We start from the raw sequence: 56,324 nt of genomic DNA on the forward strand, positions 1-56,324 counted from the left end.
AACGAGACAAAAGGTGTCGCTATTGCAAAAAGTTAGGTCACGTCAAAGTAGATTGTTATAAACTGCGAAATAAAAGAGCTGCTGAGAGTAACGAGGAAGATGTAGCTGGTGTTAATTTGGTCGATGAAGGCGGTGATGATTTCTTGTTAGTGTCAACGAGCGATAACTCCAAGCTTACGTCTGAGTGGATCCTAGATTTAGGATGTTCTTTCCATATGTGTCCCAATAGAGAATGGTTCTCCACATACAGTTCAGTTGAAGGTGGAGTTGTGCACATGGGAAACGATTCATCTAGTAAAATAATCGGTATTGGTACTGTTAAAATTAGGATACATGATGGGACAATTAGGACACTCTCAGATGTCAAGTATGTACCTGATTTACGAAAGAATCTCATCTCCTTGAGTATTTTAGACTTGAAAGGATGCAGAATCAACATTGAGTCGAGCGACATTAAAGTATCTCGTGGAGCTCTCGTTTTGTTAAAAGGTAAAAGAACTGGCAGTCTTTATATTCTGGAAGGTTCTACAGTGACCGGTGAAATCGGACATCCCTCGTCCGTTACGGAGTCAAAGTCAACTTATTTGAAGCGGAGGCAACTTGGTCATAGGAGGGAAAAAGGTATGACTGTTTCGTTGAAGATAGGTTCTCTTTTGGATGCAGGTTTTGAAAAGTTAGGGCACTGTATTCGTGAAAATTAGACCCGGGTTAGTTTTGATTTGGCAGTGCACAAGTCGAAGGCTAGAAGTCTTCCAGCTTCTAAGCATAGATTCGACTCAGTTAATTCCCTGCATAGTTCAAGATAGGCCCGTGGCGGGTTTTGGCAAAGATGGCATTGAAAGAATTCGTGTCAAGGTGGAGATTGTTAGAATTGTGTGACCCAAATTCTAAGAGATTGCTTGCAAGTCAAGTTAAACAAAAATATATTTTCTTTCTAGAAGATTTAGTATTTATTAGTATAATATATTTAGCATTTATTAGTATAGTTTATTTGACTTACTAATTTAGCCTATAGATAAGCTCTTTACAATATTAGAATTAAGACACACCCATTAGATTAGAACTCATAACACATTCAGAGAATTTTGTGTTTACGTTTTCGGGTTCTTTGTTTTTCGGATTTTCGGGTTTAGTTTTTATCTCCATCTTTTGTACTCTTCATTCTTTTGCCATTATAGTAAAATTATCTTTGCCCGTGGTTTTTTATCCTCTTTAGAGGGGTTTTTCCACGTTAAATTTGTGTGTTCATCTTCTTAATTTCTTCTGCTATTTTTACTTATTTGTTGCTTAATCGGGATGATCCTAACAGTTTAGCACATAGGAAGTGTAGTCCAGGTATTACTGATTGATACATGATAGAATCACTCAAACATCACAGGAGATACTTGAAAGAGTAGTATCTTACATTGGTGAACTCGATGCTCTTAGGACCGGATCATCTGCAAATATAATGGAGTCAGAGAGATGGAATCCTCCGGGTGGGGGTTGGTTTAAGATTAATTACGATGTAGCTTTTCAAAAGCAGTCGTTGAGATCATGTACATGGATTATCATCAGAAATCATGAAAGGGGCACTCTTGTATCCTCAATAAGACAGAACAAGCACATGCCTACTGAGTTTGCGGCGGAGGCTCTTGCCTGCCTTCAAGAAATTAGATTGGGGCTAGATTTGGAACTCCAAGACGTTATTGTTGAAGCCTCGAAGGGATGCTCTAACAGTGGATAAAAACTTTTGTACCAAAAAAGAGATGGATCAGTTATCGGTGCGTTCATTGAAGACTCAAATCCCCTAAGTCAAAGTTTCAAGAAATGCATGTTTAATTTGTGCTAATTTTATTGATATAAAATAAAGTTATTACTTAAGTATAATTTTAAGTATTTTAATTATCATTAAATTAATATTAGAATTACATATCAATTAAAATTTAAGTTTAGATTTAATTAAATGGCATGTAAGAAAAATTATCAATAAAAAATTAAAAATTGTTAACATTAATAAGTTAGAATTATATTTTTATAAAGAGAATATTATATTTAAATATATATAAAGAAAAGCACCGGTTAAAATTGGAGCGTGACATAAAAAGGATATTATATATATTGTGAAAAATATAGTGTTTTCGGTTTTAATCTAATCATGATATCATTTTATAATTTTTTATTATAAAAATATAAAAAATGAAAATACTATTATATTAATATTTGTCTCTTTATAAAAACAATAAAATTTGTAATCATTTCCCAAATTTTTATTTCATTAATTATATACTTATTTATTAATTAGTCAAACCAACCTTAAAACTGAAATTAAATCACATTCATTGGAATGTATTTGACAAATTAAATGTAAAATTTGAAAAAAATTTAAAATTAGCATTAAATTTATTCTATTAATAAAATCATGAAAAGTTTAAACATAGTAATATTAGCAATTAACTTTCAACAAATCAATCCTAAAACCCGAATTAAACACTAACCTATATCGTTACTTTTGGGTACCAAAATATATAACTATTGTCAAACACAGGTAACAATTTGGACCAAAAAATAACACGGGTATCACATCAGAAAAAGTGTCAAACTTGGATACCAAATTATGTATTAAACCATTTTATTACAAAATATATTGATTAGTTATAAATATCAAAATTTAAATTAAAAAAAAGTGCAATTCAATATTTCGAATTTTATCTACTCAAAATATTTATTTAGCCCTATTTGATAAACGGAATTCAACTAAAAACCTTAATATTTTCCATAATTTTATTTTTTAAATATATTAATAACTGTTAATAAAAATTACTTTGTAGAATTTTTTCACAAAGAATGTAAAAAATAATAAGTAAATAGGAATCTATTTAATATTTAATAAAGAATATGTTCAATTCTTTTTATTTTATTTTATTTCTTTTTAGACTATATTGTCCCAATTTTTTCTTCACTTTGTTCTTTTATTCAACATAATCTCTGTACAATATTTATTTTTCATAATGTTTATAATATTTTATAAATAACAGTATAATTTACTATAAATATTTCATCTTTATAGTAACATTATTTAAAATATGACTTTGTTTAAAATAATGTGTAATGTTTAAAAATTAAGGATAAAGTTGTAAAATAGTTTTTTTCATAATTTAATATTTAAAATTATCAAATAATCTAATTATATTCAATTATTAATTTTAAATAATATATCAAACATATATTATAACTTTAGTTTAAATATATTAATAAATATATTTTCTTACGTTAAGTAATAACTATTTAAAATAATAAAATATTTTTATTATAAACTTGAATAGTTTATATTATAATGAAAATGTAACTAAAGAAGAATATAAAATGTAAATCAATATTTATATTTAGTTGCAATATAATATTAAAAATAGTAGTTTAAATCACAATGAAGTAGAATTAAAAATGAATATAAAGTGTGATTCAAAACTTCATCAAAGTTTTATTTAATTTTAATAGAAATAAATAAAAATATTCTTATGTTACAGTAAGAAATAATTAAAATCTTGGATATGAATATCTTGCTCACGTTAAACAAGAGTAAAAAATGAATATGTTTTTCACACAAATTTTTTTCCAATTAATTAAAAGAGTATACTTTATATTCATATTTGAATAAGTGTTAAAAATAAATGTCTAAACATAAATACTTTATAATAAATATAAAGTAAAGAGTTGGAATTATATTATTTGTACTTCAAGCCATGAAATTTAAATGCTACTTTTATCAAAAGGAATTAAACTTATTTAAGTACTATTAAGGACTTAAATTTAATCTTTCAAATATATAAAAACAAATTTGATATATTAAATTGAACACATAAATAGATCTCAAATAAAAATGATGATTTTTAACTCAAGTGAAATTAGAATCTAATCCTCATTTGAGGATTTTCACATTTTTATTACGTGCTTTGTTATGAAAGATATTCTTTTTTCTCCGCATTTTTGTCACAAATTGATTATGTTTACTTCAGCTTACCAATAAAATAAAGATGTAAGTGAATATATATATATATTGTGAAAATAAAAATTTAATAAAAAAATGAAACTAAAATAAATGTAGACATTTCATATTACGAATGACAAAATTTTAATGGTATAAAAACCTATGTTATCAATATTTGCAATATGCATAGAAAATGCACTCATGTTCAATATGAGTATGAATAAAGATTTTAATACTTTTTGATATATAATAGAAGCATCATATCTCGTTAGTAAATAAATTTAGAATGATTCCTTTAAATGAAATAAAATCTACAAACAAGATAGATGTGTAACAAAAAATAAAAATCAATAGGAGGTTGGGTTAAGTAGCTTACCACAGTTAATGCTTCTTCGATTGACCCATTATAAAATTGAAAAACTTTTGCATCCGTTTTGGTTGCGGCCTTTCTTCACCTGCTTCCTTGTAGATATTATGTTTTCGTTTTATGTGAGTAGTGCTACCTATTAATCCATCGCTGTGAGCAGAGTGTTGGTAGATGTGTTCAAAATTTGGAGAAGATTGAGTGGTATGGCACTGCAACTCTTTTATTTCTTCCAAATCTTTCTCATACACTATTCTAACACCACACTTCTTCACCTTGGCACTGCGTCCAAATGGATCTATGAAAGACACCTCAAGCTCATCCCATTTTTTATCTAAGCAATCTGTTGCCCATAAATTATTGGTTTCACAGTCACCATATTTATCCTCCATGGAAATTGGATATAGTTCATCACGCGACCAATAACGAAGAAAAAGGTGATCTTTCATTATGGGCTCGTTAGATCCTTTACCCATAAACCAGCAGCTCCGATTAATCTGTCTACAATTTCTACCTCGAAAAAAAGATCCATAACAGCTGGCGTGTTCAGAATTTCTGCAACAGATAAATGCACTACAATAGATAACCTCGTCATCCCTTGAAGCATCATTATTGATAAAAATGCAGCTAGAAGCAACTCCAATCCATTGAGTATCTTTCCGAAGGGGTATCTTAATTGAAGAGTCATTTTTTTGTTGGCTAAACCATTCTGGGATTTCACTTCCGGGCATAACAATGGTAAACATTTTTATTGAATTTGCAGATGCCTGCAAAATAAAACACAAGTCGTTTGGTAACTAAAACCATAAATTCTAAAGTATGAGATTTTGTAAGGGAGAATAAAGAGATTAATCGACCTTAAGATGTTTCTTCAGCAGTGTTAATGCATTGATATTCTCAGCCAATTTGAAGCAGTTAATGGCTCTAATGAAACCCCTATCCACTAAATTGCGCACTTTTGATGGACTAGCAACTACTTCAAGTGAAGAACAATCATCTATAAGCACATCTGCTATACTTGTTAGAAGCTCTGGCAACGATTTAAGCATCTTGCAATTTGATAATCGAAGGAAATTAAGCCTGCAAAGTTGAGTAAGAGCCAAAGGAATGGTGATGAAATTGTTACCCCTAAGATAAAGATAACGCAAAGAGGATAGACCATGAATATCTGCTTCACCAAGAATGCACATCTTGCAATTTGACAAGTCAAGAGACTCAAGCTTCGAGAGCCGAGTAAGAGATGCAGGTATGCTGATGAAATTGTTACCACTAAGATCAAGACGTATCAAAGACGATAGACCAGAAATATCATGTGGAATATCTCCTTCACAAAGATTACAGCCCCTTAGATTTAGCTTTCTTAATGAACTCAAACCTGACAACAAAGGCAACATCGGAGCTATGGGATTCGTCCTCCTTCCTTGGATTACCTTGAAAAGAAAAGGCAAATTTGGTCGTGACTTATATGATGGTCCCTTGCATCCACTGAAAGACAAAACTTTAAGATTTTTCAATTGAGAAATGAAGGATGATGGTTCTTTTATGGCTGTTTCACTCAAGTCAAGCTCTTCCAAAGATTCTGCTTGCTGCAAATTCTCTGGTAAATATTCAACTTTGAAACAACCAGAAAGATGAAGAGTTTTTAGATGTTCCATTTTCCCATCAATCTCTGGAAACCTTGCGAGATTTGAGCAACCTGAAAGAATTAATGTTTCAAGAGATTCCATTTCAATTTTGGTTGGAAGGCTCCTAAGACTTTTGCAGTCTCTTAAATTCAAAAGTTTAAGGCTCTTAAGCACTCCGATTGATGGATGGACATCTACTAATCTGGTACAACCTTCCATAATCAAAGCTTCAAGTTTTGGTGCTGTTGTGAAGTCAGGTGTCTTGATCAGGTTTTGGGACCCTTTGAGGTTGATCATTTTCAACTTAAACAAGGGCTGTTGAAGACAATATATAATAAATTAGGCCGAAGACATAATAATGCTAATTTTTGGTTTTGTTTTTTACCTTAATCAAAGTTTAATCATTTATATTAAAATAAACTAAAACACAAGGATAAGATGAGTTAGTTCTTACTCTATTCCCCTTCCATAGTTGTTCAATATGACTATATGGTAAAAGAAGTGCAACAAGATTATCTGGGTGGAAGTTTGAAGGCAAAAATTTTAAAGGGCATTCTGTCCGATTTAAAAGCCGTAGTTTATGAGAAAGATATTTGAGATGATCATCACAATTTGATACGCAAAACACTTTGAGCAATCTCAAATTTTTCATCTTCAAGAAGGTATCGGCGCTCAAATTGAACATCTTGCTCGATTCCCTAATAATCATGAGTAAAATAAAAATGAGCTTCAAAATATACAAAAATATTCTATATCTAAAAGCTATGCTGCATTGATATTTTTTTATGTACCCACATTCAGTTCTTATATATGTAATGCATATATAAATATGGTATTGCGATATAATTGAATATATTAGACAATACTTAATCTAACACTTATTTCACACTTTTAATTACCTAAGCCTAAAAAACCTAGAACTAATATTTTTATTTATGTTTAGTTCATTGATGTGTAATTCTATACATTACTAGCGAAATGATGGCATTATTTGGATTTACTTTTGAAAACTTTTAATGGTATGTTATGGCCTAGTTCATTGATATAAACTGTCATTACATCATATGTAAACCATTAATATTAACAAAGACAATGACATTAATTTTTTTATAATTTCTTTTGAAAGAGTAATGTGTTTCTTTATAAATTTCATAAATAAAAATTGAAAAATTAAACATTAAGAATGTGTTTAGTTAGGTGAAAAAGTGAAGGGATATGAGAATGAAGTATGCTTGGTAAAAAAAAAAGGTGAGAAGCAAAAAGAAAGAAAGAGATGATCATTTACGTGTATGTTTTCCTACCATTTATTGTCGATGATCATGCCTTCAATAATTTCGGTAGCCTAGAAGTAATCAAGAATAGACAATAAGAAAATAAAATAAATGCTCTAAATTGTACGATAAAACATTTGAAAATTTACACATATGTTCAACATTATCACAATATTTTGGTTGGAATATAATAAATAAAATATTTTCTAATGAAAGTAATTCAATAAAATTAAAGCTACTCAATGTCACTTAAGGATCGATATATAAACCAATTAGACTAAACTTTGGATTTACATCATATATTAATAAAAGAAATTTTTGTATGTAATTTTTGTTGAATGATTTACCGTGTTTTTTGTTAGGACATGATGGACATTGCTTTCCTTCCATAATCTACAACGTTTTCCGAGTTCATCAACACATTTTTCTTCCCATTTCTTGCAACAAGGCATGCATCCACAAATATTTGTTATCATCATCAACTTTTGATTAAATGCTAAAATTACATGTTTTATGTAATTAAATTGGTTAATTTATGAGAAGGCACCACTAATTTTGCTATATTTATTGAATTTTGTGCAGGAATGCAATTTGGGGCTAAATAGAAGAAAAAGGAAACAAATGGGCCAAATTAAAGAAAGTAGCAAAGAAGGAGGGCCAAAGTAAAATTTTTCCAATATTAATTAGCTGAAAATTTTGTTGACTTAGTGGGGGAGATTATTTTGGGATATTTTTTGTCATGGAATATTTTTTTTCCTTGAATTTCTAGACTAGTTGGCTCCTAAATTAGTAAATCCTCTAGTATAAATAGAGCATGTATTGTTCATCAATTCATGAATCAAAAAAATATTTAGCTTCTATCTTTCAATTCTCTCCTTTCTCACGTAGCTTTGTTTCTTTAGTTTCTTTGCCTTCAATTTATTCCTAGCAGCAACCAACTTTAGCCATTTGCAATTCCTTTCCTTTTTCCAAATTCCCTTTTCAACCACCCCACTTTAATATATTCCAACTCCCATACTCAATCACATCACCCACCTTTTCACCCATTTACCTTAATTAATTTATCAAATACCAACATGTCCCAAACCTTAGCCAACTAAACCCATTTTCAGCTTTAGGCCGAAATTAACCTCGTCAAAACCCGTGAGTTACGAACCCGAGCCCATTTAACTCCTAAAATTCCAGTACTTATTACTTCTCCGGATTAAGAGTATGATTTTGTCAGCTCATAAAGTCAGATCAACACTAAGTCAAAAAAGACGTCGTTTGATTTAGTGTGATTAGACGTACAGTTGGAATTCCAAAAGGAGCGTTTCTAATCGATTTTCTGTGAACACATTGGCGTGCCAAGTGGAGATAGCTGTTTGGTTCCGTCAAGGGAAGTAGTAACCGGATTTGAATGCCCCACGCAGTTGAGGGCACTGGTTCGAGCTAGGCTCTTCTAGAACGCAAAGCTACCGGAGTTCTAAATCACGAACGTTTCGTGGTTGTTCGATCGGTAAGAGTTAGTTATTGGACGTTCCATAACTAATTTACACAAGGAAGAGTTGGTGTCCGAGGCGTCCTTGGTAGCTATAACTAGCTTATTGGAAAAGAGGAGTTCATCCAATTTCGAGGATCGGTTCAAAGACGAGGAAAATTCGTGCCTAAAGCTGAGCTTATTCTAATTAAATTTTTCTTAATATTTATTTCACAGTTTTTATTATTCTGTTTTCAACTTTTACTTTTGACGTTATTTTTCTCTTAATTTCAGGTTTTCGAATTTTTATCCCCCCGAACGTCTTGGGCACGACAGCTGCCCCGACATAAATCTGGTCAAGAGAGCAACAATTTACAATAAACTAGTCTCTGAGGGATCGGCCCTACTCCATATACTGCATAATTTACAAACTAAGGCGTAGGTTTATATTGGTGGATTCGACACCCATCAACTTTTATGAGAGATTTCTTAATAAGAACATCGATTCCAATATCTGGAAAAAACCCACAACCATCCAATACTTTCATTACCAAATCTTTCTTCTCCCCATTGAAAAAGCATGCTATATCTAGAAATATATTCTTCTCCCTTTCTTCCAATCCATCAAAGCTAATTCGTAGTGTGTCAAGAATTTCTTTGTTAGAATCTTGTTTAAGTCTTTCGATTGCACTTCTCCATTGAATTATATCTCTACCGCACAAAAATGAACCCAAAACTTCAAGAGCTAAGGGGAGACCATCAGCATAATGTACAACTTGTTTAGAAAGCTCAATGAAATCATATTTCGGCGTTGTATCACTATCAAAAGCTTTCAAATTGAAAAGCCTAAGTGCATCATTGGGATTCAGTGTTGTAGGCTTATACACATCATCGATTCGATAAGATCGGAGCAAATGTTCATCTCATGTTGTTACAATGATCCTACTCCCTAAATTGAACCAATCACGCCTTCCAACCAAGCATTTCAAGTGTTGTATGTTATCGACATCATCAAGAACAACAAGAACCTTTTTACCAGACAATTTGTGGCTAATTATGGCATTCCCTTCATGAACATTGAAACAATTGAAGCATTCATCCGGAAAGATTTGAGAAAGAAGTTGTTTCTGTAAAGAAACAAGTCCATGTTTGTTTGAAACTTCTCGAATATCAGCAAGAAAGCATTTACCTTGAAAATGAGCTAACATTTGAGTGTAAGCAACCCTTGCAAGAGTTGTTTTACCGATGCCACCCATTCCGCAAATTCCTATAATGCGGACATCGTCTTCCCCAATGTTTATTTTCGAATACAACTCCTCCAAACGTAAGCTAATTCCAACCAACTCATCATGAACAACTGGATATGTCTGACATAATTTTGCTGATATCTTCTTAACAACGTCTCTAATAAACTCTGATTCGTGCCTACAACGAAATTAAAATCCGATATGCACTTTTTCATTTTTAGTTTAGTGAATCATGAAGTATAATATGGTTGGAAGCAAACAAAAAGTATGAATAAGACAGTAAGATATATTATAGCATCAAAATACACAACTTGCTTGAAATATGGGAATTCTAAATTAAACAGAAAATATTTTTTATTTGAATTATTGAATATATGTAAAATATATTAATTTATCAATTCAAACAAATATTATAATAGAAAATTTTTAAATAATAATTAAATAATTTTGAACATATTCAACATATTATATAGTTTTCCTTTATGTAGCTAATGCAATGTAATATTACTCAAAATAATAACTACTTAACATATAATTGTCAGCAACCTCTTGGCCTATTTACAAAAGCTTGATTTTGTAGGTACTAGAGTTTGGGTTCAATTCTAAACAACATCATTTTCCTCCCTCAAATATATATAAAAAAACTGAGCACAATAAACTGTAATAATAATTAAGTGATAATTTTAAGTTTAGTAATATAAAAAAAATAAATATATTTTTCAAACTCGTTGTTATATATATATATTACAAATTAAGTATTAAAATTGTGTTTTACGTGTCATAGCATTTCACCACCATTTGATCTTATCTTTTATCTTCCTTGTACGTTTCTTCGTGTTTGGTGAAGGCTTCTTCAGCTTTTTCATTATTTTCTTAAATCGGATGGATCCACATCGGGGGCTGGCCATAGATGAGCCTTAGATGTTCTTTCCGAAAAGGCTCCAAGAAGGCGAGAGTTGTTGTTAATATTTATTAGGTTTTTCTTGGTTAAAATGTGCCAGAAGTCCCTGCATTTTTTATAAAATTAAAATTTAATTCCTATACCATATTAGAGAATAGGAGTTGTTAGTTAGTTAGTGAGTCTAGTAAGGTTGTTGCTAAATTTAGAGTAGTCACTAAAGTCTACAAATACTGTAAATTAAGAATTAAAGAGATAAGCAAATTTGAATAAACAAACAAGAAGTTTATTCTATTATTTTCTTCATTTCACTCTTTGTTTGGAAGGATATTTCTTCCTTTTATATACTTCTTTCATGGTATCATTTGCCAATTGATTCTGGACATTGCTTCTCATGGCTTCTGCTGATTCCGCATCTGGTGAACCTAGCTCTGGTGTGTTTACTGTCGATCGAGTCACAACCGTCCTTCCTCGACATGAAGTGGTCAAACTCGATGAAGGTACTTACCTTCAATGGCGTAAACAGGTCAAACTGATTGTTAATGGCTATGGACTCACAGGTTTCTTAGATGGCACTGTTGCTCCGCCATCACGATTCGTTATTCTACCCGATGGTTCTCGTGCTCCAAATCTGGCGGCTCAGGTGTTTACGCAGCAAGATCAGCTACTAATGTCCTGGCTTTTGTCTACTGTAACTTCCTCTCATCAATCCTCCTTTGATGATGCTTGCACGGCGTGCGACATATGGAGTATGGCCGTTAATCTTTTTGCAGCTGATACGGGCACCAAGCAGTAGAGGATTCGGCATGAGCTTCACTCGTTGAAGAAAGGTAATCTTTCTATTAAGGCGTATGTTGCTAGGATTAAAGATTTGTGTGCTATGTTAGATGCTTTTGGCTCTCGTATCTCCGATGAAGAGAAGATCGAAGTGGTGCTGGCGGGTTTGTCGCCGGACTTTGAGGCGGTTATCTCTTCTGCTCGGTTATCGTCTGGAGTTTTGCCGTTACAACGTTTGGTGGATGCGTTGGTCGATTGTGAGAGTCGTCTAGATCGAGTGTTGTTGGATGTAAGTTTGAACGCGAATCTTGTTGAGGATGCACCGTCAGTTGAAGGAGTTAGTCGTGGAGGCCGTGCGTTTGCTCGTGGCCGTGGTAAAACTTTCCAATCTCGCATTCAATGTCAGATCTGCAGTCGATTCGGTCATGTGGCTCAGAAGTGCTACTATCGTTATCATAGAGACTCGAGTGACTCTTCCGTGGTGCCGTCGGTCTCTCATCAAGGGGCTCAGTCGGGTGTTGAGAGGGCTAATTTTGGATTGTGTGCGCAAGAAGAAGAACAGTGTGTGGCCCCTTATCACAAAAGTCAGAGAAAAATTTATGGTCAAAATTGAAATGGTGGTCAAAATTAGAGTAATGGCATGCAAAGTCAAAATCGAAATGGTGGTCAAAATTGGAGTGCTGGTATGCAAAGTAAGAAATTGGCACGTGGGCCACAGGTGTCATATACAAACGAATATGGCCGACAATATGGAAATACCTTTCAACCCAATTTACGTCAGTTTGGTAATGATGATGGGCCTGGTTTTAATGGCAATGGTTTTAATCGAAATGGGCCACTGGACTTTGTTGATGGAAATGGAAGACGTGTGTTGCACGGGCCGAATGTGGTAAATTCCTCACATGGGTCGAATGTTGAACCAAATGCAAATGGGGCTCCGTCTTCTAATTTTGTTCAAGTTGATCAGAGTGATCCTGGTTCGCCTGAACCGATTGGTTTCGATCAGGTTCTGCGATTTACCAAACTGCGTGCTCGAGTTTATATTGGGTTCGAACCCTGTATCGGGCTTCCCAGGCTAGGGGACTTACACGCATCTGATTATTCTGATTCTTCAGTGTCCGGCTCTCATGTCAACACTGCTCAACTTGGATTTGGTACTGGTAATGATGATCCGTACATTCCAATGCGTGGTGGCACCACATCTTGGTATCCTGACTCGGGAGTGAGTCATCATGTCTTTCGCGATGTGTCGGCTTTACATGATGTCACGCCATATTCAGGTAAGTCATCTCTTTTAATGGGTGATGGCACTCTTGCGGTAATTTCATCAATTGGTACTACTATTTTACCTACTCAATATAAATCGTTACGGTTATCAAATGTTTTATGTGTGCAAGTATACGGAAAGACCTCATATCTGTCTCACAGTTTTCTCGTGATAATGGTGTGTTTTTTGAGTTTCACCCTACCTATTGTGTTATTAAGGATACGGTGACTCGGGAGATATTGCTGACGGGCCGCATTCATGATGGTCTATATCAGTTTTTTGTTCCAGTGGTTTCTACTTCGCCTACGACTGATCCATTTGTTGCTCATTCTCAAGTTCCACATACAGTTTCGGCTACTTCTGTGTTTGCTTTATGGCATAATCGTTTAGGCCACCCGTCGACTTTTGTGGTAAAAAATATTCTAAATAAATGTAATGTTGTTTCAAATAAAACTAGTTTGGATGGTATATGTATTGCATGTCAAAAAGGCAGGTCACATAAGTTGCCTTTCTCTCCTTCGACTACTAGCTATCGTCCTTTTGAGTTGGTTGTGTCTGATGTTTGGGGTCCTGCACTTGTTGCTTGTGGTGATAAGAGATATTATGTTTCGTTTATTGATATGTGTACTAGGTTTACTTGGGTTTATCTTTTACGTCAAAAAGCTTAAGCACTAGAATACTTTACTCAGTTTCAACAATTGATTAAGACACAGTTTGGCAAGTCTATTAAGCAGTTCCAGAGCGATTGGGGAGGCGAATATCGTGGTTTTACGTCTGTCTTAGAATCTCAAGGGATCATACATCGACTGACCTGTCCGTATACTTCAGAACAAAATAGAGTAGCTGAGCATAAACATCGTCACATTGTTGAAATGGGTATTACATTGTTGGCTCATGCAAATTTGCCTATGGAATACTGGGGGTATGCATTTTGTTGCGCGGTTCATCTTATAAATCGACTTCGTACTATTGTACTTCAGGATAGTTCTCCGTTTAAGGCACTATATGGAAGTGATCCGACCTATGATCATCTTCGAATGTTTGGCTGCTATTGTTATCCTTACTTACGTCCGTTTATAGGTCATAAGTTGGAATTTCGGTCTCAACCGTCTACATTTTTAGGCTACAGTCCTCGTCACAAGGGTTATCAATGTCTTTTACCAGATGGTAAGGTTATAGTTTCAAGGCATGTGGTCTTTGATGAGCAGAGGTTTCTGTTTGCTGAGACTAGTCCAGACAAGTCTGTATCGACGACCAGTCAGACTAGTTCGACGGTTGTTCCTCTCGTGTGGCCATCTTATTCCTCAAATCTTGAGCCTTGCATCGTCTTTACAAGGGTTGCAGTCCCATACCACTGGTCCTGTCTTAGATGTTAATTTGGAGCAGCCCCAGTCTCATGATTCTTCAACTGATGTTGGGACTGGGTCGGGTAATCTTCCAGCTTCTGATTCTTCAACTAATGATGGGACTGAGTTGAGTGATCTTCCAGCAGTACATGGCTCGGGATCATCAAGTGATACCAATGCTCACTCTCATTCTACTATGAGAATATCTGTAGGTGTTTCATCGGCATCTGAAAATCAGATTACTAGGACACCTGTGGGCAATACTCATCCAATGGTTACTCGAGCTAAAGCGGAGGTTTACAAGCCTAAGGTTTTAAATGTTGAAGCTATTGAACCGACTACAATTGAAGAAGCTTTGGCCACTGTTGAGTGGCGTGCTGCTGCGCAAGATGAGTATGATGCTCTTATGCGTAATTCTACATGGGAGCTAGCTCCTGCTCCGTCTAATCGTAAGGTTATTGGGTGCAAATGGTTGTTCCGAATCAAGAAGAATTCTGATGGTACTATTGCTCGACTTAAGGCTCGATTAGTTACAAAAGGCTGCTCTCAAGTTCTGGGTTGTGATTTTAAGGAAACGTTTAGTCCAGTGGTCAAACCGGCCACTATCAGAGTTATTTTGTCCATTGCTGTGTCTAGGGGGTGGTCGCTTCGGCAAGTGGATGTGAATAATGCATTTCTAAATGGCGATATTGACACTGAAGTTTTTATGCATCAACCTCCCGGTTATGTTCAATATGGCTCAGAGGCAGACCTTTGGTGTGCCGTCTGAAGAAAGCATTGTATGGTCTTCGTCAGGCTCCTCGTGCTTGGTTTGAGAAGCTAAAAGGATTTCTCGTCTCTGTGGGGTTTGTAGTTTCAAAGTTTGATGCTTCCTTATTTGTTCGAGTTGTATCAGCTTTGACACTATATGTGCTTGTGTACGTTGATGATATTATTATTACTGGTGATGTGCCTTCTATTATAGAGTGGTTTGTTAAATTGTTGAATAGTGAATTCTCACTTAAGGATATGGGTGATATTCATTATTTTCTTGGGATAGAGGTTACTTGGTCTTCGTCAGGATGCCTTCATCTTTGCCAGAAGAAGTATATACGTGATATTCTTATACGTTGTTCGATGGAAAATGCGAAGAGTGTTCCTACACCGATGGTTAGTTCCTCTATTATGACTAGAGATCGTGGTGAGCGGTTAGAGGATCCGACTGAGTACAGGAGTCTTGCAGGAGCGTTACAGTATGTTACTCTTACGCGGCCTGATGTTGCCTATGCTGTAAATCGAATATGTCAATTTATGCATTGTCCTACTTCCATTCATATGACCGCTCTGAAGCGTATTTTGAGATATTTAGGTGGAACGGTTGATTTTGGAATTGTGTTTCGTCCGTCCACTAGTTTTTCCTGAGTTGGATATGCTGATGCAAACTGGGGATTAGATTTTGATGACCGGAGATCCACTACTGGATACTGTGTTTATTTCGGACATACACCTGTGTCATGGTGTATGAAGAAACAACAGGTTGTTGCTCGGTCTGCTGCTGAGGCAGAATACTGAAGTCTTGCTGCAGTTACTAGTGAGGTTACGTTGCTTTTATCGTTACTTCAAGAATTACATGTTCAGTTTAATAGTATTCCCAATATTTGGTGTGCCAGTTCTGGGGCAGTTGCGGTTGCTGCTAATCCTGTTCTTTATTCAAAGTTTAAGTATGTTGAGTTAGATTTATTTTTTGTTGGTGAGAAGGTTGCTGATGGTATTGTTGCTGTTGGTGAGGTTTCAGCATGTGATCAGGTTGCTGATGTTCTCACTAAGCCACTTTCGCTATCGAGTTTTACTCGTTTTCGGAGTTTTCTACGAGTCTTGTCTGTGGAGAAGATGGATGAATATTAGAGAATAGGAGTTGTTAGTTAGTTAGTGAGTCTGGTACGGTTGTTGCTAAATTCAGAGTAGTCACTAAAGTCTATAAATACTGTACATTAAGAATTAAAGAGATAAGCAAATTTGAATAAACAAACAAGAAGTTTATTCTATTATTTTCTTCATTTCACTCTCTGTTTGGATAGATATTTCTTCCTTTTATCTACTTCTTTCATACCATTAATCACTAAATTATGGATAAATTTTTGCAGGTATCTTCACCTCTAAAACTAAAAAAAAACATAATATTTCTTTCTAGACATGGATGAGGAATTCGAAAGTGACGATGACATGACGATTTATGAGATGAAAAATATATATGGATATAGTGTTCAAAATCAGAAAATAGATGGCTCAATACCTCAGAAACAAAGTAGAAACAATAAGTATATGAACATGAGGAAGGAGAAAAACAGATGAAATTTACAGGAAACAACGAAGGACTTGTCTAGGAAATTTGTGTATACGTTTCCCACCTTTTACTTTTCCAAATGAATCTATCTTCATTATAATACCTATGAAAGGGAGTCGGTAACAATTAATTAAGAGTTTTTTTTTTCATTTTCTTAAATCTTAAAATCAATGTTGAGACATTAATCAAGACTAAACTTGTCTCCTTTAATGATATAAGTATCACCTAATCTACAATCCTACATGAAGGAGAAAAACAGATCAAATTTCAAGGGAACAACAAAGATTTTTGTCAGCAATTTCTCTATACATTTCCATTTTTTCTTCCAAATGAAAGCACGTAGGTGTGGAAATTGGGGGATGATAGATGAGTGATAGATGTTGTCTCCAGGAAGAATTCAAGAAAGAGTCGACAAAATTGAGCCTACAATAATTATAAGTGTTGGACCGTTTGTGTTTTACATTATCATATTTACTTCATAATTATAAAGTATTAACTAATTGTGTTTTACATGCTTAACTAGTTTCTTAAATATGTAACATACATCTAATTATTTTTATTTTATTAATTAGTGTATTTAATTATTATTTAAAGATATATGATTATTTATTTAAAAACGTTTATTATTTTATGTAATGTAAAATAATTAAAATATTTTATTAGACTTAACACATAATTTAGTACTTGAATTTGACACATTTTCTAATGTGATACTTATGCTATTTTTTGGTCCAATCAGGTATCTGTATTTAACAAAAGTTATATTTTTTGACACCCAAAACTAATGATGTTAAGTGTTTAATTCGAGTTTTAGGGTTGGTTTGATGAAAATTAATTGCTAATTATGTATTTTCATCGAACCAATTCTAAAACTTGAATTAAATCACTTCCATTGGACTGTATTTGATAAATTAAATGCAAAATTAAACAAATCCATAATTAACACTAAATTTATCCTGTTAACAAAATCATGAAAAATTCAAAGTTAATAATATTAACAATTAACTTTCATCAAATCAATTCCCAGGCCCAAACTAAACACTAAAAGGTTAACATCGTTTGTAATGACCCAAAATTCACAAGCATTGGAAAAATACATTATCGGGCCTCCGTCTTAGTAAACTGAGTCATAAATAATTTTTAGAAGTAATTATGAGTTTAGTTGAGTGCTTAATTAGGTATTAATTAGGTGAATTTAGTCTAATTAAGAATAATTAGGAAAAAAGAACTAAATAGAGTAAAGGGTAAAAGTTTAATTATAGATCAAAAGAAAGTATAAAGGATCAAATTGGCAATTAAGCCAATTCATAAGAATGAGGCGGCGTAAGCTGAGTAAGTTTGAAGATTTTTATGTGATATTTTCTATTAAAATTTCATTATAAATTATATTAATTGTTATTATTATTATTATTATAATATTATAAAATAAGTTAAAGAAAGACAAATGTATGGTAGTGATTTAATACAAATGTATTGATAAAAGTATATACATTTTAATAATTATATTAAATTATTAGATAGATATTTATTAGATAAATAATTAAATTATAAGATTTTTTTGTGTGATAAATAAAATAAATGATAAATGTTAGGATCGTCCCGATTAAGCAACGAACAAGTAGAAATAGTAGAAGAAATTGAGAAGATGAACACACAAATTTAACGTGCAAAAACCCCTCAAAAGAGGATAAAAAAACCACGGGCAAAGATAATTTTACTATAATGGCAAAAGAATGAAGAGTACAAAAGATGGAGATAAAAACTAAACCCCGAAAACCCGAAAAACAAAGAACCCTCAAACGTAAACACAAAATTCTCTGAATGTGTTATGAGTTCTAATCTAATGGGTGTCTCTTTTAATTCTAAGATTGTAAAGGAGCCTATTTATAGGCTAAATTAGTAAGTCAAATAAACTATACTAATAAATGCTAAATATATTATACTAATAAATACTAAATCTTCTAGAAAGAAAATATATTTTTGTTTAACTTGACTTGCAAGCAATCTCTTAGAATTTGGGTCACACAATTCTAACAATCTCCACCTTGACACAAATTCTTTCAATGCCATCTTTGCCAAAACCCGCCACGGGCCTATCTTGAACTATGCAGGGAATTAACTGAGTCGAATCTATGCTTAGAAGCTGGAAGACTTCTAGCCTTTGACTTGTGCACTGCAAAATCAAAACTAACCCGGGTTTGATTTTCACGAATACAGTGCCCTAACTTTTCAAAACCTGCATCCAAAAGAGAACCTCTCTTCAACGAAACGGTCATACCTTTTTCCCTCCTATGACCAAGTTGCCTCCGCTTCAAATGAGTTGACTTTGACTCCGTAACGGACGAGGGACGTCCGATTTCACTGGTCACTGTAGAACCTTCTAGAATATAAAGACTGGCGGTTCTTTTACCTTTTAACAAAACAACGAGATACTTTAATGTCGCTCGACTCGATGTTGATTCTGCATCCTTTCAAGTCTGAAATACTCAAGGAGATGAGATTCTTTCGTAAATCAGGTACATACCTGACATCTGAGAGTGTCCTAATCGTCCCATCGTGTATCCTAATTTTAACAGTACCGATACCGATTATTTTACTAGATGAATCGTTTCCCATGTGCACAACTCCACCTTCAACTGAACTGTATGTGGAGAACCATTCTCTATTGGGACACATGTGGAAAGAACATCCTGAATCTAGGATCCACTCAGACGTAAGCTTGGAGTTATCGCTCGTTAACACTAACAAGAAATCATCACCGCCTTCATCGACCAAATTAGCACCAGCTACATCTTCCTCGTTACTCTCAGCAGCTCTTTTATTTCGCAGTTTATAACAATCTGCTTTGACGTGACCTAACTTTTTGCAATAGCGACACCTTTTGTCTCGTTTCTTTGATGCTACCAAAACGGAAGCTTGTCTATCTACTTTGCTATTCAAATCAAACTCATTGTCGAGTTTGTCTCTACTCAACAAATGACCCTTCACATCTTCGAACGAGAGTTTGTCTCTGCCATAAATCAAGGTCTCCCTGAAAGACTTATATGAAGAGGGTAAAGAGCACAATAATAGCATAGCTTGATCTTCATCGTCAATATGAACCTCAACGTTCTTTAAATCATTTAAAAGAGTAATGAATTGACTGATGTGATCTTTAAGAAGCTCACATTCGTTCATGCGAACCGTAAATAGACGTTGTTTCAACACTAAACGGTTAACCAAAGACTTAGCCGCATAAAGAGTTTCTAACCTTTTCCACAAGGCGAATGAGGTCTTCTCCATCAATACCTCCTGCAATACTGTATTCGCGAGGCACAACTAGATTGCAGACAAGGCCTTTTCATCAAGCTCTTCCCATTCTGTTTGATTTAGATTCTCAGGCTTTTTCCCTGTAACTACCTTTTTCAAGCCATTTTGAACTAGAATTGCCATCATCCGAACTTGCCACAGATTGAAATTTGTCTCACCATCGAACTTCTCAATTTCAAACCTTGTTGCTGCCATCTCTGACCGGGCTGATCTATGAAAGTTAAACTAGCTCTGATACCACTTGTTAGGATCGTCCCGATTAAGCAACGAACAAGTAGAAATAGTAGAAGAAATTGAGAAGATGAACACACAAATTTAACGTGCAAAAACCCCTCAAAAGAGGATAAAAAAACCACGGGCAAAGATAATTTTACTATAATGGCAAAAGAATGAAGAGTACAAAAGATGGAGATAAAAACTAAACCCCGAAAACCCGAAAAACAAAGAACCCTCAAATGTAAACACAAAATTCTCTGAATGTGTTATGAGTTCTAATCTAATGGGTGTCTCTTTTAATTCTAAGATTGTAAAGGAGCCTATTTATAGGCTAAATTAGTAAGTCAAATAAACTATACTAATAAATGCTAAATATATTATACTAATAAATACTAAATCTTCTAGAAAGAAAATATATTTTTGTTTAACTTGACTTGCAAGCAATCTCTTAGAATTTGGGTCACACAATTCTAACAACAAATGTATGGTATAGATGATATTGTACATTTATAAATAAAATATATATTTACATTTGTAATATTACTATTTGTTGTTAAATAGTTTTTTATTAAATAAATAAGATAATTGACAAATAAATGGTATAAAATTTATACAAGTGTAATAAAATAAATATGTACAAATGTAATTAAACAATTGGTTTACTTAATATTTAAGCATAAGATATTTTATATTGATATTATATTAATTAATTAGTAATTAAAAAAACAACAAAAGAAATAAAGTAAAGTAAGTAAAAAAAAAGAAACAAAAAAAAAGAAACAAAAGAAGAACAGAAACAGAGAATGAAACGAAAACAGGGGAAGAAAAAAGGAAAGAAAAGAAAAGGGGAAAATTGGGATTTTAAAGCTTCAAGTTTAATTAGTAAGTTAAATTTAGTCATTTTCTCTTAATTTTGATGTTTTTGAAGCTTTAAAACAAAGTTTTGTTGAAATTAAGTGGAGGTTATGGAAGTTCATAGGTTTTTGAACATGATTCATGCTGAACAAGTTGTTAAATTAGGGGTTTAGTTGATAGAATTTCTAGTTAGAATCGATAAAAGGATTAAATTGTAAACTAGGCTATAAGTTTTACATAGTTAAGATTAAGTTATAAGAAGTCTTAAATTAGAGTTTAATTATGAATATTGAATAGTTGAGTTAAATATGGCAAGAAATTAAGTAGAAAAGAAGTATGAATTAAGCTAGAAAAGTATGTAAGCTTAGTTAGAATTAAATTGGGAATACGTAGGAATTGAATAAAATTTAATTATTTTTTTAATAAATTAATGCTGTAATTAATAGTGAAAATAATTATTATTTTCGTAGCTAACAAAGAACTCGAGGCATCGACATCGAAAGGAAAGGAGAAAGCTATCGAGGACTAGAACGGGAGATTTAAGGTTTGTATTATTATAATTCAAATTATTTATTATTTAATGCTATATTTAAATTTATATGTATGGTAAGTGAATTATAAGGTAAGTATTATTATTAAGTTGAAAGAAATTCAATTGAATGATGAATATATGTGTGGAATTGAAATGAATATTGACTTGAAAATGGAAAAGTGAATTTTGAATTAAATTGTGATTGAAAGTGAAAAAGTGAAATTTAATTGAAATGTGAATTTGGAGACCCTACTAACTAGTCGGGCTGAGTCAGATATAGTTGGCATGCCATAGGATTGAAAGAGTTCAGGGATACTTCGACCTCGAGTCGATGAGACACTGGGTGTCACTATATTTCTTCGGATAGGGCCTGGGGTAGGGAGTTAGAAGATCATCTCATTCATATCTTTCTCGAATTTGTATGGATGTTGGTTATATCATAGCCTATATTACACGAACCCATTCATTTTCTCTAAGTACCTGTATTTAACACTTATGTTTGATATATATCTAGATATGTATATAAAGGGATTACATCAGTTTCGACTGAATAAGTTTATTTGAACAGACTTTATAAAAGGGATTACATCAGTTTCGGTCAGATAAATTGATTCGAATAGACTTTTATGCATTCCTAGTGAGGGGGATTTAGTGATAACTTCAATTATTATGTATTAAATGGACAAATCTAATTCAGAATAAAACTTGAGATTTAGTTATTTCGTGCAATAAATTTGTCTTTAAGAACATTTATTTCAGAATTTTGTTTGTAAGGTTATAACATTCTCACTGTAAAATAGAGGTGAACATTTGATAATTTCATTCTAATCATAATTGTGCACCAATTATAAAGTCAGAGGAAAATTGCGCACCAGTCAAATGGAATTTCCTTCAATCTATCCCGTATTTAAGTTAGAGGAAAAGATGGTCTAGATGAGATGATACTTGAAAAGTTTAATGTTGAATTAAAATGAATTCATTATTCATGTCACGTTAATATCATTAAATTATCGGTTTAATCAACATTTGCGATAAAAAAATCCATAACTTGATTCAAAATAAAATGTTGAGGGTTAAATTGTTGAAAAGAAAAAAATAAGGGTCAAATTGTTAAAATTTATAAACTCTAAGAACCTGCCTAGTTTAAAAGGTTTTATTGACATTACAATTAGATTACTATTTGAATTTACATTTTGCGAACAACAAATTGAAAAAAATACATTTAAAACAATATAATTTACATTACATTATATGTAAAAAAAAACAAATTATTTATTAACATAATCTATATCAAATTTTAATCTTTCAAATATATAAAAACAATTTTGATATATTAAATTGAACACATAAATAGATCTCAAATAAAAATGATGATTTTTAACTCAAGTGAAATTAGAATCTAATCCTCATTTGAGGATTTTCACATTTTTATTACGTGCTTTGTTATGGAAGATATTCTTTTTTCTCCGTATTTTTGTCACAAATTGATTATGTTTACTTCAGCTTACCAATAAAATATAGATGTAAGTGAATATATATATAATGAAAATAAAAATTTAATAAAAAAATGAAACTAATATGAATGTAGACATTTTATGAATTACGAATGAATTAAGTGACAAATTTTTAATGGTATAAAAACCTATGTTCTCAATATTTGCAATATGCATAGAAAATGCACTCATGTTCAATATGAGTATGAATAAAGATTTTAAAACTTTTTGATATATAATAGAAGCATATATCTCGTTAGTAAATAAATTTAGAATGATTCCTTTAAATGAAATAAAAGCTACAAATGTGTAAAAAAAAAAAATCAATAGGTTGTTGGTTAAGTAATTTACCACAGTTAATGCTTCTTCCCCTGTTGGCGCACCATAAAATTGAAAAATTTCTGCATCCGTTTTGGTTGCGGCCCTTCTTCCTCCGCTTCATCGTAGATATTAGCTTTTCGTTTTATGTGAGAAGTGCTATCTGTTGATCCATCGTTGTGAGCAGAGTGTTGATGGATGTGTTCAAAATTTGGAGAGGATTGAGTGGTATGGCACTGCAACTCTTTTATTTCTTCCAAATCTTTCTCATGCACTATTCTAACACCACACTTCTTCACCTTAGCACTGCCTTCAAATGGATGTGCGAAAGACACCTCAAGCTCATCCCATTTCTGATCTAAGCAATCTGTTGCCCATAAATTATTGTTTTCACAATGACCATATTTGTCCTCGATGGAAATTGAATATAGGCTATCACGCGACCAATAACGAAGAAAAAGGTGATCTTTCATTATGGGCTCGTTATATCCTTTACCCACCAAGAGGCGGATCCCCTCAATCTGTCTACGATTTCTACCTCGAAAAATAGATCCATCACAGCTGGCTTGTTCAGAATTTCTGCAATAGATAAATGTACTACAACTGATATCCTCGTCATCCCTTGAAGCATCATTATTGATAAAAATGCAGCAAGAAGCAACTCCAATCCATTGACTATCTTTCCGAAGGGGTATCTTAATTGAAGAGTCGTTTTTTTGTTGGCTAAACCATTCTGGGATTTTACTTCCGGGTATCATAATAGCAAACTTTTTTCTTGAATTTGCGAATGCCTGCAAAATAAAACACAAGTCGTTTGGTAACTAAAACCATAAATTCTCAAGTATGAGATTTTGCAAGGGAGAAAATAGAGATTAATCGACCTTAAGATGTTTTTTCAGCAGTGTTAATGCATTGATATTTTCAGCCAATTTGAAGCAGTTAATGGCTTTAATGAAACCCGAATTCACTGAATTGCATACTTTTGATGGACTTGCAACTACTTCAAGTGAAGAGCAATCATCTATACGCACATCTGCTATACTTGTTAGAAGCTGAGGCAACGATTTAAGCATCTTGCAATTTGATAATCGAAGGAAATTAAGCCTGCTAAGTTGAGTAAGAGCCAAAGGAATGGTGATGAAATTGTTACCCCTAAGATAAAGATAACTCAAAGAGGATAGACCATGAATATCTGCTTCACCAAGTGTGCACATGTTGCAATTTGACAAATCAAGAAACGAAAGCTTCGAGAGCTGAGTAAGAGATGCAGGTATGCTGATGAAATTGTTACCACTAAGATCAAGATGTATCAAAGAGGATAGACCAGAAATATCACGTGGAATATCTCCTTTACAAAGATTGCAGTCCCTTAGATTTAGCTTTCTTAATGAACTCAAACCTGACAACAAAGGCAACATCGGAGCTATGGGATTCGTCCTTCTTCCTTGGATTACCTTGAAAAGAAAAGGCAAATTTGATCGTGACTTATATGAGGGTCCCTTGCATCCACTGAAAGACAAAACTTTTAAGATTTTTCAATTGAGAAATGAAGGATGGTGGTTCTTTTATGGCTGTTTCGCTCAAGTCAAGCTCTTCCAAAGATTCTGCTTGCTGCAAATTCTCTGGTAAATATTCAACTTTGAAACAACCAGAAAGATGAAGAGTTTTTAGATGTTCCATTTTCCCATCAATCTCTGGAAACCTTTCAAGATTTGAGCAGCCTGCAAGAATTAATGTTTCAAGAGATTCCATTCCAATTTTGGTTGGAAGACTCCTAAGACTTTTGCAGTCTCTTAAATTCAAAAGTTTAAGGCTCTTAAGCACTCCCATTGATGGATGGACATCTACTAATCTGGTACAACCTTCCATAATCAAAGCTTCAAGTTTTGGTGCTGTTGTGAAGTCAGGTGTCTTGATCAGGTTTTGTGACCCTTTGAGGTTGATCATTTTCAACTTAAACAAGGGCTGTTGAAGACAATAATAAATTAGGCCGAAGACATAATAATGCTAATTTTTGGTTTTTTTTTTACCTTAATCAAAGTTTAATCATTTATATAAAAATAAACTAAAACACAAGGATAAGATGAGTTAGTTCTTACTCTATTCCCCTTCCATAGTTGTTCAATATGACTATATGGTAAAAGAAGTGCAACAAGATTATCTGGGTGGAAGTTTGAAGGCAAAAATTTTAAAGGGCATTCAGTCCAATCTAAAAGCCGTAGTTCATTAGAAAGATATTTGAGATGATCATCACAATTTGATACGCTAAACACATTGAAAAAGCATGCTATATCTAGAAATATATTCTTCTCCCTTTCTTCCAATCCATCAAAGCTAATTCTTAGTGTGTCAAGAATTTTTTTGTTAGAATCTTGTTTAAGTCTTTCGATTGCACTTCTCCATTGAACTATATCTCTACCACACAAAAATGAACCCAAAACTTCAAGAGCTAAGGGAAGACCACCAGCATAATGTACAACATGTTCAGAAAGCTCAATGAAATCAACTTTCGGCGTTGTATCACCGCCAAAAGCTTTCAAATTGAAAAGCCTTAGTGCATCGTTGGGATTCAATATTGTAGGCTTATACACATCATTGATTCGATAAGATCGGAGCAAATGCTCATCTCTTGTTGTTACAATGATCCTACTCCCTAAATTGAACCAATCACGCCTTCCAACCAAGCATTTCAAGTGTTGTATCTTATCAACATCATCAAGAACAAGAAGAACCTTTTTACTGGACAACCTGTGGCTAATTATGGCATTGCCATCATGAACATTGAAAAAATTGAAGCATTCATCCAGAAAGATTTGCGAAAGAAGTTGTTTCTGTAAAGAAACAAGTCCATGTTTGTTTGAAACTTCTCGAATATCAGCAAGAAAGCATTTACCTTGAAAATGAGCTAACATTTGAGTGTAAGCAACCCTTGCAAGAGTTGTTTTACCGATCCACCCATTCCGCAAATTCCTATAATGCGGAAATCGTCTTCCCCAATATTTATTTTCGAATACAACTCCTCCAAATGTAAACTAATTCCAACCAACTCATCATGAACAACTGGATATGTCTGACATAATTTTGTTGATATCTTCTGAACAACGTCTCTAATAAACTCTAATTCGTGCCTACAATGAAATTAAAATCCGATATGCACTTTTTCATTTTTAGTTTAGTGAATCATGAAGTATAATATGGTTGGAAGTAAACAAAAAGTATGAATAAGACAGTAAGATATATTATAGCATCAAAATTAGAGGTGTCCATGGGCCGGGACGGGTCGGGCCCAAAAAAATTCGGCCAGCGTCCTAGGCCTGGGTCCGGCCCAAAATATGGGCCTGAAATTTTGTCTAGGCCTGGCCCGAGAAAAAATTCCTAAGCCTGAGTCTGGCCTGGCCCGGCCCATTTTTTAATAAACACGAAAAATTTATTTTAAAAATAAAAAAGTATTTTAAAATTAAAAAATTAAAAAAATATAAATTTATTATATTCGGGCCGGGCCGAGCTCAGGCAAAAAATGTGGTGCCCGATGCCCGGCCCGTTTTCTAAGCGGGCCTCTTTTTTGTCCAAAACCATAATTTGGGCATATATTTTTACCCGAACCCTCCCATATTTGGGGTGGGCCGTCGACCCGGCCCATGGACACCTCTAATCAAAATACACAATTTGCTCGTTAGTTGAAATATGAGAATTCTCAATTAAACACAAAATTATAAAAATAACATGCAATCCAATAAAAAAAACAATTTTTTAGTCATTAAAATTAGGAAATAGAGAAGATAAGAAAGAAATACCTATTATTTAAATGCCATCCCTTGATGTTAGCCACTTCAGTCAAAGCATTTCGCCACTTTTGGATCTTGTCTTTATCTTCCTTGTATCTTTCTTCGTGTTTGGCAAAGGCTTCTTCAACTTTTTCTTTTTGTTTTCTTAAATCGGATGGATCAACATGGTAGAAAATTGGAAATACTTTATGACCCTTGTCATTTTTTTGTTTAACAATCTCCGCAAGCTCCTCCAAGCACCAACCTGAAAAGGCATATGTCTCGGAAAAAACGATTACCGAGCACCATGATTGTTGAATTGCGTTGAAGAGTTCCGGTGCGATCTCTTCACCAGTTTCCAACTTTGGATCATCTCTAAAAGTGACGATCCCAGTTCTATTTAGAGCATCGTAGAGATGATCCGTAAAATTCTTGCGAGTATCTTCACCTCTAAAACTCAAGAACACATCGTATTTCTTTCTAGAAATGGATGAGGAAGTCGAAAGTAACGACGACATGAGGATGTATGAGAAGAAAACTATGTGGATGTAGTGTTCAAAATCAGTCGCTCAATACCTCCGAAACAATAAGTATATGAGCATGAGCGGAGAAAAACAGATGAAATTTCGAGGGAAGAACAAAGGGAGTAGGTGAATCTATCAGTATAATAATATCTATGAAACGGAGTAGGTGTGGAAATTCGGGGTCATAGATGCTCTTTCCGGGAAGACTCCAAGAAGGTGAGAGTTCACAAAATGCAGCCTACAATTTTTCTGAAAATTAAATTCATTAATTTATTCAGAACCATATAATTGAGGCGAAAGAAAATAATAAATACTCATAGTAGATGATGAATAGTAAATTCTATCACAATAAAGGCTTTAGCCTTAACATCAATAGAACATCATGGCACGTTAACAATTAGTTTTGTCACAACTCAAGTACGACATATTTGAAGTAATTGCAAATACTAAATACGATAAAGAAATCAAGCTCGGATGGTCCAAAGTGATGAGCAAAAATTGACAAAAGAATCGAGCATTCACCAAACTAGAGAGGACAACAATAAAATCATCTCTAAAACCACTTGTAAAACTAATATTATATGCATAAACACACCTATTAAATAATTGAAAAAAATATAAAACTTAACAACACGAAAATAGATCTTACAATTGTTATCAAGTAACGTGTTGGACGGTTTGTGTTTTACTTGTTTTTTTATATTATCATACCTACTTTATAATCAGTAGCTTATGTTACATATGTGATTTTACGCATTTAATATTTGATTAATTTTTTTAAATATTAGACTTTTAATTGAAGTAATTAGTATAAAATAATATTTTTATTTAAATTATTGAATATATGTAAAATATATTAATTTATTAATTCAAACAAATATTATTATAATAGAAAATTTTTAAATAATAATTAAATCATTTTTAACATATTCAATATATAATATAGTTTTCATTTATGTAGCTAATGCAATGTAATATTACTCAAAATAAAAACTACTTAACATATTTGCCAGCAACCTCTTGGCCTATTTACAAAAGCTTAGTTTTGTAGGTACAAGAGTTTAGGTTCAATCTTAAGCAACCCCATTTTCCTCCCTCAAATATATATAAAAAACTGAGCACAATAAACTCTAATAATAATTAAGTGATAATTATAATGATAATTTTAAATTTAGTAATATATAAAAATAAATATTTTTTTCAAACTCGTTATATATATAATATATATTACAAATTAAATATTAAAATTGTGTTTTACGTGTCATAGCATTTCACCACCATTTGATCTTATCTTTTATCTTCCTTGTACCTTTCTTCGTGTTTGGTGAAGGCTTCTTCAACTTTTTCTTTGTTAAAATTAAAATTCCTATTAAATTATAATTTATTTTTTAAATATGAATTTAATAATATAAAGAAAAAATAGAGGTTATTTTCAAAATTATTTTCAAACTCCTTGTTATATATATATATATATACAAATTACGCACTCATCTTCCTTTCTAATAAATTAACAAGTGCCAAATTATTCAACTCCGCTTGATTAGTGCTGTTCAAATCTGCTTTAACTTTACCTCCATAATACGCGGAGACCCCGAAAAGCACTCAATACTATAGTTCCCACGACGCCACTATTGCAAACAAAGGCATTTCTATTAGTCAAAAGTTTCCAGCAGGCCATAGCAAAAAGATTACCCCATTCACAGAAAAAGCTGCTTGAGTTTCGGAGAAATTCACTGTTCTCCCATTTCCTAGTGCCCAATAGACACCATCCACTACATCTTCCCAAATATTGGACAAAGCCCTCCAGAAAAAAGTTTCTATCTTTTCTTGATTGATTCAACATTCATTAAAATAGTTTCCAAGGCTCTTTACCCATTGCCTTAACAAATTTGCATTGGCTGAAAATTTTCAACTTTGGAGGCAACAACTTCAATAGAGAAATTCCATCATGGTTTGGTCACTTTGCTGAGTTTCGAGTCTTACAGTTGCACATTAACAATTTCAGTGGCACTAAAAAATATATAAACCAACACTTTAGTTTTAGCTCATTCATACATCCCACAAAGAAATTAAGGATGAGGAGATATCTAACTCTATTATTCGCCAACTATAGGATTGTGGAGCTGACTATGAGTTTTTGACACCAATTAAGAGTTGCATTGAAAATCTTACATTTTTTTAGGAATATTATTAAAGCAGGTTATTCCAATTAGCTTATCTAAGAAGTTGGCTTAATTGTCATAAATAAAAATATATATATTTACTCTAACTTTGCTAGAACTGAACTTAATGGTTATTGTTTTAAAGTCATGCTTCAATATTTAAACAATTATTCATAGAAATTGAATAAGAATGAACGAATAAAACAATAACCATGAATTGCTTACTTTTGAGGTTGTTATCATCGAGATACCAAGTGTTGAGCATAGTTAAAATTTCGATTTCTGTAGGTATATATACTTCCCTCTAAATTGTTGATATACAAGGTTAGAAACTTCAACGTTTTGCACTTGAATAAGCTATTTGGAATTCTATTAAAAATTTGATTCTCACTCAATTTCCCAAAATAGATGGATAAGACCAGTGAAGTTGTTAATGTGCAACTATAAGACTTGAAGTTCAGCGATGTGATCAAACCACAATGGAATTTCTCCATTGAAGTCGTTGTCCCCAAACTTCAAAAATTTCAGTCGATACAAATTTGTTAACGCAATAGGTAAAGAACTATGGGAACTTTTTGCTGTACTAGCAATACTTTTCTCAGTGAGTGGACTTTTTGCTGTGAGTGCATGGTGGAAACTTCCTTTTAGTAGCATCATTTTTTCCTTTTTCTTTCTTTTCTGACCAAGGCCTTTTGCCATTGTTTCTTGTGCTCGAGTTTGAGCTTTCTCTACTTCTAGCTTGAAAGGCTCCTTCAGAATGCTCCTCTATTTTGTTTGCTCTTCTTTACTCTTGTGCATAGAGAGCATTTGTCAGCTCTGTCAAGGGTATAGCTGATAGGTCCCTAGAGTCCTCCAAAGAAGAGATTTTTGACTCATACTTCTCTGGAAGAGTTGTAATGACTTTTTCAACTATCCTTTTGTCACTAAACTCATCCCCAAGAAGCCTTATGTTGTTGGCTGTAGCCATAATCCTGTCAGCATACTACTTAATGGTTTCAAACTCTTTCATCTTCAGATTCTCGAAGTCTCTCCTTAGGTTTATCAATTGCTGCTACTTGGTCTTGTTTGACCCTTCAAACTCTTCCTTGAGTTTGTCCCAGGCCTGTTTTAGAGTGTCACAAGCCATTATCCTTGTGAAGATCACATCTGAAACTTTATTTTGAAGGCATGACATAGCCTTATACTTTTTGGCACAGTCCTTATTGTGCTGCCTAATTTGAGCTATGATTGGATTAGCTCTCAAAGGTGGTGGCTCTGTGTCAGCTAGAACAACACTCCACAAATCATGAGCCTACAAATATGTCTTCATTTTCACAACCTAAATGTTGTAGTTTTCACCAGCAAAGACAAGTGGTGGTAGTGGTGAGAAACTCGTTCTTCTACAGCAACTAAAACAAGCTAACAAAAACAGCTTCTGTTTCTTTTCTTTCAAGCACGAGTCACTCAAGGAATAGCTTACAACATAAGGCCCTAAAAGATGATAGGCTCTTGATACCATTTGTTGGGTTAAAATCATTAAATAAGAATCAAAACAAAGAATTTGTGTCTGAAAGATGAAAAATAGAAGCAAAAACCATATGTTGGATTGAGAGAAGAAGATGACTTATCTCATTACTTGAATAAGTAACATGACATATACATAAATAGTTCTATTACATTGGAAGAAAATAAGCATTGTTTGTGTAAGTAACCAAGCTGTAAAATCAACTTAATGATAACCTAAAACCTACTAAATCTGCCAAGTACATGGCTGAACCTCAGCAAAACAAAAAGTTACAATCATATCAAACATAAGTCACATGTTACAAAAGTTCAATGACCGAAATACACCATGGACATTTGCATGCTGTATACATGCTGCTGCATCGTTGCCAACTTTCAACAATATCGGTGGTTCTGTAACTAAAACCATGAAAAGAAAGAGAGAGATCAATCAACCTTAATATTGTTTTCAGCAATGTTATTGCACCAATGTTCTCTTCCAATCTGCGGCTGTTACTGGGCATAAAGTAAGCCCAATTATGTTTCCAATCTGTTGTCATCCTTGTTAGAAGCACATTTAACGATTTAAGCTCACTGCAATTTGACATTCCAAGATATTGAAGAAAAAGATGAGTAAGAGACGCAGGTAGCTCGTGAAATTGTTACCACTAAGAACAAGATATCTCAATGAGGATAGACCAGAAATATCACTAGGAATATCTCTTTCACCATACTGCACAGGTTGCAATTTGACAACTTATCTTCAAGCTTGGAGAGTTGAGTAAGAGATGTCAGTATGTTGTTGAAATTGTTACCGCTAAGATCAAGATCTGTCAAAAGAGGATAGGCAAGAAATAGTACTAGGAATATCTCCTTCACCAAGATTGCAATCCCTTAGTTTAAAGTTTGTTAATGAACTCAAACAGGATAATGAGGGTCGCATAGGAGCTGTGGAATTCATCCTTCCTCTTTGGCTTACCTTGAAAAGAGAAATGTGATTTCTTTTTAACTTAGACGGACCCTTGCATCTATGAAAAGAAAAAACTTTTAAGATTTTTCAATTGAGAAATGAAGGATGATGGTTCTTTTATGGTTGTTTCACTCAAGTCAAGCTTTTCCAAAGATTCCGTCTGCTACAAATTCTCTGGCAAATATTCAACTTTATAACAACCAAAAAGATCAAGAGTTTTTAGATGTTCCATTTTCCCATAAATCTCTGAAACCCTGGCAAGATTTGAGCAACCTGAAAAAAATTAAAGTTTCAATGGATTCCACTCCAATTTTGGTTGGAAGACTCCTAAGACTTTTGCAGTTTCTTAAATCTAAAAGTTTAAGTCTCTTAAGCAGTCCAAGTGACGGATGGACATCTACTAATCTAGTACAACCTTCCATAATCAGAACTTTGAGATATGCGGCTGTTATTAATGGTAGTAGCATTTTAATTATTTTAATATACTTTTACTTTTAGAAATTTTGTCCCATTCTTTTATTTCATGTCATTTTCGAAAAAGAGTTTGAATAATAGGTTTGGATTAGTAAAAAATGGCTCGTTTAATATTATAATAATATTTGTTACATGTCAAATCGGTTTCATGTCATTTGTTTTCTAATTATTATTATTATTTGAAACATTATTATACGTTCCTATCATATTTGTTCTTTTTGATAGAATATCTAAAACTATTCATAGTCCCTCCCTCACCCTTAAATAGGAGGATAATGCACTTCAGCGCACTAGCAACAATACTGATGCCAATCGAGTTAGGACTCAAACCCACGTGTTCTTAAATGACTAGGTTTGACGACCCTAGGAAGTTATCATAGGCTAGACGAGTTCAGGAGATAAACGGGTATAAACCAATCGATTAATTAGTTAGAGGTTGGGAGGTAATAATTGACTATCAATAGCTAATCCATCCTAAATCCCTAATCCAAAGTTTATTACAAATCTTGAAGCGAGTTAATCTTCCTGATTAATTTATTAATTTTAGTGGATTGTTATTTTTCTTATTTAAATTCTCTCATTAATCTATTTTATGATTTATCGTAATATAGAGATTAATTACTACTTCTTAGACTTATTATTGTAAAAAGGATTTCGTAGATTTATTCCATTCTCTGTTAGGTACGATCTTCGGAATACTTCCAAATATTTTGTTATACTAACTATATTACACTTTGACCCGTACACTTGCAAACACCGCTATTCTAAATTCTTATATATTTTTGGTGTATTATTTTAATATAAACAATAACCCCTTTACCACTCCCTTGGCCCACTTTAGCTACAGACCCCTGCTTCAAACGAATTGGGTCAGTGGTCCAACCTTCCCCACTACCTCAAGCCTCAACGAAGACACCCTTTCCTTTTTTATTAGCTTCCAGAATTATCTCCCTTATTTCCTCCCATCATTCCCCAATATCATTGACAGAATCAAGAACTTTAAATCTAGAATCCCCAATCAAAAACCCCCGAATTAGCGTTGCCTGGCTTCCAAGGATCCCTAAAATTAAGCCTTAACTTTCTCTCCACAAGCATCCTTGGTCCGTAGACTGGTGACTCCTCTGGTCTATCATCTTCCACCATCACCGCCACATCCGCCATAGAGTGTTTCGCATAAGCCCTCGAAGCCCCCTTGTTCTTGTTGGAGTTGGAATCCTCAATTGTAAAAGTCGCTGTATCAAATATTTCAACCATAAATCAAACAATAACAGATAAACTTAACTAAACAGGAGAAAAAATCAATTTGTACGAAAGGGCTAGTGAAGTAGTTTACACAATTATTGCTTCTTCCCAGATTGGCCCGTTATAAAATTCAAAAAGTTTTGAATCCTTTTAGGGTGCGGCCCTTCTTCCTCTGTTTCCACGTCGATATCACGTTTTCGTTTTACAAGGGAAGTGCTGCCTGCGGATCCATCGTTTTCAGTAGAGTGATGATGGATATGTTCCAAGTTTGGAGAAGACTGAATGGTATGGCACTGCAGCTCTTCTGTTTCTTCCAAATCTTTCTCATACATTATTCTAACACCACACTTCTTCACCTTAACAGAAGGATACCTTTTTGGAGAAGATTGGAAAGACATCTCAAGCGATAAATTCTTGGTTTCACATTTATCCTTTAATGATAATGGCGAAAAATATCGAAGAAAAAGGTGGTCCTTCGTTATGCGTCGTCCACAAAAATTAAGGAAACTGGAATCGACCATTCGACTATTTTTAACTTGAAAAACAGATCCATTACTACTAGATTGTCCAGAATATCTAGAATGGATATAAGTTGGACCACCGATAACCTTTATCTCGGAACCATCATCATCGCCGAGAATGCAGCAGAAAGCAACTCCAATCCATTGACTGTCATTCTGAATATTGAGAGGCAAAGGTATTTCGATTACAGAGCCGCCTCTCTGTTGGCTGAACCATTCTGGGATTTCATTTCCAGGTAAAACAGCATCAAATCTTTTTCTTGAATTCGCAAATGCCTGCAAATTAAAACATCAGTCGTTCTTGAATTTGCAAAATAAAATATCGTTGGTTCTGTAACTAAAACCATGAAAAAGAAGAGAGAGATCAATCAACCTTAATATGTGTTTTCAGCAATGTTATTGCACTCATGTTCTCAGCCAATCTGTAGCTGTTAGTGGCTATAAAGTAAGACCAATTATGTTTCCAATCACTTGTCTTCCTTGCTAGAAGCACAGGCAACGATTCAAGCTCTCTGCAATTACACACTCCAAGATATTGAAGATTGGAAAGACGAGCAAGAGACGCAGCTATGCTGGTGAAATTGTTACTATTAAGATCAAGAACTTTCAATGAGGATAGACCAGAAATATCACTAGGAATATCTCCTTCACCCATATTGAACAAGCCGCAACTTGACAACCTAAGATCTTCTAGCTTGGAGAGTCGAGTAAGAGATGCTGGTATTCTGTTGAAATTGTTAACGCTAAGATCAAGAAATGCCAAAGAGGACAGACAAGAAATAGCACTAGGAATATCTCCTTCACCAAGATTGCAGCCCCTTAGTTTCAACCTTGTTAATGAAGTCAAACAGGATAATGAAGGTAGCATTGAAGCTATGGAATTCATCCTTCCTCTTTGGCTTACCTTGAAAAGAGAAAGGAGATTTCTTTTTAACTTACACGGACCCTTGCATCCATCGAAATATAGAACTTTAAGATTTTTCAATTGAGAAATGAAGGATGGTGGTTCTTTTATGGCTGTTTTACTCAAGTCAAGCTCTTCCAAAGATTCTGCTTGATGCAAACTCTCTGGCAAATATTCAACTTTATAACAATCAGAAAGATCAAGAGTTTTTAGATGTTCCATTTTCCCATCAATCTCTGGAAACCTTGCAAGATTTGAGCAACCCGAAAGAATTAAAGTTTCAAGGGATTCCATTCCAATTTTGGTTGGAAGACTCCTAAGACTTTTGCAATCTCTTATATTCAAAAGTTTAAGTCTCTTAAGCACTCCAAGTGATGGATGAACATCTACTAATCTAGTACAACCTTCCATATTAATTAAAACTTCGAGATATGGGGCTGTTGTGAAGTTTGGTGTCTTGATGAGATTTTGGGACCCTTTAAGGCTGATTATTTTCAACTTATACAAGGGCTGTCGAAAACAATAATAGATTAGAGAGAAAGGAGAAAACAACATAATAAACCTCATTATTATTATTATTATTATTATAATTATTATCTTGTTCAAATTTTAACCGTTTATAATATTAAACAAATTGATTGTTGATATTAAAATAAGCTAAAACATAAGGATTAGATGAATTTAATTCTTACTCTATTTCCCTTCCAAAGTTGTTCAATGCGACTATATGGTAAGAGAAGTACGACAAGGTTGTCCGGTTGAAAGCTTGAAGGCAATGATTTTAAAGGATATTCTGTCAAATCTAAAAGTCATAGCTCATCAGAAAGATATTTGAGATCATCACAGGCAAAGCACTCTGAGCAATCTCAATCTTTTCATCTTTGAGAAGACATCGTCACTCAAATTGAGCATCTTGCTTGATTCCCTAAAAACCACGGGCAAACAAAAAATGAGCATTCAAATATACAAAAACATTCAATACCTAAAAGCTATGTTTCTCCGATACTATTTTTTAAGGACTTTTATCCGATACTTATATCTAACATGTGTCCAAATATAAACATTGATATATGATCCTTCAAGAACTCTTTAAATACATGAAAAGGCCTTTTAAAAAAATCACACATACCCAATTTAGACATATATATATCTATCAAACACTCACTTTTGACTTCGAATTACTTAAAGCTTTAGAAACTAGAAATAAATCTTGATTTAAATTAGTGCAATGATAATGCATAATTCTATTTATTGTTATTGAACGAAACAGTAACACGTCATTAAAAACGAAATCAACTGGTTTTATTTTTAAAAACTTTTGATGACATATTAAAATCTTATTCTCTGTGATATACTATCCGTGCATCAAATATAAGCACTTAATATTAGCAATGATATATTTCTATTGTGTTTCTTTTGAAAGATTAATGCGTTGCTAGATAAATTTCATAAATATAATATTAAATAGTAAGCATTAAAGGTATTTTCATTGATTTTTATTGGATACTTTTACTAAAAAAAACCAATAACAATATTAATAATACACATCATAAATGTGTATGTATATTTTCTTACCTTTGATTGTCGATGATCATACCTTCAATTATTTCTGTAACCTAAAAAAGCAAGAATAGAGAATAAAGTGTTTTAATTAAAGTAAAACATTTCCAATGAGAGAATCAAATTAATTGCTTATTTATACAAATCCTTATTAACAGTTACCATCAACAAAAGGAATTTATCTCAATGCTATTGAACGTCACTTTTTTATGGACTGCTATATTAATCAACTGTACTAAGCCTTACTCAATTTTATTTCAGAAATAAAGTAAAACATTTTCTAATGAGAGTAAATCAATCAAATTAAACACTTATTTTATAAATCCTTATTAATATTCATATTCAACAAATGGAAATTATCTTAAAGCTACTCAATGTCACTTAATGATTGATATGTAAACCAATTAAACTAAGCTTTGGATTTACATCATATATTGATAAAAAGAAAAATATGTATGTAATTTTTGTTGAATGATTTACCGTGTTTTTTGTTAGGACATGATAGACATTCCTTTCCTTCCACAATCTACAACGTTTTCCAGGTTCATCAACACATTTTTCTTCAACAATTTTTCTTCCCATTTCTTGCAACAAGGCATGCATCTGCAAATATTGGTTGTCATCACTGGCTTCTATGAGAAATTTCTTAATGAGAACTTCGATTCCAATATCTGGAAAAAACTCACATCCATCCAATACTTTCATTACCAAATCTTTCTCCTCCCCATTGAAAAAGCATGCTATATCTAGAAATATATTCTTCTCCCTTTCTTCCAATCCATCAAAGCTAATTCGTAGTGTGTCAAGAATTTCTTTGTTAGAATCTTGTTTAAGTCTTTCGATTGCACTTCTCCATTGAATTATATCTCTACCGCACAAAAATGAACCCAAAAATTCAAGAGCTAAGGGGAGACCATCAGCATAATGTACAACTTGTTTAGAAAGCTCAATGAAATCATATTTCGGCGTTGTATCACTATCAAAAGCTTTCAAATTGAAAAGCCTAAGTGCTTCGTTGGGATTCAGTGTTGTAGGCTTATACACATCATCGATTCGATAAGATATGACCAAATGTTCATCTCTTGTTGTTACAATGATCCTACTCCCTAAACTGAACCAATCATGCCTCCCAACCAAGCATTTCAAGTGTTGTACATTATCAACATCATCAAGAACAACAAGAACCTTTTTTTCTGGACAACCTACGGCTAATTATGGCATTCCCTTCATGAACATAGAAAAAATTGAAGCATTCATCTGGCAAGATTTGAGAAAGGAGTTGTTTCTGTAAAGAAACAAGTCCATGTTTGTTTGAAACTTCTCGAATATCAGCAAGCATTTACCTTCAAAATAAGGTAACATTTGAGTGTAAGCAACTTTTGCAAGAGTTGTTTTACCGATGCCACCCATTCCACAAATTCCTATAATGCGGACATCGTCTTCCCCAATGTTTATTTTCGAATGCAACTCCTCCAAAGGTAAACTAATTCCAACCAACTCATCATGAACAATCAGATATGTATGACATAGTTTTGCTGAAATCTTCTTAACAACGTCTCCGATAAACTTTGATTCATGCCTACAAAGAAATTAAATTCTGATGTTATCTTTCAAATGAACTTTTTCATTTTTAGGTAAGTGAATCATGAAATATAATGTAGTTGGAAGCAAACAAAAACAAGAATAAGACAGCAAGATCTGTTATAGCATCAAAATACACAACTTGCTCGTTAGTTGATCTAACGCCCACTTCAGATTTGTTAAATTTTGTCATCAATCAGTATTTGTATTAGTGGTTTAGTGTCTTAGTGTTGTTTGTGAGGTCTTGGGTTTAAGTCATGTTTTTATTTTGGGGAATTAAATTATTTTTGTTAGACCTAGTGATACGAGTCACAAAAGCCCAAATTCTTGAAGGCGAGGCCCAATAAGCAAATTCCCAGCCCAATCAAGAAATCTGTCCATACTTAGTTGAAAATCAGGCCAAATTGTCAAAGTGGCCCAAGTTGTAAAGTTTTATTTTTATTTATTTATTTATTTATTTTACTTAGTTTAAATTTTTATATTCAGTCCAAGAGTCCCAAATAAAAGACCCTTGGCCGAATTTCCATATTAAAATAATTAGGAGTTTTTTTTAGTTTTAGTTTTAGTGTTCTAATTAAATTAGGAAAACATTTGAAAGGCCTATTTATATGGCTTGGCCAGCCACCCTACATTACATTACAATTACATTGAAAATTTCAGATTTGATTTGAGTGAAAATTCTCTTTGAGTTCTTCAAGGATTTTCTCTTGAGTTTTCTTTAGAAGTTGTTTTAACAATCTTTTTGATTGTGGGAGCCATCTTCAACCTTCTTCTTGCCATTGATATTCTTTGGAGGGGAGACTAGAGCCGTTTGAAGGGAGTTGTGAGATCTTTCGGGATTTCAAGGCTTCTTAGGACTTATCTTTTAATTGCTTACTGTCAATTCTTTCTTTATTTCTGCTTGTGCCGAATCTTTATCTAATTTATTTTCTGTTCTTATTGTGTTTTCAGCCTTTTTCTATCTTAAGGAATTAGCCCAAAATCCCCAATTTCTAGGGTTCTTGCCGATTCATCCATACTCTTTTTGGGAGAAATTAGATTGCCGAAATTTGGGGAAAACTATCTGGGTGTTCAATTGGGCAGAATCGCAATCTCTTCTAGGGTTTCAAGATTCCTTATTAACACTTATTTCTATTCTCTATTTGATTCTTTACTGTTTTGGGGATTTTATTTCAGATCTGAAAATTCAAAAAAATCTAATCTTTTAATTTTCTGTTTCGTTTCAGATCTAATTGTTTAGGATTTTCGTAGGAGTTTCTCGTGACTTGGCAACTCGATCTTGGTCCGCGCGCCTCCGTATCATTTGGTATCAGATTTTGGGCGTTTTGGGTGTTCTTGGTTGATTTCTAAACTGATCTCAATATTTTAAAGTAAAAACAGCAGTTTTACCCAGAAAAATCTTTCAAAAAAAATTTATTTGAGTGGGTAAACGTGGTCAAATTGATCTGAAATTTTACATACATATTTGTGGCACTGTGATTGAATATAAAAAAATTATTCCCGCAAAAAAATCAGTCAAAAAAGTCAAAAAATCGAAAAAAAGATGAAATCCAATAAAAATTTTAAAAAAAATTCAGCGGGTTGAGTTTGGTGCCCAAACTTTCCAGATCAAAAATTAAATATTTAAGGACATTCGAGATTTAATTTTGTGATTTTTTGAGATCGGGAACACCTCGAACGAAGTTGTCAAGTTACTCCGCAGTTTTTCGGGTTTTCTATTTTCAGCAATTTTTATTGATTCTTAGCTGTAGGTTTTCATTTGGTTACCTTTATTCTTCCTTTACGTTATCTAACACCTTCTTGTTTCTTGTGTTAGTAGGATTTAAACGTGTGCACAACTTCTTCCTCGGTGCAACATGAATCAATTGGTGTCTCGTCAGTTTTTGGCATCCTAGTGCAAATTAGGATTCTTTGGTAGTTTGGTTCACACTCTCTAATTGGTTGATATAAACTCTGATAAAGAACTCACAAGATTGAATTCGACCTCATTGAGAATTTGATTTTTTCTTTTTGAGTGATTAATGGTGAGGTTTGATAACTTTTATTTTTGAGTGTTGAGTGTTTTGCAGGTTTTAAAAAAAATGTCTACAGGTGATAATAATAGTGACATATTTAAAAAATTCCAACAACAGTTGGATGAACAGGCTGCTGCTCTTCGAGCCTTAACTGCTACCATCAATGAGGTACGATTGAATCAAGAACCTCAATATCGATATCCAATCAAGGAAGATAGGGATAACCAGCCCCATAGGCGCGACCCTCGACGTGTCCCTAGAATGGATGATGATTTTCATGATCGTGGGCAACCTTCTTTGGCAAAACCAAAGAGTGAGCAGCAACGAGAACATCTCTTTCATACTCGCTGCCATGTACAAGGTAAGCTTTGTAGAGTTATTATTGATGGTGAAAGTTGCTCGAACATAGCCAGCACGACGATGGTGGAAAAGCTTTGCTTAACCACTACCAAGCATCCACAACCTTATCAACTACAAGGGCTTAGCAACGAAGGCCAATTTAGGGTCACTCAACAAGTGCGCATTGCCTTTTCTATCGGTAAGTATCAAGACGAAGTTGTGTGCGACGTAATGCCTATTCAAGCCTGCCATTTGTTGCTAGGAGAACCATGGCAACTGGATCGAAAAGTCACTCACGATGGTCGTACCAATAGGTATTCTTTCAAGTATCAAGGAAGGAAAATCACCTTAGTGCCGCTCACTCCGGAACAAGTCCATGAGGACCAAATCAAACTGAAAAATTCTGTTGTTAAAACAAGTGAGGAAAAAGAAAAAGAGAATGAAAAAGAGCAAAAAGAGATTGAGAGTGAAAAGGAATGTGAAACAGAAAAGAAAATTGAAAAAGAAGTTGAAGAAAGAAGAGAAAATGAGTTAGAAAAAGAAACAAAAGAAAAAGACGAGGAAAGGCTAGTGAGGAATGTTTTCACTAACCAAGATATGAATTTTTCTTGTGTTGCTACTTTTCAGGTTCCCGAAGGACCGAAAGATAACTTTCAACTTCAATACCTCTCAAATGAAAGACGCTTTCATACGATCAACTTAGGCAAAGATGAAATCACACCACATGATCCCGAAAGTAAGCGAGGTATGGAAATTTTAGAAACCGAGTCCAGTGCAGATTTGAAAATTATTGATAAAACTTTTGGTGACTTAGTTCTTAAAAGATCCCCTCATTTTGATCCGATTAATTGTTACTCTTCGATTGTGGTTGATAAAGTCATTACGAAAAGAAGCGTGATTTGTTATGCTCTTGATTTACCTTGTGTAAAATCCTCGAATTTGTCCAAATCTATTTTGGAGAATAAGGTAACGAAATTTTCCAAATTTGTTTTCAATTTATATTCGTGCCTTAAACAGTTTATGTGGTTGTACATGAAGTTTGAGTTCCATTTGACAAACGTTAACTCAACAACGAAGATTCGACTACACTATGCCCCCGATGAGCGAAGGTTTATTTTAAATGAAAAAGGTAAAATCGACCCTTATTCTTCTGCTTATCGAGGTAAGATGCTTGAAACCTTTGAAACACTTTTGTACTCCTCAGATAGTGATAAAGATCGTGTTGATGAACACTTAGATCGAAACGTGCTTGACTGTCCTATTTTATTTATTGATGATCTATCTGTTTTGATGGTTGATAAAAAGATTCTTGTTTTTGATAATGCATGTGTGAGTGAATCTATAGACCGTCGATTAATGCATGGTATGATTATGCAACTCTGTGAACCATGTGAATCTTTTCAAATACCTACTTGTGACGATTATGTTTACCATTTGATTTATTACTCGCAATTTATTCATGGTTTGTGGGAACAATGTGAGACGACTGAATGCCTTAAAACATGTCCATCTTTGTTTCAAATATTTGACGAGGCAGTGGTGAGTAAATTAGATTGTTTGCATGGTAATCTGAATCTGTCCATTCACATGCGTTATACCTGTTCTGTTATGCTTATGATTGGACTACAAGCTTGTTTCCATTGCTATTTACTATCTCATGGCTATTCTTTTCAGTGGACTCAATTGCCATTAGTCCCGTTCGATAGAGGAAAGTCGAGTTCATTTGATTTTTCAGATTCGAGGACGAATCTTTTTGAGGAAGGGGGGAATGATACGAGTCACAAAAGCCCAAATTCTTGAAGGCGAGGCCCAATAAGCAAATTCCCAGCCCAATCAAGAAATCCGTCCATACTTAGTTGAAAATCAGGCCAAATTGTCAAAGTGGCCCAAGTTGTAAAGTTTTATTTTATTTATTTATTTATTTATTTTACTTAGTTTAAATTTTTATATTCAGTCCAAGAGTCCCAAATAAAAGACCCTTGGCCGAATTTCCATATTAAAATAATTAGGAGTTTTTTTTAGTTTTAGTTTTAGTGTTCTAATTAAATTAGGAAAACATTTGAAAGGCCTATTTATATGGCTTGGCCAGCCACCCTACATTACATTACAATTACATTGAAAATTTCAGATTTGATTTGAGTGAAAATTCTCTTTGAGTTCTTCAAGGATTTTCTCTTGAGTTTTCTTTAGAAGTTGTTTTAACAATCTTTTTGATTGTGGGAGCCATCTTCAACCTTCTTCTTGCCATTGATATTCTTTGGAGGGGAGATTAGAGCCGTTTGAAGGGAGTTGTGAGATCTTTCGGGATTTCAAGGCTTCTTAGGACTTATCTTTTAATTGCTTACTGTCAATTCTTTCTTTATTTCTGCTTGTGCCGAATCTTTATCTAATTTATTTTCTGTTCTTATTGTGTTTTCAGCCTTTTTCTATCTTAAGGAATTAGCCCAAAAATCCCCAATTTCTAGGGTTCTTGCCGATTCATCCATACTCTTTTTGGGAGAAATTAGATTGCCGAAATTTGGGGAAAACTATCTGGGTGTTCAATTGGGCAGAATCGCAATCTCTTCTAGGGTTTCAAGATTCCTTATTAACACTTATTTCTATTCTCTATTTGATTCTTTACTGTTTTGGGGATTTTATTTCAGATCTGAAAATTCAAAAAAATCTAATCTTTTAATTTTCTGTTTCGTTTCAGATCTAATTGTTTAGGGTTTTCGTAGGAGTTTCTCGTGACTTGGCAACTCGATCTTGGTCCGCGCGCAACCCCGTATCACCTAGGTTAATTGTTTTGGTTGGTGGTGTGGGATTGGGTTTTGTTTTAAACTCTTAAAAAACGATGGTAAGTTAGCAGGTTGTTGGATTAGATTTGAGAGGGATTTTGTTCTTATTTTTATTGTTTTATTCTTTTTATTTTAGGTTGTTGGCTTCTTTACCTTCTTGTTTCGGTTCTTTTGTTACTTCTTTATGGTGTAGCTTCTATTTGGTTGGCCCCAATCCTTAGCGGTAAGGTTCTATCATCTTTTACTGTGTTCTTTTGTGAAATTGTTCGTTGGGCATTTGGGGATTTCGGAATTTTGTTTGTATGGTGCGAAATTTGTATTTTTTTGTGTTATCTAATTAATCCACTATGTTTTAGGAGAAGTTCAAGATGCGTTTTGTGTTCCTCCAGCGACTTAGGATTTGCATAGAAGCTGTTCGTTTAATGGTAAGTATGTGGATGTATTTTTGGAGGGTTGTATAAGCTCGGTTGTGGTCAATTCTTTGTTAGATTTCGCAAATCATTATTAAAATTGGTTGTGTTAATTGTCAATTTAGGTGGGGGATTACTCATTTTTGGAATCGTATTCGGATGTGTAATGACCCGAAAAACAACAAATGACAAAAGTTGAAAAACTGCACTGTCGACGCCACACGGCCCTGTGAGAAATTATTTAGCCACAAAGTCTGGGCCATTTGGACCCGTGTTGCCCACACGGTCGTGTGTGAGACTGTATGGGCCCAATATTTTGAATTTTCCCTAGTGCCATAAACATCATTTGGGTCGAACGTATGTTATAAATTAAGTAAAATCTATAATATGCTATGTATGATCTGATATACGGTAAGCATGACTTGAGTTTGATATTAAGCATGTATGACATATGCATTTCCGACATCTATGATTACTATATGTTTGTGCATTTGGGGATGGGATTGTGTATATGGAGGAAGTGTGAACAGATATATTTCTACCGTATTTGGTGGCACAACCATACATATTTATGTAAACGGCGATAAATCGCTTAATAAACTGGCAACTCAACTACAAATAATTTGAAAAGTGTCATACCGACGCTAAATGGTGTGTAGGGATGGATGAGTATATAATGTCATATATGGTGCCTTGGGATGATCGGAGATGATGTGTAGCGGGTGGGGGTAGAACTATAAATTTGCATCTATTATGTTCTAATAAGCTCTGTTTCTAATATATGTATGTCTAAATGATTTTGTATGTGATGTTACACATTGGGTTTCGAAAACTCACTCTCTGTTTGACTGTCACTTTCAAGTAACCCTCAGACTTAGGCGGACTGGTGCGATTGAAGCTTGGTTATAATATTTTGATTTCTTCTAACTTACTTAAAATTTGGAATTTACGTGTTTTAAAAAATTTGGTCTGTCTTTGGTCATTTTGGGACTGTTTAAATTATTGGACTTTACTTTATGATTTTAATTGTTTTATTGTTTTTGGTGGGATTACAATATGTTATGTGAAATGTTGATTTAAAAATATTAAACTGTGTTTTAAAAACTGGACTTAAATAAGATTTTTCCCCTGCAAACTCAAATGTTTTAAAAATATACTTATGTATAAACGACGATTTTATTAATCAGATAAGAAAGATAGGCTTACAAACAAATCGGATTTTTATGTAACGAAAGTTAACGACGTTTTGTAAAACTAATGTACTCAGGGTTTTTATATAATTTACAGTAATATCTCCGGATCTAATCATAACATCTAGACCAAGTTTAGAGTGTTACAACTAAAATATGATAATTCTCAATTAAAAACAAAGTTATAAAAAATAACATGCAATCCAAAATAATAATAATAATAATTTTTTAGTCATTAAAACTAGGAAATAGAGAGGAAAAGAAAGAAATACCTATTATGTAAATGCCATCCCTTGATGTTAGCCACTTCAGTCAAAGCATTTCGCCACTTTTGGATCTCGTCTTTATTTTCTTTGCATCTTTCTTCGTGTTTGGAGAAGGCTTCTTCAACTTTTCCTTTTGTTTCTTAAATCAGAGGGATCCACATCGTAGAAAATTGGAAATACTTTATGACCCTTGTCATTTTTTTGTTTAACAATCTCCGCAAGCTCCTCCAAGCACCAACCTGAAAAGGCATAGGTTTCCGAAAAAACGATTACCGAGCACCATGATTGCTGAATTGCGTTGAAGAGTTCCGGTGCGATCTCTTCACCAGCTTCCAACTTTGGATCATCTCTAAAAGTGACGATCCCATTTCTATTTAGAGCATCGTAGAGATGATCCGTAAAGTTCTTGCGAGTATCTTCACCTCTAAAACTCAAGAAAACATCGTATTTCTTTCTAGAAATGGATGAGGAAGTCGAAAGTAATGACGACATGAGGATGTATGAGAAGAAAAATATATGTGAATGTAATGTTCAAAATCAGAAAACAGATGGCTCAATACCTCAGAAACAAAGTAGAAACAGTAAGTATATGAGGGAAAAACAGAGGACTTTCGTAAGGAATTTCTGTGTGCTTTGCCAAATGAATCTATCAGTGTAATAATAGCTATGAAAGGGAGTAGGTGTGGAAATTCGGGGTTATAGGTGTGGAGCCTACAATTATTATAAAGTGAAGTGTTGGAAATTCTATTGGAAATTTGACGTTTTACTTTATTATTCAAAATAATAACTAATTAACTAATATTAATTAAGTGATAATTAATATACTTAAAATTCTATTAAAAAAATAATTCTATTTTATATCAATAAAATTAACATAACTTTTGTTTATGTCAAAAAAAAAATTTAATAATGATAATTATCACAAAAATTTTTCCCTATATTTTATTCTTAAGGTTCTATTGAAGTTATAACTCAATTTTAACATTAGTACAAGTTTTTAAATTAATAATTGTAATTATTTTTAGATGGGTAATTATCACAACTTCTATTAAATTATACTTATTTTATTTTGATAAAATGCCTAAAATTATCCATAACGCTTCCCCAACCCTTATAAATGCACTTCAACATGCTTGAACATACATCCTCTTGCATTAGCAATAATATCGATATCAACTGAGTTAAACTCAGTCAGCAATTATAATTTTTTTAACTGTATAATTATCAAAAGTTTTATTTTGCTTCAACTTTCTTTAACCAATAATTCTAAATTAAATATTATAATTATTTTTAAATATAAATTTAATAATATGAACGAAAACAAATGGTATTCTCGTCAATTCAAAATCAAAATTCCTATTAAATTATAATTTATTTTTAAATATGAATTAGTAATATAAAAAAATAGAGGTTATTTTCAAAATTATTTTCAAACTCCTTGTTATATATATATACAAATTACGCACTCATCTTCCTTTCTAATAAATTAACAAGTGCCAAATTATTCAACTCCGCTTGATTAGTGCTGTTCAAATCTGCTTTAACTTTACCTCCATAATACGCGGAGACCACGAAAAGCACTCATTCCTTAATACCATAGTTCCCACGACGCCACTATTGAAAACAAAGGCATTTCTATTGGTCAAAAGTCTCCAGCGGGCCATAGCAAAAAGATTACCCCATTCACAGAAAAAGCAGCTTGAGTTTCGGAGAAATTCACCGTTCTCCCATTTCCTAGTGCCCAATAGACACCATCCACTACATCTTCCCAAATATTGGACAAAGCCCTCCAGAAAAAAGTTTCTATCTTTTCTTGATTGGTTCAACATTCATTAAAATAGTTTCCAAGGCTCTTTACCCATTGCCTTAACAAATTTGCATTGGCTGAAAATTTTCAACTTTGGTGGCAACAACTTCAATAGAGAAATTCCATCATGGTTTGGTCACTTTGCTGAGTTTCGAGTCTTACAGTTGCACATTAACAATTTCAGTGGCACTAAAAAATATATAAACCAACACTTTAGTTTTAGCTCATTCGTACATCTCACAAAGAAATTAAGGATGAGGAGATATCTAACTCTATTATTCGCCAACTATGGGATTATGGAGGTGACTATGAGTTTTTGACACCAATTAAGAGTTGCATTGAAAATCTTACATTTTTTAGGAATATTATTAAGCAGGTTATTCCAATTAGCTTATCTAAGAAGTTGGCTTAATTGACATCAATTAATTGGTAGATGGTCAATTGTCATAAATAGAAAAAAAATATTTACTCTTAACTTTGCTAGAGCTAAACTTAATGGTTATTGTTTTAAAGTCATGCTTCAATATTTAAACAATTGTTCATAGAAATTGAATAAGAAAGAACGAATAAAACAATAGCCATGAATTGCTTACATTTGAGATTGTTATCATCGAGATACCAAGTGTTGAGCATAGTTAAAATTTCGATTTCTGTAGGTATATATACTTCCCTCTAAATTGTTGATATACAAGGATAAAAGCTTCAACTTTTTGCACTTGAATAAGCTATTTGGAATTCTATTAAAAATTTGATTCTCACTCAATTTTAACTTTTCTAGTTTTGACAAATTTCCCAAATAGATGGATAAGACCAGTGAAGTTGTTAATGTGCAACTATAAGACTTGAAGTTCAGCGATGTGACCAAACGACAATGGAATTTCTCCATTGAAGTCTTTAACCCCAAACTTCAAAAATTTCAGTCGATACAAATTTGTTAACGCAATAGGTAAAGAACTATGGGAACTGTTTTCATGAATTTAGAGCCACGCAAGGAAAGATAGATTTTCCAATTGAGATGAAATGGTGCCTGCGATATTCATGCTTGATAAATTTAGAGTGGTGATTTGTGGTGTGTGGATCCGTATGTGAGACCAATTCGGTTATAAATAGAGGTAGAAGTAGACCAATTTGATTATTAAGAGGTTGTAAGGATCATGAGTTATATGAGAATTCAGTTCTAGAATGGCAGATTGATCAGTGGTGATTTTGGGTGAATTCACAGACAAAATAGCCTCAAAGGTTACTATTTGGCAGAGAATGAGATACACTGTAAAAGCCAATTCCACTAATTATCCTCTTGGATTTCAACACCTGATAAGGCTCTCACCCAAAAAAGAGCTCTAAGCTTGGCAAGAAAGAGAGTCTCTTCAACCAGAACAAGTTTCGCATTAAAAGTAAAATCGTTACGCGGCAGTCATATCGACCATAACCCCGCTGCACAGCAGAGGAGCCACCACTGTTTAATATCACCTTTAAACATCCAGCCATTGCATTCAACAAAAAAACCAAGGATTGATGGTGATAGACAGCCTTCAATCCCCCACAACGACAAAGTACAGTACCAAAAATTACGCATCAAGGAACAACTAAACAATAAATGGTCTGACGTTTCCAGATCAGAGCTACACCAAGCTGGGAAGTTGAGAATGAGATCAAAGAAATATAAGAGAAAGTTGATACTTTGCAAGATCCCAGTTCGTTCATCGCCGAGGGAAAAGCTTATAATTATTCTCTTCTTTTAACAACATATTATCTTTAATATTTAAAACAAGGATAAACTGCACTTTTAGTTTTCGTTTTGTCCCCAAGTAACAAAATGATAACATGGTATTAATTTGTAAATGGTTATTTTTAAATCCTTAATCATATGGTCCCCAAGGTTTTACATTGTTTTGTTTCTTTTGTCACCCAACCGATAGTTGAGTAACAAAATAATAATATGACATTTTTTAATTGTCATAATAACAAATTTAGCTCTTAATGTTGATATATTCTATCAATTTGGACATGATTATATATAAAAGTTATAAAAAAATTAAAACAATAAAAAATTCAAAAAATATATAAAAATAAGTAAGAATTCAAAAAAATTATATAAAAATTAAAAAAATGATGAGAGATACATAAAAATATAAAAAAAAACTTCAAAATTTTAAAAATAAAAAATTGTTAAAATTATAAAAATCAGTAGCCCACCACCACACATCAGTCAACATCTGATATATATTTTTTGTGTTTCAAGTGTCAATTGCCATGTAAATCACTAGTGGTTTATAGACATGACAAAGGTTCACGACTATCGTAAAATCCCATGAGCAAATAGAAGTTGTAAATTAATGTATATATATATATATAATTAAAATATCTATTAATATATATAAATTTGTTGTCCTTAATGATCATTTTGCATTTTTATTACATATCATCTCACCATCATAAGTGAGTTATTGAACCATCATAAGTGAGTTTACCTGCAATAACATATCTCATCATTAATTTTATCTCACTGTATATTTAATTTTATTACTACCTTAACTGTATATTTAATCTCTTTAGAAATAATTTCACCATTCATCCAAATAAACCTTGTGTAAGTCTCTAGGATCTTATTTCCTTTTCGCTCCATAGCAAGGCAACTATTAATTTATTTGTAGCCTTAAAAAATTTTAATTTTAGGAAAAAGGTCAATATATAAAAGTCTTAAATTTTGTTATCTATATATATATATATTATAAATTATCACATGATAAGTTCTTTTTACTTTAGATATATATAATAAGGGGAAGGATGACATGTAAGACTAACATAATTTTGCATGCTTTCTTAACTCTATTTTTGTAATTGATATTTTATATTCACATGTAATTATTATCTATTGTTATTTCAAATCAATTAAGTAAATTATAAAATGATCATTAAATTATTAATTTTTTATTTAATCACTAAATTTTTTGAAATAAAATATTATGCTCACTTTTCCGTTAATTACAGTTTATTAATTTAATAATAAATTTAGCCTTCAAAATCTACTTTTCAGATAAAAAGTTATTAAATGAATAGTGAGGTGTTAAGGAATTGTATACAATTATTAAAAGAAGTTTGATAGGTAAATTAGAGAGGACAGAGCTTTTGATGATATCTAGTGACTGAGATTTGGAGTTTAGATACACAAGGTTGACATGAAGCAATGGTGGAGTTGGAAGGCAGTGTTATTAAATACTAAATAATTGTTTTGTGAAAATGGGATATTTTTACTTTTTTATCCATTACATATCATGTTCCTGTCTTCCTTTCCATGTTTTTGTAAAAAACAGATTCCCACCATTCTTTTCTCTTTGGTAAATGTTGATTGCTGAGAGGACAATCTTTTTGCACATTCCCGAACTCTATGGACATGATTTTTTGCATCTCAATCAAAGGTTTGAAAAGTTGAAATTATATTTAGGATTTTATTTTACTTCCAAATGATATCCTAGTATTGAACTTTCATGCTCGTATTATGGACACGAATATACATTAAGAATACTTAATTATGGTAAATAAGAATCTATTTGTACGATTAAACAAAAACAGGGAAAAAGAGAAACTTAATTAAATAGAAGAAAAAATCTTGAAAAGGCTAGTCAAGTCGTTTACCACAAGTAGTTTAACATTTGATAATTTCATTCTATTGGTTTTTAAGTTGAATACTTCATTCATTTGAAACAATCATAATTGTGCATCAATTATGAAAGAAGTCAGAAGAAAATTGTGCACTAATCAAATGCAATTTTCTTCAATTTTATCGTGTCTTTGAGTTGGAGGAAAAATGGTCCAATTGAGATACACTTGAAAAGTTTAATGATGAATTGAAATGAATTCACTATTATGTCATGTCAACACTGTTAAATTAATGGTTCAATCAGCATTTTGCGTTAAAAAATTCATAATTTGACTTAATAAAATGTTGAGAGCCATATTACTAAAAAGAAATGAATACGGGTCAACTTGTCAAATTTTATAAAAACTAAGAATCTTTTTTTTTTTTTATCATTTTGCCTAATTTTAAAGGTTTTATTTACATTACAATTAAATTACTATTTGAATTTGCATTTTAAAAACAACATTCATTTCAATATGTATAATTTACATTACATTACATGATAAAAACAACTAATTATATTTTGCTAATTCCCTAAATTCGTCGGAGCCTATAATTGCTAAAGTGTCCGCTTCCATTCCAACTTGATGACTTTTGTTGGTCCCCCACTTGCATGATCCTTTGAGCAGACTTTCATGCTTCCATTGGTCTAGGGGACAAACATAAAACACCATCACTATTTTTGTTGCATTGAGATCATCTATATTAACTTACCTCAAATTGAGAAATTTTTGTTGATATCACATAAATACAATCATTGAAAATCTTACTCATATCGACCAAAAATTATATTTTTATTTCTCTAAACAACAACATTAGACAATAACAAAAATGAAATTATAGAATTTTGAAAAAAAATTGGATATGAAAATGTCTCTAACACGAAAAAGATTTTCCAAATAATTAAAAGAGCGTACTTTATTTTTATATTTAAACAAGTGTTAAAAATAAATGTCTAAACTTAAAAAACTTTGTGAAAAATATAAATTGAAGAGTTGGAATAATATTATTTATACTTCAAGCCATGAAATTTAAATGGTTCTTTTGTTAGAAGGAATTAAACCTATTTAAGTACTATTAAAGATTTATATTTAATCTTTTAAATGTATAAAAAATAATTTTGACTGATTAAATTAAACACATAAATTGGTCTCAAATAAAAATAAAATGGTTTTTAACTCAGCCGAAATTATGATCTAATCCTCATTAAAAGATTTTCACCTTATTATTACCTGTATCGTCGTCAAAGCTATCTACTTTTCTCCACATTTCTATCTCAATTGATTATATTTACTTCAACCTAAAAATAAAATATAGATGTAAGTGAATGTATATAATGAGAATAAAATTTTAATAAAAAAACCAATCAAAATGTACACATTTCAATTATGTAAAAAGAAATGAATTAAGTGAATAAAATTTTAAATGGTACTTTTTTTAAAAAAAATTAGTACATAATAAAATGATCATATCTCATATGCAAATAAGTCTAGAATGATTACTTTAAATGAAATAAAAGATGTAAACAAGGTAAATGAGTAAAAAAATTTAGTAGGACAAGGTTGGTTAAGTAATTTACCATAGCTAATGCGTCTCTCCGGATTGGCCAATTATGAAAAATTGAAAAAAAGTTGCATCCGTTTTGGTTGCGGCCCTTCTTCCTCCGCTTCATCGTAGATATTTGGTTTCTATTTTGTGTGAGAAGTGCTACCTACTGATCCATGGTTGTGAGCAGAGTGTTGGTGGATGTGTTCTAAATTTGGAGAATATTGAGTGGTATGGCACTGCAACTCTTTTATCTCTTCCAAATCTTTCTCATACACTATTCTAACATCACACTTCTTCACCTTAACACATCCCATGAAAGACACCTCAAGCTCATCGCATTTTTTATCTAAGCAATGTGTTGTCCATAAATTAGTGGTTTCACAGTCGTCATATGTATACTCCAAGGAAGGATATAATTTATCACGCGACCAATAACGAAGTAAAAGGTGATCTTTCATTATTGGTTCACGCAGCCCCCAGCCTCTCTCATCAATCCGTCGATAATTTCTACCTCGAAAAATAGATCCATTACAGCTGGCATGTTCAGAATTTCTACAATAGATATATGCTCCACAATCGATATATTCGTCATCCCTTGAAGCATCATTATTGACAAAAATGCAGCAGCAAGCAACTCCAATCCATTGACTATCTTTCTGAAGGCTGATAGGCAAGGGTATGTTAATTGAAGAGTCACTTGTTTGTTGGCTAAACCATTCTGGGATTTCACTTCCGGGCATAATAATATCAAACATTAATCTTGAATTTGCAAATGCCTGCAAAATAAAACACAAGTCGTTTGGTAACTAAAACCATAAATTCTCAAGTATGAGATTTTGTAAGGGAGAAAATGGAGATTAATCGACCTTAAGCCGTTCTTTCAGCAGTGTTAATGCATTCATATTCTCGGCCAATTTGAAGCAGTTAATGGCTCTAAAGGCAGCCGAATCCACTAAATTGCATACTTCAAGTGAAGAACAACCATCTAGCCAAACTTGTCTTAACCTTGCCGACATCTCAGGCAACGATTTAAGCATCTTGCAATATGACAATCCAAGAAACTGAAGCTTGGATAGTCCAGTAAGAGATGCAGGTATGCTGATGAAATTGTTACCACTAAGACCAAGATGTACGAAAGAGGATAGACCAGAAATATAACTATGAATTTCTGCTTCACCAAGAGTGCACATGTTGCAATTTGACAAGTCAAGATACCCAAGCTTCGGGATTCCAGTAAGAGATGCAGGTATGCTGATGAAATTGTTGTTGTTCCAATAGGGTCGGAAGCGTGTAAATTATTGTACTAAAAAATCAGACAAAGTTCAATTCCCAGGGAAGAGAGGTGGATCACATGGATCTCTTAAATACCAAGTCTTTCCTTAGTCAGAATATCCCTTCTATAGTAATTTAATAGCACAATTAAATACTACTATTATACCCTCAAATATTGAAAGAAAAATAGAACAAAAAGAACATAAGAGTTTTAACGAGGTTCGGTAAATTATACCTACGTCCTCGGGCACTAACACCAGATGATAACTTTACTATCTCCAAAATATTACAAACAAATAGAATTCCTTAAGAATTCTCAAATGGGAGAAGAGAGAAAACTAAGAGAGAAAGATTGGTTGGGATGAATTGAAATGAGAAATGAGAAGGCCTATTTATAGTTGAGGTTCAAGGACCAAACAATAAATAGCCCATTATCTCAAGGACGAAAAAAAAATTATCCCTTGCCACTTTTCCAAAGTTGGTGGTTGTCATTATTGATTGTCTCCCATTAATGTTAATGGCAACCATTATTAATTGTCTTCCATTAATGTTAACAATCTCCACCTTGAAGATTTGATTAGGATAATCACATCTTCACACACTTCCTTCAACTCCCCAAATTCGATAAAGCTATCTTTTGTAGTGCCTACAAATGCGCTCTCGAGCGCCATACACCTGAAGGTGCTCAAATTCTCAGGATGTTAATCAAGTTCAAACAATGATTAAACTTGATTGTTGTTACCACCTTGGTCATCATATCTGCGGGATTATCTGCTGTCGGAATCTTCTGAAGTATAATTTTTCCTTTTTCAAAGACTTCCCGCACAAAGTGATATCTTACGTCGATATGCTTGGTTCTTGAATGATAGACTTGATTTTTCGCTAAATGAATAGCGCTCTGACTGTCACAATATAAACTTATGTGACTTTGAACAACTCCTAAGTCTTTCAACAATCCATTAAGCCAAATAGCCTCCTTAACAGCTTCTGTAACTGCCATATATTCTGCCTCTGTAGTAGACACAGCTACTGTAGACTGTAAGGTAGACTTCCAACTCACTGGGGCTTTCGCAAGAGTAAACAAATACCCCGTAGTTGAACGACGTTTATCTAAATCACCAGCAAAGTCGGAATCAACATATCCAACTACAAACTGACCAAGTGCTTCATCCTGTTCAAAAATTAAACCAACATCTACGGTTTTTCGAAGATACCGTAGAATCCATTTCACAGCTTGCCAATGTCCTTTTCCAGGATCATGCATATACCTGCTCACAACTCCAACAGCTTGTGAAATGTCAGGCCTCGTACACACCATCGCATACATCAAACTCCCAACTGCATTAGCATATGGGACTTTCGCCATATATTCTCTTTCTTCTTCAGTTTTCGGAGATAATTGAGAACTAAGTTTCAAATGAGAAGCAAGTGGGGTACTTACATGTTTTGTGTTTTCATTTACACCAAAACATTGTAATACCTTTTTCAGATATTGCTTCTGATTCAAACAAAGCTTGCCTCTCTGTCTATCTCTACTTATCTCCATGCCGAGAATCTTCTTGGCCTCACCTAGATCTTTCATCTCGAACTCTTGATTCAACTGAGCCTTCAGCTTATCAATCTCTTTTTGGCTCTTCGAAGCGATTAACATATCATCAACATACAAGAGTAGATAAATGAAAGATCCGTCATGCAGCTTCTACAAATACACACAATTGTCATATTTGCTTCTTGTGTACTTCTGCCTTCTCATAAAGCTATCAAATCGCTTGTACCACTGCCTCGGGGATTGCTTCAATCCATATAGCGATTTGTTCAGCTTACAAACCCAATTTCTACCACCAGCATCTGTGTATCCTTCGGGCTGAGTCATATAGATCTCCTCTTCTAACTCACCATGCAAGAAAGCCGTCTTAACATCAAGTTGAGCTAGCTCCAAATTCAACTATGCTACCAAGGCCAACAAAATTCTAATGGAGGAATGCTTCACAACAGGGGAAAATACATCATTGTAGTCAATTTCCTCCTTCTTAGCGTAGCCTTTAGCTACCAATCTTGCCTTGTAGCGAATATCCTTCTTGCTAGGAGATCCATCTTTCTTTGCGAATACCCACTTGCATCCGATTGCCCTTTTACCTTTCGGTAATTGCGCCAACTCCCAAGTATTGTTCTTCCGGAGAGACTGCATTTCTTCATCCATGGCGCTTTTCCATTTATCACTTTCTAAGCTTTGCATTGCTTTTGATAAGTGATAGGAATATCATCAACAACGGGAAGGGCGTAGGCCACCATATCAGTAAATCGAGCAGGTTCACGAATTTCTCTCCGTGGCCTTGCAACTGCAACTGGTTCTGGTGTACTTAGTGGTTCTTGGGTCAGAACCTCTTCAACCTCTAATTCCTCCATTGTGGCTGGAGAATTAGACTTATTAATTAGGCAAATCCCCATCTGCTCAAACTCCACCTGTTTTGGAGTACACTCCACCTGCTGTGGAGTATTGCTCGTCTGAATATTTTTATCTGCTACCTTTTTCAATGTGGCAGATTCATCAAAGGTAACATCTCTAGTACAGATCATTTTCTTTGTGCTTAAGCACCAAAGACGAA

At 33.2% G+C, this 56,324-nt stretch overlaps 4 protein-coding genes and 1 pseudogene across 7 annotated transcripts; all 5 read right to left on the reverse strand.

The window, feature by feature from the left end:
- Positions 1-4,348: 4,348 nt before the first annotated feature.
- On the reverse strand, positions 4,349-6,058 carry LOC121223271 (disease resistance-like protein DSC1). Its single transcript, XM_041104416.1, has 2 exons — positions 5,189-6,058; positions 4,349-5,098 (listed from the first exon to the last, which is right to left on the reverse strand). Exons 1-2 carry the CDS (start codon positions 6,056-6,058, stop codon positions 4,349-4,351), a joined length of 1,620 nt encoding a protein of 539 aa, XP_040960350.1.
- Positions 6,059-9,117: 3,059 nt separating this feature from the next.
- LOC121223272 (TMV resistance protein N-like) lies at positions 9,118-9,942 on the reverse strand. The gene is made up of 2 exons (XM_041104417.1): positions 9,647-9,942; positions 9,118-9,532 (listed from the first exon to the last, which is right to left on the reverse strand). Exons 1-2 carry the CDS (start codon positions 9,940-9,942, stop codon positions 9,118-9,120), a joined length of 711 nt encoding a protein of 236 aa, XP_040960351.1.
- A 13,213-nt stretch (positions 9,943-23,155) lies between these two features.
- On the reverse strand, positions 23,156-27,745 carry LOC121223465 (disease resistance protein RPV1-like). Of its 4 annotated transcripts, XR_005920798.1 has the most exons (4): positions 27,062-27,745; positions 25,367-26,395; positions 24,149-25,232; positions 23,156-24,058 (listed from the first exon to the last, which is right to left on the reverse strand). XR_005920798.1 is itself a non-coding variant. In XM_041104957.1 (3 exons), the coding sequence occupies exons 2-3, from the start codon at positions 24,683-24,685 to the stop codon at positions 23,306-23,308; spliced, it is 1,290 nt and encodes a 429-aa protein (XP_040960891.1). In that variant the 5' UTR covers positions 24,686-25,232; positions 25,367-26,165; the 3' UTR covers positions 23,156-23,305. The 4 variants fall into 4 exon arrangements, 2 of the variants coding, with proteins under 2 accessions (XP_040960891.1, XP_040960892.1); XR_005920799.1 differs by lacking the exon at positions 25,367-26,395 and having other exon boundaries at positions 27,062-27,733; XM_041104957.1 differs by lacking the exon at positions 27,062-27,745 and having other exon boundaries at positions 25,367-26,165.
- Positions 27,746-33,334: 5,589 nt separating this feature from the next.
- LOC107935682 (TMV resistance protein N-like) lies at positions 33,335-38,036 on the reverse strand. Its single transcript, XM_041104418.1, has 7 exons — positions 38,026-38,036; positions 37,351-37,981; positions 36,886-36,926; positions 36,166-36,235; positions 34,780-35,820; positions 33,977-34,682; positions 33,335-33,875 (listed from the first exon to the last, which is right to left on the reverse strand). The coding sequence occupies exons 1-6, from the start codon at positions 38,034-38,036 to the stop codon at positions 33,981-33,983; spliced, it is 2,496 nt and encodes an 831-aa protein (XP_040960352.1). The 3' UTR covers positions 33,335-33,875; positions 33,977-33,980.
- Positions 37,388-46,075, reverse strand: LOC121223466 (disease resistance protein RPV1-like; annotated as a pseudogene).
- Between the last annotated feature and the right edge of the window lie 10,249 nt (positions 46,076-56,324).

This window comes from Gossypium hirsutum, chromosome D11 (genome assembly GCF_007990345.1).
Source record: "Gossypium hirsutum isolate 1008001.06 chromosome D11, Gossypium_hirsutum_v2.1, whole genome shotgun sequence".
NCBI classification, from domain to species: domain Eukaryota; kingdom Viridiplantae; phylum Streptophyta; class Magnoliopsida; order Malvales; family Malvaceae; genus Gossypium; species Gossypium hirsutum.

What these genes read in the sequence shown, in the direction of transcription:
- LOC121223271 (XM_041104416.1), bottom strand. Translation starts at nt 6,058, where the DNA reads ATGGAATCTCTTGAAACATTAATTCTTTCAGGTTGCTCAAATCTCGCA. An exon ending in TGCTGAAGAAACATCTTAAG is followed by an intron (nt 5,099 to 5,188) that starts GTCGATTAATCT and finishes TTTATTTTGCAG; the next exon opens with GCATCTGCAAATTCAATAAA.
- LOC121223272 (XM_041104417.1), bottom strand. Translation starts at nt 9,942, where the DNA reads ATGGGTGGCATCGGTAAAACAACTCTTGCAAGGGTTGCTTACACTCAA. An exon ending in TTGGTTGGAAGGCGTGATTG is followed by an intron (nt 9,533 to 9,646) that starts GTTCAATTTAGG and finishes TGATGCACTTAG; the next exon opens with GCTTTTCAATTTGAAAGCTT.
- LOC121223465 (XM_041104957.1), bottom strand. Translation starts at nt 24,685, where the DNA reads ATGTTGCCTTTGTTGTCAGGTTTGAGTTCATTAAGAAAGCTAAATCTA. An exon ending in TGCTGAAAAAACATCTTAAG is followed by an intron (nt 24,059 to 24,148) that starts GTCGATTAATCT and finishes TTTATTTTGCAG; the next exon opens with GCATTCGCAAATTCAAGAAA.
- LOC107935682 (XM_041104418.1), bottom strand. An exon ending in AAAGATTGAGATTGCTCAGA is followed by an intron (nt 35,821 to 36,165) that starts GTGCTTTGCCTG and finishes TGTTTTCGACAG; the next exon opens with CCCTTGTATAAGTTGAAAAT. An exon ending in TGCTGAAAACACATATTAAG is followed by an intron (nt 34,683 to 34,779) that starts GTTGATTGATCT and finishes TTTAATTTGCAG; the next exon opens with GCATTTGCGAATTCAAGAAA.